Raw genomic sequence first — 72089 nt, forward strand, 5'->3', positions numbered from 1 at the left:
GTGAGGTCTAAAAGAAAAATTTAGATTCCTTACATCAAGGTGTACCTAAATCACCCCCATGTATGTAATACGATTGTGCTTAGTTTAGGAGATAGAGTTAATTTTGTGATATTTTAAAATTTTGTGACCTAGTAGGCTTTAAACATTTTTATCTTTTTTTAGGGGTGACTTTTCTCAGATTTCTTTTTTTCGACAGATTTGGTATTAATTGCAGATGTTTGAAAAAAATAATCACCTTCCTATCTTTGATTCAAGATACAAAAGTTTTGCTAGAAAGATTAAAATTATGCTTTTATCAGAATACTATCAAATTTTCAACTTAAAAGTTTAAGTAAAAAAAAGAACTTCCATAGGTCCAAAACCATTTTAAAAACTGCGCCGTTTCCTGAACATTCATAATAATACAAAAAAATATGTACTTAATGGGCCTTTATTTCCTGTAATCGGTCCACTAAAGTGGTAAGTCGGAGATTCTGTTACATGTTTTTGACTTTCTTAGAGTGAATTAATATTGGGAATCCTCTAAGTTTACATTACGTAGAACAGATTTAGAGCAGTAACTGGACAAAACATGTTTTTATTCTCAACGAGGAAGCTCTTGCCCTTCATCACACCTGGCGGAAACTGATGATTAGGCTGAAGGTGGAAGGGAACTTCAACTACAGAGGAACTATAGCTTCCTACCTCCACATTCCGGAATACAGTAATGCTATTAACATTATTGTTATAGTGACAGACTTAGGAAAATAGAGTTGCTAGCCAGGCAGACTTAGATCAAACCCTACCGCCAACCAAACCGAGCAGAAAATTTCACCTCCACTGGGAATCAAAGCCGGGACCTCTGAAACTTACCTCTTACCACTTGAAGACAGAGTCAGTTGTTACATTTTACTGTTACCCTTGAAATACCTACTACAGTGAGAAGAAGAAGGAGGGATATTTGGTTTATGTTCATTAAAACTTACTTAAAATAACAATGTGTTCCAGAATTTGGAGGTAGGAAGCCATAGTTCCTCTGTAGTTGAAGTTCCCTTCCACCTTCAGATTAATCATCAGTTTCCACCAGGTGTGATGAAGGGCAAGACCTTCCTTGTTGAGAATAAAACATGTTCTATCCAGTTACTGCTCTAAATCTGTTCTACGTAATGTAAACTTAGAGGATTCCCAATATTAATTCACTCTAAGAAAGTCAAAAACATGTAACAGAATCTCCGACTTACCACTTTAGTGGACCGATTACAGGAAATAGTGGCCCATTAAGTACATGTTTTTTTGTATTATTATGAATGTTCAGGAAACGGCGCAGTTTTTAAAATGGTTTTGGACCTATGGAAGTTCTTTTTTTTACTTAAACTTTTAAGTTGAAAATTTGATAGTGTTCTGATAAAAGCATAATTTTAATCTTTCTAGCAAAACTTTTGTATCTTGAATCAAAGATAGGAAGGTGATTATTTTTTTCAAACATCTGCAATTAATAACAAATCTGTCGAAAAAAAGAAATCTGAGAAAAGTCACCCCTAAAAAAAGATAAAAATGTTTAAAGCCTACTAGGTCACAAAATTTTAAAATATCACAAAATTAACTCTATCTCCTAAACTAAGCACAATCGCATTACATACATGGGGGTGATTTAGGTACACCTTGATGTAAGGAATCTAAATTTTTCTTTTAGACCTCACTGTTTTGGCCACCCTGTATAATCATATTTGAAAATATACGCCCCCAGCTCGATGGACCGACGAAATTACAGGTAAGTATTCTGATTGTACCAAATAGTATGAAGCGAAACTCAATACGAATATTTTTGGCATGTTCGAGAGTTTTGTGAATGCAAACCATTTTTTCGAACAGTCAAATAAGCCGTTGTGCAAAAAAAAAATAGATTCCACTTTTTGCGAGAGAAAAACACTCGTTAAAATATTTTCATGGATGAAGTTACAGTTTTAAACAACTTTACCACTAACTAATAGCAAATGAGTAATTTAAAAAGTAGTGCCATTGGCTCACCGCATCGTTTTTCAGATACTTTACCAAAATGTAAAAAGGTTTTTAAATTTTAATTTGCTCTCTATCCAATGCGACATCAAACGGTCAAGTGCGAGCTACATACACTCGCATGGTTATGATGATTTGTGTCACAAATATATTCCTATTTACACAAGTTATTTTTCACCAAATCCAAGCCTTTTATGCCCGTTTTCCTGTTATGTGTTACCATAGGGGTCACTTAACAATTATGGATTGATGGTGAAAATGGGCATTAATCAAGTACCTACCTAGGTACCTGGTGACTGAGAATATGCCTTAAGGCTAGGATTTACCGCCTCGATGCCGTGCATTCGTTTACCTCAGCCCCCGCACACCTCGCACTGACACTCGCGCTGACATTCGCGCGACGCGATGACGCCACAGTGTAAAAACAAGCCGTAAGTTGGATTAAACCGTAATCTTCAAATAGTGAATAAACAAATAATAAAATTAAATATCCTTCGACATAATATTTTAACACTGCGCCTCTAGTCTCAAACTAAGCAAAGCTTGTACTATGGGATATGAACATACTTAAATAGCATAACATAAATAAATACATAAGGTTAGAAAACACCCAGCCCGAAACAAACATTATTATAATGTTCATGCACACAAATGTTTGTCAATCAATAATGTCAAATGAAAGATGATATTAAGTCAAACAAATACTTTTACTTTTTACCGACAAAAATAGTAAATGATCACAAAAATGTAAACTCCATTTTAATATGAAATATGTACTAATGTTCTTTTACATTTGGCTATTATATTTAAGCAAATGACTCTAAATTAATCATTGTAAACCCAGAAATAGTAAAAAATCCTCAAAACAACTTGCCTAGAGGTCCTCTTCTGCCCTTTTAGAATTTGTAACTCAGATTCAAGCAGTAAAATAATTATTTATGGTATCAATTAAATAACTGTATCGCCATCTAGTTTTATAATTCAGCATGTTTAAATATTTGTGAAACATCAGAATTGATGACTCGCCTTATATTCTTTCATCATAAAAAAGTACCTAAAATTATCATCTAATTGTAAATTATGGCAACTATTTCCTCATAATTATTTGAAAATATAAGGCAAAAATGTTTAAGTTTTACAAAACTATGAAGAGCAGATATCTCGAAAACCATACAAGATAATTATTATCGAAAAACTTGACTGATAAAAGTAGTAAATTAAATGAGTTTTCATTTTGTTGCAATAGTCATATCCCTAGGACGCATAGTTATTTATTTAGACAGTTTCTGAGATATAAGCGAAAAACCCAAAAATGGGACCTTCAAAGGCTGCGATCGAGAACTTTTGTCATTCACTTAAGTTACACGTGTTTTATAAGTTCGGCGAATTTTGTTTGTTAGGAAAAATGAATAAAAAAATCAAAATCAAAAATATTTATTCAGTTTAGACCACAAGTGGCACTTATGAACGTCAACATATATTATAGTAAATTATAAAAAAAGAAAAGGTAGCCCTTATGGGGCATTTTACATGTCTCCTTACCTTTTTGGCCCTACCAGCGCTTCGAGACAAACATATGGCAAGTGCTGAGAAGAAACGCCGGAACAAACTTCTTACGATCAAAGAATTTGAATCAAGTTTTGCTTATAAAATGAAATGAAAAGTGTTTGAAATGTTAAAAATGGTCTTTGGTGAGTCTGCTGTGAGTGAATCAAGGGTTTACGAGTGGTAAAATCGTATCTCAGAAGACCATGAATGCATAGAAGATGACGAGCGTTCTGGACGCACCAGCATATCAACAACCGATGAAAATGTGAAAAAACAGAAAGAAGTGGTTATAAAACACCGTCGAATCACAATTTTATTAGGGAAGATGCTGATGATGTTAGCATAATCGTTTGACTCATGCTATGAATATTTTTTGGATTTTTGTCGGTATGAAACACATGGCATCAAAAATTGTTCGAAAATTGCTGAATTTTGAGCGAAAGTGGCGGCGAATTTTTGCTAAAACAATACTGTAACAATGTTCCAGTCTCCAAATTTACCGGAAATGGCTGTGTATGACTAGTTTCTATTTCCGTGAATAAAAATAACTTTAAAGGGTCATCATTTTACAGACATAAGTGACATTAAACACGCTTCGCCGATCGTTGTAAAGGCTATCTCAAAGATCGACTTTGAGAAGTATTTTGTGAATTGGAAGAAGTGCTAACACACGTGTATAATGTATAATAGAGACTATTTTAAAAGTTTAAATACTCATGTAGATTAATAAATAAATACTTTTCGGAAAAAACGAAAATTCCCGTTATTTTTTGAACAGACTAGGTATGTACAGTCACGGAATGAAAAGGTTCGTCAGTTTTCAAATTGATTCCTTCAACGAATCGCGAGCACATATTACCTTTTGAAACTATGTTACAGAATAATCTCGAGTTAGAGAAAATAATCTTTAACTGTTCGTCAGTAAAGTTCAAAATTATTCAGATCAAAGTTGTTTGAAGATTATCTTGTCAAGAAGATTATTATGATTGATAAACTAAAACCTTCTTGTTGGTTCAACCTGCCATTATTATTTCTTTTAAATAAAAAAAAACTATTGTCAATTGGTCAATGTCATCATTGCATTGCACTGATGGGATAGAAAAATAAACAAGCAAAACCTTATTCGTTAGCAAACGTCATATTTATTTAAATGTTAGCAGCACTGTTTCTTGCACTGTTATGTTGGCAGGTTTGACTCTTACAGTACCTAGTGCAAGCGAAAACCGACACTAAGGTGACGAACCTTTTCATTCCGCGACTGTACTATGTATCATGATTGAAAATTCTTCGCTTTCTCCAGTAATACTGATATTATTATACTGTGACTCGCCACCCGCCAGACAGAGGCGATTTTGTCAAAAATATTGACAAATCGCGAACTGTCACAGGATTAAAACTGACACGCGTCCGTCCTCCGTAAGCGCCACCGCGCGACTGATTGAGATTGTCCAAGCCGTCATGGCCGATTTTTTCACATTTTTTCAACATAGTAACTAAATAAGACGCAATAACAAAAGTTTGAAAAGTTGTCGACCTAGAAAATACAAAGTCCTATCTATTAGTATATATTTTAAGTGTAAAATGTTAAAAATGAATATATGAGAGTAAAACAAAAAAGCCGTCGACGTACTTCTTTGGGATTTTTTTTTATCGGACAAACTATGCAATATCGTGTTTTGGAAAAGTTGTCGCCCTAGTTAAAGACATTAACTTACTCGTACAATTTTTTGTTTGCTAAAATACCTTTTCATTTAGAAGCTATCTGCAAACAAAATCGGTCAAATATCGACAATTTGGGAAATCATGGCCTTAAGAGAGAAAACAATCGCGAATCGTTCTATTTGCAAAATTTCTTCATAACCTAAAAAAAGTGAATTTTTTCTTTTCAACTAAATATAGAGTTTGAATTTCGAACTTGCAATGGCCACTAAAGTCTGCTCCTTGATTCCCAAATGTACCTTTTCTTGTGCCAGACAAACAGAAAAAAAAACATCGCGAATCGTTCTAATTTCAAAATTAAATCGTATTATTTTTAATAATACGTCAATTATTTCAAAATTCGAACTAGAGCGCCGCATAACAAAGCTGCACATTGCACTGGCCACTAAAGTCTGCTCCATGATTCCCGAAATCAGTCCACGTCTCCACAAATACGTGTACGTGCCAAAATCGCTCTGGAATTACCGCTCTTAATTTATCAGCGGCCATATTTGGAATATTGGCCACGGTTGTTTCCACCATTTCCCTACAAATCCTTTGTTGGTCTACGGCACGAAATTTTAGTTTATCGACTTCGGAAGCGGGAAGATTAGCGTTGGCACGAATTTCTCATAGCCGGTGCAAGGGCGCTCAAACTTTATTAAGCATTTTTTTATTGTTGTTAACCGTAATGCTTGTATAAAACTGAAGTTAGTAAACGTGGATTATAAATAATATGTATTAGACTATTGTAGTGGTTGTGCAGATCGGATCGATAGAGACAGGAAAGACATTACGTTGAGTATATGAGATGATGGTTATTTGTAAAATTACTTGTAAAAATATTGAGAATTATTATATTGTCAGTATTTAATAATGGGCGATAAGAAAGTGTCAAGGTAAAGCCGCAGGTGGCGCTACATTATTTAAGTTTATGAAAGCTCTCAATAATATTTTGTATTCGTTAAAAGCAAATCCATTCGAACACTTTAAATAACATAATTTTCAGCCTTTAGTGGTTGGAGTTGTGCGGGAAAATCGGGACAGTGTAATTCGCACTTTAGTTAGTTAGCCATTATATTAGAAAAAAAAAACAACAGGCCATTGACCTTCATTATTGGACAACCCTTTGAGAACCAATGGCATGGCATGTCGATAACTTAGGGGCGGTGGATTCGCTACAGAGGTTTTAACAAATAAGTGTGGGGTACGGTTTGTTTTGCATTAACGTTGTTTTGTGGAAGTCTTAGAAGTTTTGTGGTGTTTTGTAGGAAATGGACAAGTATTCTAGGTTTCTGAGTAGCCGTAATTTTTCTGTAGAGCATGACGCGTAGCGGTTTTTCTGATGAACTACTTATATTATCGAAATCAGGTACCTATAGGTAATTTATGAATAAGAAAAAGCTACTTGAGTGAAATTGAGGGCAAGAATAACTGTAATAGATAAATTAATGTCAATTACTGAAGAGTTGAATTGTTTTTGTAATAGTCATATTTGAAAGTTGTAACAGAAGTGAAAATAGCTATTTCTATTTCCAAACACTATATACTCAACTTAGTTAGGTACTAAGCAACTGTAATAGAATTAATTTCACGAAAAATCTCTCAGCAACTACTTAGCTAGGACATACTCGTATACCTACTCTTCAAAACTCCGGGGCAACTCAAAAATCCCAAGTTAAAAAGACTGAGCTTCGTTTAGTCTATTTTGTCATTTTCCAACTCACTTTATTAAAGGTCGCCTTCGAGCGTGAAAATTAAATGCTCTTTCATTTTAAATTAGTCCAGGATCTCCAAAAAACCTTGTCTGGGCTTGATCGATGGCGGGAAATCTGGTAATTTTAGATTTTCATTTTGTTTTCTTATGCAAATTAAAATAAGAAATCAAATTATTTTCAATATTGTGAGAAAGGTGTTGGTTTAATCATGCTTATTACCTACGCTTCGGATAAGTGATGAATACATTTTTGAACTTTTCTTATAAAATTGTTCGCCATTTTGTTTAAGTTCTTGTTAGTCATATTATATACTGATTTTAATTGCTAATACTAACTGTAGTCTGTTATCAACTTTCCAGGTCTTTCCTTAATCAAATTTCTTCCAAATTGAAATTTTAAGTATCAAGTTAATGTAAAACCTTAGAGATTATTTTTTTCTTTGTACCTACATAATAATATTTAAATTGATGAATAATCATGAAGCTATTAGAAGCGAAATTTGCATACTTGCTGGTGATCATCACCAGCAAGTATGCAAATTTCGTCTAAATCAATAATACACACAAATATAGGTCAATTTTAATAGGTTCCGAACTAATTAATCTCCGATCCCAGTTTGGAGCGGCCTTTTCATTTCTTTATTCCGTTTATTGCGAATTTATCGATGGGCAGAAATTATTCCCAAAAGTTTGTTTCGAATCGTAAGTTTTTGTTCAAAAGGAATCTAATTAATTTTATTTTACGTCGCTGAAGTTTGCGTTGTGATGTATTGATTTACTGAAACGATGTCATTAACATTATATTATTAAGGCTGAGGTTGCACCACCTAATTTTGAGCGTAACTATAACGATAACCGGTGTTTTTTGTATAGAGTTTGACAGATTTTTGATGTTTGTTAAAGTTAAAGTAAGATGGTGCAACCCAGCCTACATGACAGGTTTGTGTAAAGTTGACGTTTTTAGCCGCCATATTTGTTTTCGCGGTGAGTTCGTGCCATCAGGTGAAATGCCTAAAGTATAGTTCCAAAATACTGGACTGTCCTGTCGATGACATTGACAGTGGGGCGCCACCGTCAATACCGGATCGCTGGTTCAGATTTTTGCCATGTTGGAAACCATATAGTTGAACGATGGTAGCGCCCCCCTGTCATTGAGTTTGGCGGGACAGTTCAGCGTGGGTCATCTATACTCTTTGATGAAGGTCGTTCACACTACGGTGGATACAATCGCCTCCTACTTTGAAAAATATTAATTAAAAATAGTTTTTTCCATATGTATAATATAATCGAACACAAAAACTTTAAAAACCAAATTCCAAAGGTATAAGGCATTTAGGTAGTCGATATTAATAACATTAATTTTAATTATCATTACTTGATACTACGTAACTTTTGCTAGAATGTGAAACAACATTTTCGTCTGACAGTAAAATAATTAACTGGAAAAACTGACGTAGAAATCATGACAATGAAATTAATTAGCACCGACGGAAAACAAATTTCAGTTAATCATATAAGTAGGGCTGCCATTCACACATATGATAATTTTTAAATATTCATTATCTATCTATACTTATAATAAATCTATAGAGAGGTCAATTCTGTACATGAAATATATTTTCAAAATAACTATCAAGGGGTGATTAGTGATCGATACTGATGCCAAAAATTTAATCAGTAAAATTTTTGTCTGTCTGTCCGTCTGTATATTCCTTATAGAAACAAAAACTACTCGACGGATTTTAACGAAACTTGGTACAATTATTCTTCATACTCCTGGGCAGGTTATAGTATACTTAGGAATTAGCGGTTAGCGGTAAAAAACATTTGTATGAAAAAATCTAAAGCGCGTAAGATATGTAGATGAAGGGGGTAAAACGGGATCCACGCGTACGAACTCGCGGGCGGCCGCTAGTTATATGTATAATATTTTAAATTATTATTTAACATTTTATTACCCTGAACGAAACGTGAATAAATAGATCTAGGTAGGTAATAAATGGTGAATAAGCGTAGTTTTTATTCTGAAACTAAAAGGGTATTTAGTTTTCTTCAGGTTATTTAGTTAGGTCTAGACCTTAATTTGAGTGATAAGAGTTTATAAATTGGATCCTTTGTCATAGTCATTCTCGGAATAAACGTCACCAAAGTAATCGCATTTTCGAAAACTTATTTAAGAATTAAAAGTAGAAAAAAAGAATAAAAGAGTAGGTAATTTCAGATAATTCGAATAAAAATAAAAATTATGTGACATAGTTTTCACATACAAAGCTTCCCTCTCCCTCCAATAACTTCTTATCTTATCTATTTCATGACACTCCAGCAGATCATATTTACCGATTTGTAGGTTTGAACTTTGTTTTTAACCTAAATAAAATAAAAAATCAAGTAGAGATACTTTTTTCTGGATTTAGAAAGTTTGTACAATGAGGTATAGGTTAGGCGGTAAAAATCTACCAATTTTGACGGATCATAAACGTCAGTCAATATAAATAGCAATGAGCTCAATAATATCGTTGACGCAACGGAAATAATTTCACGTCAGTTGTCGTTGACTTTCAATATTGGCGTCCCTATTCGCGACAAAGAGAGAAATTACGATTTATTTCTACAAAGCGTTTTGACAAGCTTAACGAGAAAGTTCGGTTCGGTCAACGCGCTAATTTGCTCCCAGTAATTAATAAGTACTACGAGGCAGTCGAAACGTTGGCTTGCAAACAGGAGCAGGTGGTTTTTACTTGTGATGCGGTGAGCTGTAATTTGCTGGTGTAATATTTCGTGTTTCTGTGATGATTTAATTACGACCTACCACATACTCGTATTCTACGTATATTTCGGCAGAAAATCGATGATTTAGTTACATTACCTTCATTTATTTGAAGAGACTAATAAATAACTCTTTCAGTGTTTAATATGTTACTTATCTAAACATAATTAAATCATAAGCTCGATTATTTTGCTTATTTAGGTATTTTAGGTTGATAACTTTTTGTAAAAACATTTTGGAAAGTTTCTAGTTACTAATCTAAGGGTGGGTTTGCACCATCATACTTTAGCTTTGACAAACGTCAAAAATCTGTCAACTCCATACAAAAAGCACCGGTTATCGTTAAATTTACTGTCAAAGTTAAGTGGTGCAACTCAACCTAAATAAGTCTATTTTCTCTCTAGGATTTCGTCTTCTATAGCGTGATGAAAACTCATTTTACATTTTCCGTGGTAACCTATACAATACTTCTTGAAACTGAAATAAAAAGTCGAAGGAGTCATATCCATTTCATTCCTACGCTCGCGCTCGTAAAGCTTACCTGACGGAGAGAGAAGGCTGCCGAAGCGATACAAACCACCCCTAAGCGAAGGTAAGGGCGCCGCCACGCCAGTATTCCGCGCGCCGCGCGATGGCACGCTCGCTTGTCAAACATAATTGTTTTAACGCGATCACCTTCGGTCCACGTGATAATATTACCGATAAAACTTTCAAATTAACTGTAATAATGTACAGTAATCGCGTGCTTGTGTATGAACTGTAGTGATGGACTGTTGTAATGCGGCGAAAACGTAGTAATTTTGCTGTTTTGGTCGACAAAATAGTTTAATGGCACTCAACTGTACTATAAAGGTTTGTTTATGGATTTTAAATAATAGTATTGACTTATAATTTGTTTAATAAAGCATTGTTAGTAGTAGATAATTTGGAATTATTAAAATTTGCCACTTTTTAAATTAGTTTAAGCATTTAATACGTTAATTTTCTTAAAGAAAGAAATTAGTTAAATCAAAATTGTCATAATTTTCAAATCCGCCGCGTTCTTCGTTAAATTAAAACACAATTTATGATTCTAACATTACATGAAGATCCTCATCATAATTACGCTAATCAAGTCTTAATTTGAATTGTATTAGGATTGCATTTCATATAAAAATCACGAGGAAAAATGACTTGATCCTTAACTTTTCGTGCTTCATTAGCAAAGTAGAATCACGGTTAAAACGTTTTCGTGACAGAATTATAATTATAAGAGTTGTCAAACATTATTTTAATACTTGTACAGAGATTAATATTAGGGATGTTATGGATATGTAGTTACGGTTATGGATACAGTTACGGATGTAGGAATAATATTATACCGGTTTCGGTTACGGTTACGGATATTTTTTTATTTCGGATATCCGAAAGTTTCGGTTACGGTTACGGATATCTGTGCTTTAGAATGCAATTTGCAATAGCTGTCCAACACGGTTCATTCATGGCCGCACACTTTACATCGAATAAAAAAATAAAAATTGTAGTTTGTAGATGGCATTATAAAGGTAAATCAGGCTGATATGCCTTAACATCATAATGCTATACAATTTAATCTGCCTACATCCGAAACTATCCGAAACTTTTGAATCGGTTACGGTTACTATTTCGGATATTATTAGGTACATTATTTAGCCATTACATCTTTGATTTAAATAGTGCCTTAAATCCTCTTGAGGTTTATATATTTTTTATTTCGGATATCCGAAAGTTTCGGTTACGGTTACGAATATCCATAACATCCCTGATTAATATGGCATCTTAAGGAGTTTTAATAAGTGTGATTTTGCAATGACTCTACCATAAGTAAGTAGGTTGATATTCCGGAAACTGTATCTACAAGGTAGAAAAGTCAGGCAAAACAATATTGTTATCAGTAAGAAGAATTTTCCAAGACAGCAAAAAGGGATATCCCGTTGTCAAGGGTCAGCAGTTTAGTTGTAATAATCTATTTTGTTGTTTCTACGTAAAAACCTTGTTGTTTTTGGATGATGAATTTTATCTTTTCGTTTACTTTAAAAAAATATCTGCCATACAGTAGCAAGTCCACCCATATGTTGGACAGACGACCTTTTAAATATACTCAACATCAAATAAACCGCACCTTCCGCGACGCGAACTTTAACGATTTTCTTCTGACACAATCATGGTGCCCCAACAATATTGGTGTTATTTGAAAGCCCAATAAATATCCTTAAAGAAAAACACATTTAATTTCTTAATACATGATTAACATATACCATAAATGTGACTTGAAAAAATACCTCACTTTGGGCCCACCTACTATGGGATCAATTAGACCAATTTTTATGGTTATAAAACCAAATAATGATCTCACGCGTCCTCTTTACCAGATGGATAGCGATTAATCCCAATTTAACAGTTTTATAGCCATAAAAGTTTGGCTTTAGCGTAACTACCAATTTTTTGAAGAAGTGACTGTGGATCCTTCTAAAGACACATTTTTGGGGTAAAATCCTTTCCTTTAATGAAATGAAGGTTAGAACTAGGCTTTTAAATGGTGCCAATATTGGTGGGAAGTGGGGATGCATACGTTTGAAAATGCTTGTCGCGGGAGGTGCGATTTATTTGATGTTGAGTGTATAACAGGAAGGTCCTGGATGCAGGTCGCTATCAACCGGCCTATCTGAAAATCATTAAAGAGGCCTATGATCAGCAGTGGACGTGCTGTGGCTGAAATGATGATGATGATGATGACATCGAAAGTTATTAAGATTACGGCATTTAGAGTTTGCATTAAGTTTTACGTACTTGAGATGTTAGGGTCCTAACGAATATTAGTATAATGAATGAAATAGCGGACTGTATTAAAATAGGTGCTGTATTCTCGCCAGCCTAATTTACAATTGATTAACTAGGATACGCGGTAATCGTGCGTCGACGGTGGTGTCCAAAGGCGAGTGTGTGAGCCAAGCGCAGCCGATGATGACGCTGTCGGCCCGAGGTGACGTTAGTCATCGTACGCCGCCCGCACGTCTCCTCCCGCGCGTTGTTGGGTTCCCAACATGAGACGTTATGTAAAATTATAATAAAAAAATAACTTTTTTAAAAACAAGCTTTATTTCGAAAGCTTGTATCGTGCATGAAATTTATTCCTCTTTTTTTCTGTTTGCGCTACAAGCTTTCGAAATAAAGCTTCTTTTTAAAAAAGTTATTTTTTTATTATAATTTTATTTTACACTTTTTAGTTGTATCTCAATATCCAGATATTGAGATACAACTAAAAAGTACCAGGGCCCAGGCCCTGGTCATCATTTAGCACCAAAGTGCTCGGGAAGTCGAATCCAAAGAACCTAAACTCAATAAGTTTCCGCTGTTGCGTTTAGGAGTTCCTATGGCCACCTCCTGACTCCATCATCAGACCAGCTCAATGGTACCATAACATTGCATTGTCATCGTAATTACATAAGTATACCAAATTTCAGCTCAATCGGTTGAGGAGAAGTGGTCTTAAATTCAGTTGCAAGATTTGTCCCACACATACTAACAAGTGAAGTCAATATAAAGCTTGTAAAAATAGGTACTATGTCTAATCGCAATATAAAATACGGAGATGTATTTCTTTTACGTTTACTTATGTTTTTTGAATAATAATTTTGCCTGATATCACTGACTCCTATAACCTACTGGATGTTTGCTTAATATATCTAGTAGGGAATTAAATCCAGGTCTAGTTAGACTTTAATCAATGGACTATAAATAAGAAAAAGCTAATAAAAAACATGATGAATAATGTAGTATTGGATATCGTGAAAACTTGTAAAATTACATTAGATATTTTAATTTGACATGGGTTTTCACTTTACATGAAAAATATTTATCAGGCAATCCTTGGGGGAGGCCTTTGTCCAGCAGTGGACGTCATTCGGCTGAAACGAACGAATAAACGATTTATGAGGATTTGTGAACAAGTATGTTTAACGGTTTAGAACGTGTTTCTTATAAAATATCGGACTCATGTTTAATGATTTAATTTAGGTTGCAATTTTGAGTAAAATATTTAATTTAACCTCACAATTATTAAATTATTTTTTGTCAATTTTGGGAATTAATAATTTCGCATTGTAATAATCATGAAGGGCTCGTTCTTAGAGCTTTGTTTAATCTGTGCAATTAATTTGCAAAAGTAAAGATGCTTCAAGGTCAGAGTGGATTCGTTTATTCAATTTGGACCCTTACAAGCTTTTAGAGCAGATGACGCTTCAACCAAAGCTGATTTAGAACAGCCAGGACACAGTAAGGTGCAAGTCAATGAGAATACCAAAGCGCAGCTAAGATAGCATGAAAAGCAGTTTGCAGGTCGCTGCTGACACTCTACTATTGTGAGAGCTATTTTAACGGGACTGTTAGTAATTTGTGAAACGAATTGCTAATATTATAATTCTATATAAAAAAAAATACATGTCTAAATTATAATATCAAGAAAAGATTAAATCTCTTACTCCCAAATAATATTGCAATTATATTTAACTCGGAGATAATGCTTTAAGTTAGATAAGCAAGACGCCAAAAACATGTAATCGTAATAAAACTACCAACGCTACATTATTATCTTTAAACACATTAACATGTCGATACCAGTGTGCTCCAAATATGCAAAGGCCTTTACATTCAACAAAAAATATTAGAGTTTTAACTTTATACCTAATTGACGCCCTGTAGTCTTCACGAAATCATGACAGATAAACACCATGACAGTATGTATTTTAATATACATTTCTGCGTTCCATTGGTAAATTAAAAACCGGCCAAGTGCGAGTCGGACTCGCGCACCGAGGGTTCCGTACAAACCTGCAAGGTTTACATAGTTTGTTCATTACGACAATCGAGTCATAACTATGGTATTTTTTTTGCAAAATGAAATTCATAACATTACAATGGGGAAAGTAACTACTTAAAAGGAGAATGCCCAAAAGTGGTATCGCTCGAAATCTAATTGTACATTGAGGGCACCACACCGTAAATTCCTTTCTTCATTTGTAATGATTTGCGAAAGTAGTAAGAAATTGTAAAACCTCCGGAATAAAATCCGATTTTAATAAAAAGTATTGTAACAATGAGCTGCAATCAGCAACACCTATCACCGAGCAACGACACTACGTAGTTCGCACGGTTGTCAATAGATGGCGCTGTTCGTAGTTAGCTCGCGGTATCATTTGATTTTTTCCTGTCCTTAAGTAGTCAGGGCTAACTACAAATCCCTTTCCCCTTGCAAAATGGTATAAATAACATTGGTATGCACGCAAGATTATTTTGTGTTTATATCTGATCCTTATCAAATAACGCTAGCTTTGGCGTAGCTAGGGTTTTTTTTAAACAAGTATTCTAAGGTAAAACCTGTAGCTATGCCAATGGACACCATTCATTTCACTTAAACCAAAATTACGTCAAAGTCCGGAGTTTTATAAAAAAAAAATATGCGGTATGATTATTTTTTATTTATTTATTTTTCCTATATTTGCATTATAGGTAGGTACCTACCTCAGCGTTTTGAATTTTTGCGTTGATTTAGAATTTCTCACAGTTTAGAGGCAATTAGATTTAAGAAGTGTTTGATATGAATTTCAACTTTAATATCTCTACGCGTTCATGTGAAAAAGGGTAGGTAGTAAGTTTATAATTATTAAAAAAATATTTTATGTCATGTAAGCAAAAATAATATTTTAAATTTTATATAACTTCAAATTTATCATTTTCGCAATTTTTCCTTTATCTGTACTATATAACGTTGCTTCGTGCCGAATTTCAAGATTCTGAGTTCACAGGAAGTACCTTGTAGGTTTTGATTCCCTAGCGTGTGACGGAAATTCGTCTAAGGTGTCGGTATAAACTGCTGTATCTTTTGATCGAGTTAACTTAGAAGTTTGATTTTTTTACTTCTTAAAGGGACAATAGATCTAGGTATTTGGTATAAATTTCAATTTGATACCTTTATTCGTTCGTGAGAAATAAGGAAGTAAGTTTCATTTTATTAAAATATTTTTATTATATTATATAACTAAAAAAATGTAATTTTCGCAATTTTTCCTATATTTGCATTATATGACAATGCTTTAAGCCAAATTTCAAGATTCTGAATTTACGGGAAGTATCCTGTAGGTTTTGATTCCTTTGCGAGTGTCGAAAATTTGTTGAAAATATCGACATAATCGGCTGTATCTTTTGATTGGCTTGGCTTAGAAGTTTGATATTTTCACAGCTTAAAGGGACAATAGACCTGAGTATTTCATGTGAATTTCAGCTTGATACGTTCACGCGTTCTTGAGATAAAGGGTCTTGACAGAAGGACGGACGGACAACAAAGTGATCCTATAAGGGTTCCGTTTTTTCCTTTTGAGGTACGGAACCCTAAAAATTGGAATAGTGTCAACTAAACTGGCCTTACCATTCTATTTGTGATGTGCCCCAACTAGGTTTGGGGAAGCCTTGAACTCCTTTCACGCCATTTAGCGGTGGCAAGGGTGTTTTTCTCTACTAGTTTCCTTAAAAGAAAACTTGTGTTTTCTTCATCGTTACTAATGTTTGTCGAGCCCTTTGTACCTCGTCTGTACTCACAGTCAATTTATTCCGTGTAATTTGAATTTGTGTGTGTTTTAGCAAGGAATATAAAGAGAAATATATAAGATCTTTAAGGCATATTTACTTAGCAAAATAACTATGTATTTCTTTTAGTCTGGTGCGTAAGGTTTGGTACTATACTTAGGGCTGATTTTTCAATCGTCAGATATCTTTTAACAGAAGAATAAACTTGTTATTTTGACACATTTCCCATGCTGAAATTGTCAATGTGCTAAATTTATTCTTCGGACTTCTGACGGTTGAAAAATCAGCCCTTAGAAAATTAAATTCTATACGCTACTACAATAACTACAGAAATATCATACGTTTCAAAACTTGCATGTAATAATAATAAATAAATAAATAATTACTAAGGTCACCACATATTTAAACCTTCAAGTGCCGCGTCCGTACATAATTTGTCTTATTTATTGACGTGTTCGCATTATTTATGTATGTTGTATATAATTTCGTTCTTAAAAATACTTTATTTTACAAAGAAAGCCTAACCCACTGTCGTTTATATCATGAATACGATTAAATCAAAAACTTCATCAAGCAAGATTGTTATACTTTATGACGTAATAAAGAAAATTGTCGGCGAACTAACAGAGCCGCTAATTTATACCGAGCGTACAATACAGCATTAAAATTAGACATTAGACTCTTATGTACTTGCAATAAGTACTATTTTGCGACAAAACATAACTTTGCTGTACTGTACAGAATAGCCTGTCGCGCCTAAGTACACCGTTTATTAGAAAAGGCCTTTAAGTTTTTAATGAACTTAAATTTTAACAAGAACAGCGGACACATAAAATCTCTTCTGCCCCATATTATATGGTCGAGAGGATTTCCTTGATATTTTATGGGAGGCCGAATTTTATGGTGGTCCATAGTGAAGTATGTATTAAAATAGTTTATGGCTCCATCTACCTCTATCGAAATATGTTTGGGAATGATAACCTGAGAATAATTACTGTGTCATCTAAATCCTACTTATCTATACTAATACTTATTATAAATGCGAAAGTAACTCTGTCTGTCTGTCTTGCTTTCACGCCTAAACTAAATTTGGCATAGAGATCGTTTGAGTCCCGGGAAAGGACATAGGTTAGTCTTATCCCGGTTTTTGAAACAGGGACGCGCGCTATAAAGTTTTTCTGTGACACACTAAATTCCACGCGGGCGAAGCCGCGGGCAGAAAGCTAGTAGTTATTATAAATGGGAAAGTTTGTAAGGATCACCATCATCATCATCATTTCAGCCATATGATGTCCACTGCTGAACATAGGCCCTAAGGATATTGATGAAACTTTACAGTATTGTTGTTAAAAGCTAGTAATATAAAATTGCGTTATAATAGTGATATTTAAGAAAAAGTTGTATTTCGACCTAGTTGTAAAGAGTAGGTAGTAAATGTGTAGGAAGAATACTCTAATAAAAATGTACCGTGAATATTCCATTATCTATTGAAATATCGTCCATGTTCTTTATGGATGTTGAAAATGTCCCTTATCATAACAATATGCCGTTATACTTCTAATGACAATAACGTTAACCTATTGTCATATTCCAATCCAGTAAGTTGACTCTCTCATAACATTTTCGTAAAATAGAACTGAGATATACAGGGTGTCCCTGTAAATATGGATCAAACAAAAATAATACATTCTACAGTTCTAATGAAACAACTTTCCCCCAGAGAAGGAAGTTCAAATCTTCATAAAAAATATTTTCATACAAAGACTCTTCAGTAATTAGTCAATTTTATTAGTATGGAGACGTCATTTTTGAGAATGGATATTGTTTCTGTGGGATAGTTGTTCCATTGTAAAAATCAATCTTTTTTGTATGATTTAGGTATACTTACAGGGACATCCTGTATGTGTATACAGAGCCAATTTATTCAATAACAAGTACTATTGATAAAAAATTATAAATGCCCCCGTCTCTTTTGGTATTTTATGTCGAATTTTTTAAATAATATCATCAACGACCTTTATACTTGATCTCATGGTAACATGGTAGGTATTAACTCGATTGTACAGCCACTTCTTATACGGCAAAATACGTTACAAACAAGGCTTTTAGGCAATTTCCTCAGATCAAACAATTTCCTTTCAGAGCTGTACGAAATCAAAGCTCCAAAATGGAAAATAAGAGTGAAATAAAAATATACTGTATGGCCATAGTGTAAGTGCATACAGTGGGTACGTTAAGTTTTGATCGATTGATTTGTATCACACGCCTTTGGGTGGCTATTATAGCACGTATCATCATCATCATCATTACAGCCACAGGACGTCCACTGCTGAACATAGGCCTCCCCCAATGATTTCCATATCACCCGGTTGGCAGCGGCATGCATCCAGCGCCTCTATAGCACCAATGTGGAAGGTTATAGATTTTTTTTTACCAACGTTGGGAACCCAGTTCCGTTGTCCCTTACAAAAGAAAGAGTGCCCTTAATTTCATTTGGAGTAATACCTTCATGGAGTCGTGGAAGCTTTTTTTATGAATAGAATTTAAAAAGTTCCTTTGAAATTATACGTCTTTTTATTTGCTGCGCTTTAAAGTCTAGTAAACTTACTGCATTTGCTCCACTTGTGTCATTGCTTTCGGAAGAATCAATAAAATATTGTTATGCCGCGTACCTGGGCATTTTATCAAATAACCTCGTGTGATCGTCGGCTTGAAATGTTAAATAAGAAAACTGGTTATTCGACATGAAAATCTTTTTGTTACCTTTAAAATAGGTTTTCCGTTTCTTATAATATTTTTACTTCTTCCTTCTTTTCACCATGTGGATTGAAATAACGTAGCCTGGCCTACGTTATACTTTGTAACCTAAATAGGAGACTGACATCCTAAATGAGATCAAAGTAAAAACATATATCCCGCATTTTTTTCTATAATTATTTGGCATAAACTTACAGTTATTATAAACTACCTTTTGCCCGCATCGTCATAAATTATAGCCTATTATGTTATTCTGGGTTATAAAAAAAATACTGTAAAGTTTCATCAAAATCCGTTCAATAGTTTTTCGTGAAAGAGTAACAAACATCCAGACATCCACACAAACTTTCGCATTTATAATACTAGTAGGATACGCACTGAAACAAAAACAGTAGCTGAAAAAGACAAAGAGTGCCCAAAAGTAAAATGAATGAATGAAATGAATTCTATTACAAAGTATTTTTTCTATAAATTGCTATAAACCCACGCAATAGATCCTACATCGATCCTTGGTTAAAGCTATTTAGAAAATGATCATTCCTAAATCGACTAATGGTAATGGGTACGCTGGGAATAGTCCTGATAAAATCCATTGTAATATATTTTTGTTAAAATACAAAGACTAAGGCCCGTATTCACAAACGATGCTTGCTTAAGAAGCAGCAAGTCGAACGCACAGCGTTGAATAGAGCTCTGTTATTGGTTCGTGTGTCACCCTGTGCGCCACGCGCACTGTGCGACCTCATAGTAATATTTGCTAATACGGGCGTTAGTTTCAATCAGGAACACCGTAAAAACACCATTTTTTGAGGGTTTTCGCATATGAAAAATCCGCCAGATGGCAATACGTAGACGCGAGGTCCAAATGCTGCATGATTGGTTATTTTTGACATGACATTGACAGATATATCAAAATCCACCAATCACGCAGCAGTTTGACCCCACATCCACGTCCCGCCATCTAGCGGATCTTTCATATGCGAAAACCCTCAAAAAATGGTGTGTTTACGGTGTTCCAGATTTATTTATTTATTCATTGTTTCGAATGTGAAACAAGAAACCTATATCAATTTTATACGGCATGTAGTTGTTTACGAACTACAGTTTTACGACCGCCTGCTTTGAGATATGCGTCTCGGGGGGAGTGTATGTGTGCTGCTAATAATAATGTTACTAATTTATGTTCATGGCGAAGCTGTAAACCTATTTTAATTTTGATTAGAAAAACAAAACTACTCGTATGTCGATTAAATGTCACATTCTAAGTCTATGTGTTGAAAATAAACTAATAAAAAGCCTACAAGTTTGACTAATTAGCATTTCGTAGATAAATAAAATTTGTGCAAAAAATGTAGTGCTTTTATTGTAAGCATTTTTACTGTGAAACTGATATTAATTGGAAATTTAAATGTATATTGTTGTTTTAATAATTAAATGCGGGTAAGCGAAATAATAAGTTTGAATGTGAGTTATGTCAGTTGGAATGCGCTCGGTTGCTAACGGTTGTTTTCGGTCTCGCGCGATCCATTCTGTTACGAGCGCTCGAGTCGAGAGGACCTCTCTGTGTGATACCGTCTGTAGAAGAAAATAAAACTGGTATTGTATAATTGAGTATTATTTCTGGCCTTACTTCTGAACTAATATTATTTTAGTTCAGAAGTGGGATTGAACGGGAATATTACTTAATATTCTAATCACGCCCACGGACTGGACAAGTAAGTTAAAAAGTTTGGTGAAAATATAAGGTGAGTGACACATTTTTTTTCTTATTAAATCCGTAAGAATCTTGTCCATCTTGAGTGTTTATTGTATAATGACAATATAAAAATGAATTGGATATGTGGTTTAGCATAATAATTAAAAATACAGTTTGTAAAATACCTTTGATATTTTTATTTTTGTGATAGTACAAATTATAGTTAGGAAATCTTTAAAAATCTACCCCATCATGGTGGTTTCATGAGTGATCATTATAAAATCATAATTAATAAATATAATTATTTATTAATAAGTACATATTTTGAGGAATACCCTCAATAACTATCTTTTTCTTGAGAATTTTACGTTAGTGTAAATTGAAATTAAATATTTTGTTGACTTAAACGAATATACACTAGACATAAAATAAAACGCAGATTATAGTAGAACTTCATAGCACAGTTAGTGATTTTCCCACCCAAACTGATTTCAGACCAAAAATGTCGACGTATCATGGGGGGATGGAAAAGCAAGACGGACCCCGTCGGGATGACGCGGGAATTACGGAGATTCAAGACGGAAGAGCAACGCCGCCCAGCCGCAGTCGCAGTCGCACGCGGCGGCCTCGCAAACGTCCAAGGAGAAGTCGCTCCGGTGCACGGCGCTCCCGTCCCTCGCGGCGGCCCTCGAGTAGCTCGGGCCGTACGGGGTCCAGAGGCCGTTCGTCTCGGAGACGTGACGGCTCCGACGTGAGCCGACGCAGACGCCGCCGAGCCGATTCGCGACGAACTGCTGCAACAAGGACGCGGCCCTCACGATCGCGCTCACGTTCGAAGTCTTCTGGCGAACGCAGAGCGAGACGAAGACATCGACATCGCAGGAGTGGCGTTCGACGGAGTTCCAGCCATCGCGTAAAAAGTCAAGCACCACATCACAAGCGGAGGCGTCGTGAAACCGTGAGTGAATCATCATGTACTGATAGTTTAGATAGTTATCGAGGTAGTAGTAAAAAGAATGCTTCAAAAACTGTAGATAAATACAACTTTAGTATTCAGGATGTAATGGAATTGATAAAATCGCTGCCCTCATCGGCTTCTCAATCACAAAACCATTTTAGTATGTCAACTAATGCTTTACCCGAGTTTGACCCTGCTAATAAAGAGCAAACTGTTGATATATGGATCAATAAGGTGGAAGAATGTGCGTCTTTGTATAATTGGTCTGAAACACAATTACTTCATTATGCGTTACCTAAATTTACTGGTTTAGCTAAAGTGTGGTACAATGGTTTGCGTACTTTAAAGTATAACTGGGCTGAGTGGAAGGCGCAATTAATTGCACAGTTTCCTACTGTTGAGAATTATGCTCAAATTTTACATGACATGCTTAATAGGAAAGTGAAACCTAACGAACCATTAGAGACATATTATTATCATAAAATTAATTTGCTAAATCGTTGTGACATCAATGGTAAGAGGGCAGTAGACTGTCTGTTAGATGGTTTAGAAGACAAGGGATTGAGGTTAGGAGCACAGGCTGCAAACTACTCGCATCCCGAGGAATTGCTTTCATTTTTCAAATCAGTTAAAACTGAAGACGCAAAGGAAAAGTCATATCGTCAACCGTTTACAAAAAGGCGATTTGATGGTGCTAATGATAGTTCCAAACCTATTTTAAGATGTTTTAACTGTAACGAAGTTGGTCACCCATCGTTCAAGTGCACTAAACCATTAGTTTCGTGTAATATATGTAAACGACTTGGCCATCAAAGCGCTAATTGTAAACGATTATATAAAAATAGTCAAGGTGTTGATAAATCTGTTGAAAAGGATAAGGCAGTATCGGAGATTAAATTAGCTGGAGGTTTGGACGAAAAGTATATTCTACCGATATTTGTCAATGATAAACCAATGACTTGCTATGTTGACCTTGGTAGTCAGAGTACCTTGATTCGTCTAAGTAACTTTAGTGATTTGAATGTTATATACAGTACAAATGATCTACCTTCGCTTAAGGGATTTGGTCAAGCGATTATTGAACCTATAGGTAGAGCAGTTGTACAAATACAAGTACAATCGGTTAAGATATCTGTAGAGGTATTAGTAGTACCAGATGAGTTATTAAAACACCCTGTTTTGTTAGGGCATACGTTTACAGAACAAGCGGGAGTAGTCATAATTAAAACTGATGAACATTTAGTTTTTCAAAAGAAACCTGATATTGACATTGCGAATCAAAAATGTAAGAATAAACTGGTAATTAGTTGTGATGTTGTCGTAAATTCCATTAATATGGTACCAATCAGGACAGATACCAACAGTACTATTAATGTTTATGTTAGAGAGTCAGTAAGGAACGTAGGTATTAATAGTTATTTTGTTATGCCTGGGTTATACACAATTACACAAGGTGAAGGTCACATTATGGTAGTTAATTTAAATTCACACGAGATTAATTTTAAAAATGGACAGTTGTTGACTAGAGCACATTTAATTGATGAAACCAATTGCTTAAATATTAGAATGTTAGAATGTGAAAAGGGGGACCATATTGAAGATTGCTTAAAAACTGGTAGTGAGTTACACGTTGAAGATAGAATTAAACTAAAGGCATTGTTGGAGGAATACAGGAGTTGTTTTTCATTTGGATTGACTGATTTAGGACTTACAAACTTAACGGAAATGACTATTACTTTGAAAGACACTACTCCGGTTGTATATAGACCATATAGACTTGCTTATTCTGAGAGGAATAAAGTAAAGGAAATGATTCAGGAGATGTTGGATTCGGGTATTATCACGGAGTCTGAGTCAGCGTATGCTAGTCCAATACTTTTAGTACAAAAGAAAACTGGTGATCAACGACTCTGTGTAGATTATCGCGCGTTAAACGCTAAAACGATAAAAGAACATTATCCGCTACCCAGAATCGAAGATCAAATTGATCAGTTAGGTGGTTATCAGTATTTCATAACGCTGGACTTAGCATCCGGGTATTACCAAATTCCTTTGGATCCATCGTCACAGGATAAAACTGCCTTCGTTACGCCTGATGGCCAATATCAATTTACACGCATGCCTTTTGGGTTAGCCAACGCACCCTCAGTTTTCCAAAAAACAATAAATAAAATGCTAAAAGACGTCAAAAATGAAGCGTTTGCATTTATGGACGATATTATAATTCCAGCTAATAGTATATCACAGGGCATGGAACGATTAAAAACAGTTCTTGAACTCATTAAAAAAGCAGGCTTAACATTAAAATTGTCTAAATGTTTATTTTTCTGTCAAGAAATAGATTACTTGGGTTTTGAGGTTAGCAAAAACGGGGTTAGACCTGGTTCAAGGAAAACTGAGGCTGTTGAAAATTTTAAGTGTCCGACAAATCAACATGAAGTACGCCAATTCCTAGGTTTGGCTAGCTTTTTCCGCCGATTCGTTAAAAATTTTGCAATAATTGCTAATCCATTGACAAGATTGTTAAAAAAGGACAGTAGATGGGAATGGGGTACTGAACAGGCAAAAGCATTTTCTACACTAAAGTCCGAATTAGTAAAAAGGCCTATATTAGCTTTGTATGACGTAACAGCTAATACTCAGATACATACAGACGCCTGTAAGACGGGCATAGCGGGTATGCTACTTCAGGAGGATAATACAGGTAGGTGGAGAGCGGTAGCCTACTATAGTAGACAAACGACTCAAGAAGAACAAAAATATCACTCCTTCGAATTAGAGACGTTAGCTGTTATCGCATCGTTACAAAGATTTAGAGTCTATGTTTTAGGCATAAAGTTTGTAATTGTAACCGATTGTAACGCATTGCGCACTACTTTGTCCAAAAGAGATATAATACCACGTATAAGTAGATGGTGGCTTCAGCTACAAGAGTATGATTGTGGTATTGAGTATAGGCCGGGTAATCGCATGTGTCATGTTGATGCACTCAGCCGAAACGCAATTCCACAATCATGCGAGCCTGAGCCTGTTTTCGATATTTTAGCGGTAGAAACAGAAGATTGGTTAACAACCATTCAAGGAGCTGACGAAGAAGTTCAGCGAGTAAAGCAAATTTTAGAGGACCCTGAGACGCCTAAAATTAATGAGGTTTATCAAAATTATCGCATAAAGGGAGGTAAAGTTTATAGAGTTGTTGACAGTCAATTAAAGTGGTTAGTTCCGAGGGGGTTTAGATGGCAACTACTAAAAAAATGCCATGATGAACTTGGTCATTTTGGGGTAGACAAAACGTTAGACAAATTAAAATCTCTTTACTGGTTCCCAAAAATGACTAAATTCGTAAAGAAGTATGTTCAATCATGCTTAGAGTGTAGTTACCATAAAATACCTGCTGGGAAAAGGCAAGGAATGCTTCACCCAATTCCGAAAATAGATAAGCCTTTCCACACGGTACATATGGACCATTTGGGTCCATTTGTTCGCAGTAAATCAAGAAATAGTTATTTATTGGTACTTGTAGAAGCTTACACTAAATATGTCAATTTATATGCAGTTAAAAATACAAAGTCTAAGTCGACCATAAAAGTGTTGAACCAATATTTTAGTTTATTTGGAATACCAAGTAGATTGATTAGTGATAGAGGTACATCGTTTACTAGTAAGAGTTTTAAAGATTTTGTGAATAGTCTGGGAATCAAACATGTCTTAAACGCGGTAGCGACACCGCGAGCGAATGGCCAAGTGGAACGATACAATCGTACCATCTTGGCCTCCCTCGCGGTGAAAAATCACAATTGTAAGGAAAATGAATGGGATGTCCATTTAGAAGAGATTCAACTAGGTCTCAATACAACGATAAATAAGGGTACTGGAAAAAGTCCAGCTGAGGTCTTATTTGGAACTAAATTGCGAGCCAAAAGTGATGGTATTGTTACATCTTTGCTTGAACAGGGTGAAGTAGGTAATTCACAAGAAAATTTACAAACAATAAGAGAGAATGTAAACGCTAGAATTGACGAGGAACAAGCAAAACAAAAGGAGAGGTTTGATAAAACTAGGAGAGTAGGTAGGAAATATAAAACAGGTGATTTAGTTAGGATTGAGAGAGAGGTTGGAAGTAATGATGGAAAATCTAGGAAACTAATGGCTAAATTGCAGGGGCCTTACAGAATTGTTAAGGTTTTAAACAATGATAGGTTTGCGGTCGAAGATACGCCTTTGACACGTAAACAAAACCGTAAATATGAGGCAGTTGTAGCTTTAGACAAAATCCACCCTTGGTTGAGTTTCACTCGAGAAGGGTTGGCAGACACAGATGAGGAGAGTTTAACTGATAGCGGAGATAGTCGGACTGATTTGGGATGTGCAGGCAATGATGAGGGTGAAACAAATGTAGTGTCACAGAATATAGATGACAATATTGAGAGCGCTGATGAGTGTAGCGATAATGAGGTCAATGATTAAAATGTGTACGTTTATGATAAATTATTGAATTATGAAATAGTTTCAGTGAGTCATTTGATAAATTAAGATAGTATTTTATTTTGTGAAATAAAAGTCTACGCACAATGGAGTCTGTTGACAATTATGAGTGTGTTAGATAGATTTTGTATGATNTAGTACTTTGTAAGTATCTAGCAAGAATCTTAGTGGTGACTGAGTTTGTTCCGGCGTTTCTTCTCAGCACTTGCCATAATGTTTGTCTCGAAGCGCTGGTTGGGCCCAAAAGATAAGGAGACATGTAAAGTGCCTCATAGGGGCTACCTTTTTACTGTATTTGCCACTTGTGGTCAAAATTGAATAAAATATTTTTATTTTGATTTTTGATTTCTTACATATTTTTTTTACCGTATTCTACGAATAGTCTCCTACTTTCTAGCTGTAAAATTAATCTTTCTTTGACTGTATTTTGCCTCTATAACATTGCAGTCTCATCAAAATATGTTACTATCAGCCATGCATCCATCCATACATAATCCCGGCCTTTTCAAGGCGAGAGTGAATAGGCACTTACAGGGCAGATATGTACCATCCTAGACTGCATCTCACTTAACACCAGGTGCGATTGCGGTCAAAACCTACCTTGTCTTGCATAAAAAAAAACTTAAGTCTTCCTAATATAAGTAAAGAAAATCTAAAATCTTTGGGTTACATAGAAATGAAACACGAGTAACATTTTTGTATTGATCCACTGAGCTTGAGTCTTACGGCCACAAGGAAAACCGATCTTGGATATTTCGCCATGACTGTTTCTGACAGAGGTTAACAGCTCGCGTGGTTTGCTTACTTTATTGCAAATTGCTTGTAATGTTATTAAAATAATATTTAAAAATGGCGAGGATATTAACCAAATTCATAAATAATTTTTATTTTTTTTCCTCTCTGGGTGGTATGAAATCATCATACGTGTTAAAATAAATTCGTTGTTAGCATGTAAGTTCTTTTCAGAGCTATAAAAATACACATTCAAAACATAGATTTTTATTATTATACCTATCAATTTGAGACAATATAGCCTAGTGCTAAACCTTGGCGGTAAATATAAATCTAATATATACTTTCTTTTTGTTTTTAGCAGAGTCCTTTGGAAAATGTCTACTACACTCATGTCTACAACTCTACACACCAAGCCCACCGACAGCCTGGTGGCTTGATATAGGTTGCTTTATTTCAAAAGAATCATGTCGACAACTTGTTTATACTCGTATATCCTACACTAAACCGTAACCGTCCCAGCTATGACTTTGTCAGGAAGGCGCTACAATAAAAAATACTGAATTATTCGTTCAGATTATGCCATGTTGGACTACCTTAATTATGAAATTTACAGGAGGGCGCTACTATCAATACTAGGTTGTTATTGTAAGTCTTTTATTTTTGCCACTTGACGTTTCAAAGTCGTTGGACTACTTTCTATAACTTTTGACATTATGTCAAAAATCGACCACTCATGTCGGCGGGTCGGCAGGTTTACTATGTAGACTCATAAGAAAGTTTTTGACTACAATTTTTAAACATTTTGCCAAAATATCCCAAAAATCCCTTTCGAGTTCTTAGCAAGCCCATGCAAAACGTGGCGCCGTCTCATGACGGTTTGTTGACAGTTCACAAGTTGTACAACTCCGTTTGACAGCTACACTGACGTTTGGCATTAGCAGTAATCTGCATTGCACGGTCGACGGGTCACGGCTCGGAGCTGAGTAATTTGGCCAGGTTTACTTTTGCCTTTTTTATTTCGTTTGCATTGTGTCTGGGTGAGATAGGACGCGTTTACAATTGAGTAGGTTGTAATTAACTGGATGGCACATCAAGCTAAAATTACTGTAGCATCCACTAATGTAAGTGCTTTAAGTGTGATTTTCTAGATCATTAATTCCCGCAGGCCTCCTACTAGGTGGACCGACGATCTCGTAAAGGTCGCGGGAAGAGCCTGGATGCGGGCAGCGCAGGACCGTGCATTGTGGAAAGCCTTGGAGGAGGCCTTTGTCCAGCAGTGGACGTCATTTGGCTGAAACGAACGAACGAACGAATGCCCGTTTTCACCATCAATCCCTAATTTTAGTGACGCTTATGAAAACAAAATTCCTATTATGTGTAACTAACCATAGGGGTCACTTAAAATGAGGGATTGATGGTGAAAACGAGCATAAGTCTCTGCTGGAGGAGGACGACCATCTCTTTTTTACCATAGTTAATGGAGAGTTTGGTCTACGCTCCCCCCGCTGGCTAGTTAGGTTTAGAATGCCTGGTGTTCGCATACTGCACCCTTAGTCATCTCTCACGACATTTTATGGGTATAGTAAGGGTGAATGCGTTAATTCTGTACCCCCAGTGAAAACGGAGTTAAGTCGAAAATGGTGATTTTTGGGAAATCGCATTTGAAGTTAAAAAAAATCCTGCTTCGTCGCTATTATAGATAACTTGGTGAAATATTTTTGAGGTGAAAGGTAATGTTAGATATAATTAGGCAGTGTGCCAGTTTGGGAAATATAGCATGTAGTTTTTTCGTAATTAAATAAAAACCCAGTTATATCGCCATGCACGGCAACTTTACATTCGTGTAAAGTGATGTAATGGGACACAAATCATTTTACACCACACTGAATTGACCACCCGCTAACAAGTNTTATTTTATTATTATTTCTGTTTTATTTTTCTCTTTTTTAAGCTACGTTTTGTAGCTACGCTAAATACCCAAACCTAAAATAAAATAAAAACAAACAATGATGGAATGAAGTTGTACTATTTTACACGAAATTCATTTTTGACCAAAGCAAGCCTAAAAAAAGAAAAAAAGAGCATTCCCTTTTATCAAAAGCCAGAATATTGAACGAGTGAGCCAACATTTTTGACGTGATTTACGTTATAACCTTACAAAATAACAAATGCAACTATAACAAGGAAAAAGTCAAAGTTCCGTCCAACTATTCCACAAACTACGGGCGGCCCAAGTCAGGCCAACAATCTAGTGTGAAGCGAAGATGGTCCTATCTATTCGGCGAATATTTCTTTCGCAAAATTCATTAATCACCACGTCCTACAGAAGTTACGAGCTAGTTAAAAATAAACAATAAATGCATCCTATTTTACAGAAAATTAATTTCCTTTTTAATCAAAGCAACCTATTTATTAGTGTTACGGGCCGGAAAATCGTTGTGGAAATCTTTGAGGGAGGCCTTTGTCCAGCAGTGGACGTCATTTGGCTGAAACGAAAGAACCTAACAGACACAAAGTGAGTTATAAAGTAAGTATCCTTTTAAATAAAAGCCTAGAATATTTGACGAGTATGCCCAAAAATTAAATCTGACTGAATACTCACATCGCTAGCAAAATAACAAGTGCAGCTATAACAAGGAAAAAAGTTCCGTCCCACTATTCCAAAAACTGCGGCTGAAGTCGGGCCAACAATCTAGTGTGAAGTGAAGATGGTTCTTATCTATTCGGCGAATATTTCTTTCACAAAATTCATTAATCACCGCCCTACAGAAGTTACGGGGCTTTGGTTAATCCATCTCTCTTAACAGCATTATCTCGGGGTGTCACGATGGATAGATCAGGGAAGACATGCAGCTATGGGAATTTATTTATTTGATTAAAACTATTGTGGGAACTTTTTACAGAATGCTTGAACGTCCATGTAGCGTTAAGTTGAATGTATTAAATCAAATAATCTTACTTGATATTGGCTACAATGCATACATACTTTTTAAAAGTTAACAGATAACCAAAAGATACAAAAATTTAATGGAATCAGCGGAGTATGATGTCTCATGAAATGCGGTCATATTATCATACCACAGTAAATAAAATACTATGGTCATAAGTACTGTAGTAGTTTCAAAGTGTTAAAAGCAACGTCGATATTTTTAGGAAATTTTAAAGCACATTGCATTGTTTTATAAAAAACTTTTTTCAATATGTAATTGGTATTCTGCTTCTATTGAGCGAGATTTCCCAGAAAGTTTATAACACGCTATAGAAATTCAAGAACATACAACGCCAGTTAGGTCCCTTCTTGCTGTGTATAAATAAATCACAATCTTTATTTTACATTTCCCGACCTAGTTTGTAACAAAACGGACTACAAAACTGCGGCGCGTATATTCTGCAAAACGATTTCGATACATCAACTCTATCCCACTCTCTCACTCATGTTAAACTCCGGAGAGTCCGAGAGAGATGGATAGAGGTATATATCTTAATTATTGTACCTAGTAAGGTGCCCTGGCCAGCACGCAACCTATCTCACTGGTCAGTCGATTCAATTTGCTGGCTGTCACTCACGCACGTTGTAAGTCAGCAAGTACTATTTAACTAGAACAAATTGCAAGTGGGTTACCGTGTGGATTTACATTTTTCTGTTTATACACAGTAAATCTAACAATGAAGCTACATGAAAACTTTCGAAATGACACAAGCACACAGGCGCATGCTTTAACAAGGGCAAATGCGAATTCGCCGCGAATATCTTCGCGAAAATAAATATGAAAACCGTACTAAGTCAAAAATAGACGTGGTGATCGAAAATACCTAATCGGCCAATTCAATTTTCGTCAATTCCGTCCATTATTGTACAGACATAAGGGTCGCGTTTCTTCCAGATTCCTCTCATACATTTGATGGAATGCTCCTGCCACTTTTTGCGTTTCTATCAGCGTCAGTAGCTGTCAGCAAAAACGTAACGTACGTAACAAAATTCCATAACCGTTATCTTTTATGACAGTACGCAGCTAACTTCAGTATGGGAGGGCTATACATGGGACGATTATTTCAAATTCTTTGTAAGAAACTAGCTCATCTGCTGGGTACTTAAACATATTATTAACCTTTTCTGCTGATTTATTAAAAAAAAAATGTTTTAAAATTTTTGAAGCAATATAATTCCAATTAGCTTGCAAAATCTTTAGAATTGCAAAGGAATCTTGACTGAGTTTGGTTTGGCACCAAATTCCACATTTCACGCGTTTATGCAATGTACTTTCATCTATTTTTGATTTGTATTTAATTAACATGGCACTTTAGAGGCCAATTAGATTCAAGGCGATAGTTATAAGATTAAAATGTTATCAAGACCGACACGATAGCAATGTTAACGATACATTGTTCGTTCGTTTCAGCCAAATGACGTCCACTGCTGGACATAGGCCTCCTCCAAGGTTTTCTACAATGCACGGTCCTACGCTGCCCGTATCCAGGCTCTTCCCGCGACCTTTACCATATCGTCAGTCCACCTTGTAGGAGGCCTGCCCACGCTACGTCTTCCAGCCCGTGGTCGCCACTCGAGAACTTTTCTGCCCCAACGGCCATCGTCTCTACGAGCTATGTGTCCCGCCCACTGCCCACATACACTGTACCTCTGTTCCTATCGCACCATGTAAAGGCCCCAAGAGCGCGGAATAGAGGCACGTTGTCTCCTAAACTATATTAGCGCGTCGACACTCTCCACGGGTCGTTGGGCCGCTTTTGATGAAGGATTTGCTCCTTGAAAGCTTTTGTTATATTTTTCTTCAAGAAATTCCCCTTTTAAAATATACGTTGAAGTGCCATCTCGCAAATATAGTGGATTGCAGCAGCGATTGGGACTAAATTGTTAGTGTTGTGCACCTTTATAAAAGCCTCGGCAAAGACGGCGTTCTGGAAAGTTCTTATATTGGATTGACTGGTGACTTTAGGGGACAATTTCTCTAGTAATAACAAAACAAAATGGTTTTGTGTAAAGTAGTGCACCGTATACATACACATATTGTTATTTCTACAGTCGTCAGGAAGACATACAGTCACATGTAGGTAACTACAGTCTCACCTGGCTACAAAACTGCGCATTTTAAGAACTGCATGGTAAAAATTGTCATCCATAATACTCATAAAAGACTTTAACCAGTAACTTCTTCCAGTTCAAAGATACATACAACAGCTTTTATTTTTTGTTTCTGCCCATACGTTTCGAGGTAGCGAGTTTTATTACAGTACAATGTTCGACGTATACTTTCAGGCGTTCTAAAAATCCTGCATGAAATTTAATGGGAGTCTCCCTACACAGCGGCATCTATCTTTCATAGGGTGAAATCAAGCGTGCAGTGATAGGGCGCAGTCTGCATTTTGTTCTTTGCTCCAGCGCACTAGTACAGTCAGATGCACAGATTTATTGCAAAAGTTCAACCTTATCACTAGTTGTTAAGGGTCAAAATTTAGAAGGATGATGCACAAGAATGTCTTTGCTTTTTGACAAAGTTGAACTTTATTACCAGAGGATAAGGGTCAATATTTGAGAGAGTACTGATTGTATTGATACTGTAATTATAGCGTAGTCAAGGACCTAAAAGAATCCAAAATGCAACGGCTTAGAGAATAGGTAAAATGACTGAGAGCGTAAAAAGTTTAATAGAAAAATGGAAATAAATAAAATTTATTCAATTTCTAAAGGCATCAAGTTTATGTACTTTTTATGAACTGTAATAAATAAAACTTTTATGTTTTCGCCAACGCAATTAAAAACACGCCTTTTATGCCTCGTAATTTTAAGACCTTTAGAAACCTTTACCATTAAAGGCACACTCGACTTTTACATATAACTTTTATCCTGCATCACATAATATGATTGGTCCGTGTACGTAATACATTGTGCCTACTGCAAAGCATAAATCATGTTCCCTCGAACACCCTTAACCACTACCTTCGCGATTAAGTCCCCCCTAAACACTACCTTAGCGAATAAGCCTATGCAAAATCGGGCCTCTAATAACGCATAAAGTAGATTGTATAATCATCCTCTTGACACTACGGTGAGCAATGTAGACTTATTATGTATTCGCCAATTTGCACAAGACTTGCCTAAATATAGGCTGTGTTTGGACATAAATGAGGGACTATGTACTTTGTTTCAGGTGGTCGTAACACGGCGGTATGGCTAAAAGAGTCCTGAATAATTCAACAGAATATTTAGCCGGTCCCAAAACTGGGCCTTGTGTGACACCACATGACTGCAGACACAATGCCAAAAAGATTATGCCCCCGTAATGGACTAGTGCGGAACATTGATGTGAAATCGATTCGAACAATGAATCCGATGCCGGTTTAATCGAATGAATGGACGGAAAAAATCCATTTGGATTTAACATTGTCAAACGCGGAAACGAATGAAGAAATTCATTAGTCAGGTAATTATTTCGGGTCGTGTATTGTGAAATGGAACGGGTATTTCTATTTAGTTCGTGTTAGGGACAGTGGACTGAATGGAATAGAAAATGATGCCAAATTAGAAAGTAATGAAGACGTTCGGGGTAGTGCGAGCATTGGAGACCATGTGCATTGGTGGTGTGGTGATGAAGGGAGTGCTGGTGCGACTGGTGGTGGCGATGATGTCGGCGGCCCTTGTGATGGGCACTGGCGAGTGGAGTGAAGACGCTGAGGATTTAGGTAAGTGTTTGAATAATTACTATGTTTTGCTCTCTTTTAAATAGGTTTTTAGTGTTCAAAGAAGTTCAAAATTACACCGTCAGGTTTTGTAGGTGTCAGGATGTTAGTTAAATTGTGTTTCGTCGCATTGAATTCAATAGTAATATTTTAACGATTCACATTTTTATTTAGAACTCTTATTAATGAATTAATCAAATTAATGCATCTGAGGCTTCATAATGACAATTTTTACTTATGTACGAGGCAGTTTTAAATGGTTTTGTGTAGTAAGGTAAGGTTTAGGAAGTACTAAACTGCTAACTAATATTCAATTAATAAACCTTACAATATTTAAGTGTCTCTCTCTAGTATTACTCAATGTTTGAAATAAGAATTCTCTTCTAAACAATCTAGGAAGAAGTATTTTCGAATAAGGCTTTTTTATTGTACAAATAAAGGCAAAAAGTATCCCATATCCGTACAATTACGAGTATTAGATTGCACGTTCTTTTCCGGGAGAATGACTTGTGTGTTCAAGTTTCATTGACATCTCCCCGGAGTTGGGGATAATGCACAGGGAACGGGACTATCTTGAGTAGCGGCATGTGTTTACTTTGGATATACATACTGGTATTATGTATTACATGTGTAACATACTTTGTTGTTTTACTAAGGAGGAGCTCTAAGAATCTATGCTATTGTTAAAGCGCTAAAGAACTTTTCTCTGTTTATGTTTCAAAACCGCTGAAACAATTTGTTATTAATTTTGTTAAAAATATTGCTTCATATAAAATCTTTCGCACTTTATACGGCTTTGTCAGAAAGACTTCTACATAGTTTGAAAAAACTGGTGCTATACTCGTCGTTATAATTAAGTAGGTACCTATCTAAAAGAATCAATAAATTCCTAAAATTACAAAACGCTCCTTTAAATTCAATTTCCAGTAATACGAAAAAAAATCACTTTAAAATATAAGACTTTAATTATTATACGTTTTGAAGTGATAATTAAAACAATCCTACGATTTAAAGTAGGAGTATTATTGTTTTCACTAGCCCTTAATTACCCACACAAAAAGGCCAATGTTAGTGGCTAGACATTTTGAAACTCCTACCAACGAAAGGTTAACCAAAAACAGATAAAATTTAGATTGGGATACTGACAAGCAACATGACTTGTAACAAAAAGCGCGGGAACATTTGCGCGGCGCCTAACTAATCTAATTATAACTTGTAACAATATGGAGTTATGACATCTAGCAATATCTGGACTAATTCAATTACTCCCGTATTTCCTCGAGTGTTCGTTTACGGGCACATGTCTATTCTATGCAGCTATATTGAAAGCATCAAAGTAATGAATTAGAAGGAAATCGAGAAGCTATTTGTCTAGAAAATCGTTAGGTCATCAATTATGTTACTGTAAGATCCTGACCATTTGCTTATTACTATCTTTTACCACTAGGTTTAATGTAGATGTTTTGCCAAGATTTTCAATTAATATGAATCTTATTTATAATAGTACTATTATAGTCATATAAGTTTTTAGAAGGTCACGGATTCATCGTCAGCAAGACCTAATTAAACAATGTGATTAAGGCCCGATTCGACCAAACTTTTATTCGAGAATAACTCCTGGTATAACTGGCACATTGACAGTTTCGGTATGGGAAATATGTGAAAACTGACCATTTATTCTGGGATTAATATTTAATTTTACTCTTGTTTGGTCGAATCCACCCTTAACGAAATAGTGATAACTACATATTGTTAAAACAGGACAAATAAACAACGTTCTAGCTTAGCAAAAGACGAAAGCCAATTTGCATTATTCCGTCGCCCGACTGCTTTTCAAGCTGCTTCTGACGTTTCTATTAGTACAGCACAACCTTTTAAACAGCACGCGTGCGGCAAACTGCATGCACCCTGCAGAAGTCTGATTGCTCACATACCTGGTTGGAATTCGTAAAGCAGACTCAGAGAAGCTAAACAATTTACATTTTTATTCCAGAAGCTGCAATCGAAACAACAAAACTTTGTATTGTCCCCGTTCTAAAAGATCTTTGATCGGCCCTCCTATTTTCCTACCTGCCCGGGTCTGGATGTTCAGGAGCTGGCGTAACGCCAGACTATTTCTTTTGTCTTTTCGATGCTCCTTCAAGTATCATCGACGTAGCATTTGCATCATGGGCGGGACTTGAAGGTTTATTTGTAAAAACTTATTCTTAATTATGAAGAACGAGGTTTTGTAACTGTCTAATAAATAATTCATTTATCACAGTCATAACATTTAATATTGATGACCTGATAAAGGTCAGTGAGCTGACAACGACAGTAAGCCACTTCCAACTGACAACAAATTAACATTTTATCAAGCCTGCCCTGATTGGCCGAAACATAAATGTATGAAGTCGTCAGTCTAAATGACCTATGCCAAACGGATGGTGGCATATAAAAACTGACAAAAAGTTGTGAATGTAGTCAGACATCACACAGAAGCAGAAAAAGTGTTTGTAAACTGTAGTTAAAATTGGGCTCATCTCATAAAGTTAAGGCTGGGTTGCACCATCTTACTTTAACTTTGACAAACGTCAAAATTCTGTCAAACTCCATACAAAAAGCACCGGTTATCGTCATAGTTACCGTTAAAGATACTGGTGGTGCAACTTAGCCTATACCAAGTAAATAATTTTATGATTTAAAGGACAGTAAAACTAATCACATGCTTATACTTCCACATCTCCTTCTGAATTCTGATTAGGACCCAGGCCATTGTTGACGCAATCAGTGGCATTTAGCTAAACTGCCTGGCAGGCATTACGTGTCAGCTTTGCCTAGCAAACAACATTTTAGTCATTTAGCTTTCCAAGAAATTTTGTAGCCAGCGAAAATAACAGAGTAAATATTTTGAGTTATAATTTTAGGAGGAAAAATATTATAAAACATGAACAATAATTAAAACGTGTGGTGTATGCAAGCAACACTAATAGGTGAAGTCATTTTTTAAGTGAAAAATTATAACTTACCTACTGAAAACTACGAAAATTTTGTTTTGAACGTCACTGTTGCGGACAGCCGCTCGGGCGTGCGGAAATAAGAAAATCCTTCGGTTAAAATGAAGATATATTCCTGCAAAATATGCCCACAACGGCTATCAAAAAAACATCAACTTCAAACTAAACAAAAGGTATCAAAAGTAATAAAAAAAGTATAAAAAACATAGACAATATAAAAAAGAGGTTGGTCCACCAATCGGTTCCCAACATCCTCCCCTCCTGTGGCGAAGCCACACTACTCTAGGGGTGCACCGACAGGTGGATCAGCCTGGATGAAATGGGAATGAAGCACCCTAGATGGCATGAATCGGGGTCGGCTGGTATCTCTGCAGTGGGCTGTGGGCGGCTATTAATAAGAGCTTCTGCTTTTCTCAGAGCATGGCATACAAGGCAGTCTCTACGTGGCGTCATGTGCGGAGCCACTGACGGTTGAAAGGACCAAGAAATGCCAGGGTTGGCTCCAGTATCTGCCATGGACTTCAATATGTTGGAAGCGCCGACGAAAGCCGTCCCACTGTCGGGAAAAATCTTCAATGGAGCACCGCGTCGTGCAATAAAACGCCTCCAACGCCATGAGCGCGCTGTCTGTCGATAAACTGGCCACCAGCTCCAAATGGATCGCTCTCGCAGTCAAGCAGGTGAAGAGTGTGATCCAACGTTTCTCATGCCTTCGCCCCGCTGTGATGAGAACTGGACCCATGCAATCTAACCCCACGCAAGTAATGGACGTAGGTGATGCGCTAGTCTCTCCGGAGGTAGGTCTTCAATGGGCGGAGACATGGCTTTCGCTTTATTAAGAATGCACCAGGCACACTGTAGGACGGGATCGAATGGAGGCCCGCAGATGGAGCACCCAAAAACCTCGACGGACTGCATTCATCACAAGTCTTGGTTGGGCGTGCGCAGCTTTCTGGTGGTAATATCTTAACATAAGCTGTACTGTTCTATTTCGGCCATCCAGGAGCATGGGACGCTTTGTCGAAACTGGAGCTTCCACTGTATCGATGCGACCGCGGAGTCGAACAATGCCTTCGTCGTCCGTATACGGCGCGAACATCCAAATTCGGCTCTGTTTTTCAACTGGGGCAGACCTCTGCAGCGCCTCATATTCCTCCGAGAAAGATTCCTTCTGGTAACTCCTGAATATATGTTGCTCAGCCTTCAGCAAGTCCTCAGCTTCAAGAGGCTTCAAAAGCTTCATGAAATGACAAAATGAGGATGGACGTCGTGAATGATGATTTAAAAGATTATCCAAACGAGTCGAAATTAATTTTGAATTTATTCGATTTCTAAGAATTTTGATAAATTGGTGCGCGCGAGCAGTCGCGCGCACAAATCTCAGCCAAACAGAAAAACGCGTCGAATCTGCTACGACCGGGCTAGACGTATCTACCGTTACATGAATGCTATCAATTTTCTTAAATTTTCGAAAGCATTCTATACTTAGAGCTGACGAAGGTTCAGTATTTGGCCAAAGCTTCAACTGGTCGCTGGGTAAGGCCTCATCCCAGCCAACCTTGTCTGTCCAGGCAGCCTGGAGGAGGATTCGTCCGTGAATAGTAAATGGCAATAAAATGCCCATCGAATCAATCAAACGCATAAAATAGGAAAGTGTATCGCGTTTGATCAACCTGGACGGAACCTCCCCAGGGAACTCAGGACGAAAGCTTAAAACATCACCAAATTGACCGCTCGAGAGACGGTCGTCTAGAAGGTGAATAGTTCGTTGTTGTTGAGACCCAAATGATCGCGGGAGTTTAGACACACCGAGTGTCTCCGATTTAAAAATCTCCCTAACTAAAAAATCTAAAGTCTCTAATGAAGATTCCTCAATAACGTCTAAATGATTGACGAACTCAACTGACTTGGTCTTACTATTGCTAGCACTAGCGCCATGTACCACCCAGCCCAAATGCGTTAAAGTCGCGACTGGTTGGTCACGCGAACCTGACCTGACTTCACGAGCAACAGAAAGATGCCAGTCCCCTGCTCCTATTAAAATAGTAGGGGTACCTTCAGTAAATGAAATCTCTTTTGCAATCTCTGACAGATGTGCACATGCTGAAATATCAGAATAATTAACAGATTGTTTAGACAAATTCAAATTCTTTATAGTTCTTGCATTGTTAATTGTGTATGAAGTAGAAGTATATTTTCCCTTAATATTGAAACTGACAAAACGAGTTTTATCCTCCCTAGACATTCCTCCTACTCCTTGAACCCGTACACGACCTTCTGGTCCACTCAAACCCAAACGATCAGCAATGTCTGAGTCAATTAACGTAGCTGTGGAACCGTCATCCAAAAGAGCTAAAGTCTCTACCTCACCTAAAGGACCGCTAACTATGACCGGTAACACTTTCAGTAAAACTTTCTGAGACTGGAACGGTTCATGGGAACTCGCGTAGGTAGAGTTGTTATCGACTGTACTCGATGGTCGAGTCGTTGTGGATTTTTCCAAAGGAGTATTAGTTTCAGTTGAGAAAACTTTTTGTTGGCGTAGGCGTTACTTTTTGNTAATGATCGATGGGATGAATTTGACTGGCGATCTGACGCCTCCCCAATGGCATGATGGGCAGAATGAGGGTCAGTGGAAGTCGCCTCAATTGAATGGACAGTGGACTTACCTTGAATCCGTTTCATATTTACCAAAATGTGGATCCGGCTAAATGGATCCGGCTCGAAACTATGTTGCGGACAGCCGCTCGGGCGTGCGGAAATAAGAAAAACCTTCGGTTAAAATGAAGATATATTCCTGCAAAATATGCCCACAACGGCTATCAAAAAAACATCAACTTCAAACTAAACAAAAGGTATCAAAAGTAATAAAAAAAGTATAAAAAACATAGACAATATAAAAAAGAGGTTGGTCCACCAATCGGTTCCCAACAGTCACTTCTCTAACTTATTTAGATTTTATAAACATATTGGCGTAAAACACAAAATATTTTATGGGCCACTAAATTGAAAACTCTTTTTCAATAAAATTGGCGTGGACTATAAACACTATGGAACAAGTTATTTATTAAAAGAGTAAGTAAATATTCAAAATAATAACTTTGAGTGCACGTGAAAATTCATGGAAAGTATTTAGCAGGGAAACGCTAAATGTATGCACGCTTTAATTTAAAATGGCGCCGAGCTAGAAATAAAGGGTGTGTAGTAAAGCGCCAGGAATTTGACACCTCCATTAAAAACGCATTAAAGGGGAGAAAAAAGTTAAAATGAAATGACATACACCTTTTAATTTGTTTAGATTAGGATTGGATTTTATGAAATATTTCGATGGAAAACTTTGCAAGAAGAAACCTTCTTCTTCAGCATTTTTCTGTTTTTCAACATTTACAATAGGCTAGATGACAAAACTTTTAATTGACGTCACGATTGTGTATAATTTTTACATAGTGGTGTCGTCACGTGACATTTCAACTCGACGTGCCATTGTGATTTTATGAAAAAAAATAAAAATAAAAAAAATATATCTGTCTAATAGAGACAAATTTTATGACCTGACTTATGGACCTGTGATTTCACAATAAACACAATTTGAATTTAAATTTGAATTTGATAGACTAAATATTTAATTTTTATTTCATTACCGAGAATCATTGCTATTTTATAATATTTTGCACTTTTCACTATAGATATTTTGCCCTGAAACACTGACATTAATTTTCAAAATAACTTTAGTACGTCAGTCTACATCAACTTTACACCATCTTAATGACAGATCACAGTGCTATTAGTACAGTAGACAGCCTAGGCTATACATTTTATTACACAAACCATAACATACCGCAGCATTTAGCTTGATGTACATCGTTCAACATATTCTTAAGTGGAAAATTGCGCTCGGCAGAAGACACTCCGTCCATCAAGAGCTAAGTAATTGTTTGGCGCGACTCCAGACCCTCCCTGGATGCAGTGGGGTTCTTCAAGTACTTTTAGGTAGGGCTATTTAGTTTATTATAGTTTTTTGAGCTATAGTGCAAATATACAGGGTGAAATTGAAATCGTTGGCATCCTTTTAAAATAGACTCTACCTACTCATACATAGTATATTCCCCAATGTTTTTTATGCAGAACAAGGCAGGTATTTGACCGCAATCGCACCTGATGTTAAGTGAGATGCTGTCTAGGATGGCCATATCTGCCCCGTAAGTTCTTATTCACTCTCGCCTTTGAAAGGGCCCGGATTATAGTCTTCGGGAAAGACAGCAGCAGGCAACGAATTCCAGACCCTAGCATTATAAAAGGGATATCGAAACGAATATGAAACAAGTCAAATAAGTTTAGCCTTATTTTAAAAGCATGCCAAGGATTTTAATTTCACTCTTATACTTGGACTTTTAAGAAAAAAGATGATCATTAAACTGGTCTAATATTATTCTGAATCAAAAGTATAATCCCCATCTTCTTATTGGTTACGTTACATTCAAACCAATTCAAACCAATCATAGGCTTGAATCTATTCTCAAGTATGGATTCATAGTCAAGTTGCTTTTTAAATATGGGCCTAAGCGAGTAACAAGTAATCGTAGTACTAGATCTAACACTTAAACGTCTAAACAATTTTATTATCGTTATTTAGGATCAGGTGCGGTCACGAGATTGAGGTCAAGCGTGAGCTCTTAAAGAAAATTCGAGACAAAAACTGACTGTCAAGTCGATTATAGCTCAAGAAGGATGAAAGGTCAATTGGTTTTAATCCACCATCAATATCAAGTAATCTCAATCCACCTAAATGGGGATGGGGATAATGACACCGTCTACGGTAATTTTAGGGTAAAAATGGGCTCAAATTAGTACTTAAAAGAATGACGTCAATTATCTTGATAATTATAATAAAAAATAAAAAATTTCATGATGAACGATAAATCAAGTGTTTAATTTTTTTTTCTCCTAAATCGTAGGTAAAGTGATATAAAAAAAAATAACACCATTGTATCTACATGACAGCAATTGTTTTTAATGGCTGTCAAAAACAAAGTAACCAGCGTAACTGGCTGAAAAATTTTCATTTGGGTTTTGAAAAAAGGATTATATAAATATTAAAAGCAATTAGCGATACATAAACCTCATAAATGTCGATTTTGCCGACCTTAAGACTATGTGCCCGTAATAGAGAGACTTCTATAGAGAACACGTTTGAACATTTCCTATGTTAGTTTCCGTTCGTGTATTCTGCGGTGAAGACCCTTGTACAATTAGTACAAATCAAAACCCAATCGGTCTCAGACCATAACACATGATCTAGTTCAAAACTGACTTCCAACATCACGTCTTTTGGTTCGTCCCAAAACTATACTGAATCGACATTTGTAGGAAACCAAATTCCGTAATGTACAGTCGACATCGGACTATACATTTAAAATAGCATCTATTACAACAATACAGGGTGTTTAAATCATTGGCATCCTTTTAAAATAAGACTTTACTCATGATACATAGGTACTCGTAGTACATTCCCCAAATATTATGAGAAAAATCCATTGCGTTTTTTGTCTTTATTTTTACTATTTACTTGTATTAGTCTGCTCTTCAAAGAGTTTTAAAAGATTGTACAATCAATAGCCATTTGCTGTTGACTGTGATTTAAGCTTTTACGTGCTGTCGTTTGTACCAGGTTTTAATTATTGCCATTTTAACTCATTGGATTTCTCTCTTAATTTGAGGAATGTATTATGTAGAGGTATGAGTAGTGTTGGGAACCGATAGCAGGATCAACTTTTTATATTTATCTATGTCTTTTATACTTTTTATATCTTTAGACACCTTTTGTTTTTAGTGTTATTATTACTGGTTTTTTTATTACCGTTGATGGTATTTTACTGTCAGCGCATTTTATTAAATAAACTTTCTTCATTTTGTGAGCAAGATATTAATTTCCGCCTGACACGCCGCCCCATCAGAGCGGTCCATAACAAGTAGAGTATTTTTGTAAAAGGATGCCAAACGATTTAAACATCCTGTATAAGCTAGTGTTTATCTTGATATGCTGCCTCTACCTGAAACTCCCAATAGATTCAAATCCCAACATTTATTAGGGTACCCTAATTAATATCGATACCGGCGTAGGTCAGTACCCGATATTATTTTCGCTGAATGTACGGGACTTTCAACGGTTGTTCGAAAGTTCGCCGACGAGTTTACTGCTCATTTTACTGAGCAATTATGGCTGTATTGAACTTTGTGTTCGTTTTACATTACAGAAGCTATACAATTGGACGAAATAAACGATTATTTTACAATATTTGTACATAAGGTATTTACATTTCTAAGATTTCTAAGAGTCAACACTATTGGTAGATGTTAAGTAAATGTTCTAACAAAATTAATTTCATTTTTATAAAGCAGGTAAAAGTATCTTACCTACGTACGAGTATCGCGCCATGTGTAATATTTATAATGGGTTTGGGAGCTTGTTTTTCAGCAATTTCTTTTGTTAATCAAAGTTCGTTCGTTTCAGCCGAAAGACGTCCACTGCTGGACAAAGGCCTCCCCCAAGGATTTCCACAAAGACCGGTCCTGCGCCGCTTGCATCCAGGAATCCAGTTAATCAAAGTACAAAGTAAAAAATATTTTAGTTTGGAAAACATTTTATTTTGGAATACAAATATTAAATCATAACGAGTCCAATTTGGGTCTGGTACAAAAACATATTTCTTTTTTTATTTCTCTCAATAAAAAATCCTAAGTACCTTTCAAACTAGTGTTCTAACCCATCATTCTGAAGTTTCTAATTAAAGAGAAGTTTTTAAAGTTGTGTAGGTACAACCTATGATAGCGAGGCGTCCATGGGAAAAGCTATATTACAGGCAATAGCATCATTTATTAAGATTTCCAAGAGGCATGCATTTCCAAGAGGTATATTAATTATTATTATAATAATTATTATTGTTAAGCTGTGTTAAAGTTGTATTTTTTTGTTATGGTGACAATAAAGGTTTATTTATTTATTTATTTATTTATTTATTTATTTATTTATTTATTTATTTATTTATTTATTTATTTATATAAAGGCAGGAATAAACAAACGTTAGCGCGTGTTAAAAGAGCACAGCGCCATCTATTATGCCAATTAAGAAATAAGTTTTATTTACATTTTTGTTTGATGAGCTTGCTGTTACACTCAAACTTATACAGTAGACAGAAATGGTTTATACAGATGAAAATTAAATACTCAGCTAACATTACTGTTCCATGTTGACAATATCACCTTAAAACCATAAGCCTGCGCTTAGCGCCAAAAATCACAAAGCCACAAAATTTAAATATTTGCACCTTATTTTCAACCCGTAGCTGACACTTTTTAATCCTCTTGATATCAACGTTTGCCACAGCATTGCGATTTAAGTGTTTTGTTTATTGAGACATTTTGTTTATTATTTTAGACGATTATCACACTGCACCGCGCTCAGACGCGTTTTCAGTGTGTTGTGCCGCGCGTGTTTTCTATACAAACTGAGGTACTTGCATACAATGATTAAATCTGTCGTCCCGCGTACCGCGGCGGAGCGCGGTGCAGTGTGATAATCGCCTTAAGGACAGACTTGAATAATATTAATCTAAAATGTATTGGATAACTGAGGTACCTACTGCGCTCCACTTAGTCTTACATTTTAGTTGTACGAGTATGCAATTTCAATGTGCCTTCGTCCATACATACTAAATTACTGTGTTCATATTCTTAGACTACTTTAAATTTTGTATATGACGATCAGATACATACCTATTAAAGAGCATCTGAGCGTATATTAGTTATATTAAAATACAATTGATAAAATGTTATTTTAGCCTTCAGCCGAGCCAAGACAAAAACACTTCAATGAAACCCTTACAGTTATACTGTCACGCTTCTAAAGTTGGCATGCAGGTAAATGAAGCTTCCTGATCGAACTGAAAGTTGCAAATAGCTATTTAATTTTAGCCAGTCGAACAGCAAAACGACATTGATCTAGTCTCTCCGTCCTTTTACCTCACTTGGGGTGAGATGAGTAAGGCCCGGTTTTTTGATTCGTAGTTTCAATCATCAAATTTCAATTTCAATGGTCAAATTTGACAGATGTCATATGACAAATGGTTAAATATCAGAAAAAAATGTTTTTCGAACAATGGTTAGCTTGACTTTTAGTACATTTTTAACTATTTGTTTACATTTTGTTAATATTTAACCATTACCAACCATTTTTATTTTAATCTTGTTTCTCTTTTTTATATCACTGCACCTACCTACTACCTATGTACGCTGTATTACTGTGCAGGAGACTGGCACCGGCTGCAAACCAGCGCTGCATGGACCTAGTGCCGTACAGCTTACGCTGAGCCGGATGCCCTTATCACCTTATTTTTAATTGTTAAGCTGTGTTAAAGTTGTATTTTTTTTTGTTATGGTGACAATAAAGGTTTATTTATTTATTTATTTAGTAGCAAAATTTAAAAATTATTTATTTTAACTAAGAATCAAAAAACTGGGCCTAAGTCTGTAGACTATAAAATTTATCTGAACTAAAAAAAAACAAACCACGTTACGTAATTATTTAAAAAATGCAAGCTAATAACTATTGCTTTAATAATACGCATAAAAATCTTGATAAAGCAATCATCACCATCATCATCATTTCAGCTACAGGATGTCCTCCCACTGCTGAACATAGGCCTCCCCCAATGACTTCCACATCGCACGATTGGTAGCGGCCTGCATCCAGCGCCTTCCTGTTACCTTTATCAGGTCGTCGTTTATCAGGATAAAGTAATAATTTTGTTTAATAGACCATTGTATTTACACACATCGTTGTGGTAGGAACAAATGGTCATGTCCCGGTAAAATCGCAGTTCGCGTCTCTATGGCAGCCCATTCGAGCTACCAGCTGCCTATTTGTTCAGCGTAGCAGCGGTTTAGCCGTGTGAATTAATTACATATTTGCCCCACTGTAATTATGTTCGCGGTACGCTCGACTCGATATGACCCAATTTTTGCCCGCTTTTGTAATTAACAAAAATAACCGTACGTTTTTCAGTTAAAACTATTGATTGCGAAACAGATTATAGAATTAAATTGTTTATGGGCGGGGCTCCATTCGTGGTATTTAATTTCAACTTTTTTTTTAATCCACAACGAGGAAGCTGTTGGTTTGTATCTCACCTGATGGTAAGTGATGATCAGGCCGAAGGTGGAAGCGAGCTTCACCCGGAATCTTCAACCACGGGGGAACTGGCTATCTTACCTCTAACTGACGGAATGCAACAATGCTGTAAACATTGTTGTTATGGCGACAGACTTAGGTAAGATGGTGGTAGCTAGCCAGGCGGACTAAGAACAAGCCCTACCACCAACCAAACCGAACAGAAAAATCTGCTCCCACTGAGAATCGAACCCGAGACCTCTGCGTCTGAAGTAGGTGGTCTTACCACTAGACCACAGAGGCGGTTAAATAAAACTATCCATTATACGGTAGCGATAGCGTTAAATGAATATCTTTCACCACCGTTCCAGCGGTATGCAAATGGTGACGCAGTCTAGCCATAAACACGAAATGAGAGTTTATTCCCAACAATTCCATTCCATTGCAAAATTGCCATTTTTATGTTTCATTGTTTTCCGATTCCTATTCACGAATCGCTATTCCCAAACACTGGGTTATTGAAAGCATTATTTACTAAGCATTTTATACGTCTTTTGGTCTTTGTTTTCCATTTTTGCGTTTCACATTCGACGTTGTTCTTTGTAACTATAACAAAACATTTTCATAGGTCAAGGATTATTTTTCATTCCAGGTAATACCTGGTTGATTGATCCTTGAATAATCCTAAGGGTTGAAATTTAGGAAATCTGCCAAAGTTAATTAATATTAAATTTCAACCCTTTAACTGGCATAGAGAAAATATTTTTCATTGATTTTGAAATGGTGTTACAGGATTGAAAGTTAAATGATTCAAAGTCTAAATCTTTAATAATTTGTCTACCTATAGGTATTTTTAAGACACTACAAGAAACAACTATAAAATCCACATCGTGATATAGACATCCGTCATTAACTGCTGCTAAGCTGAACTAAAGCTTAACCAGTGAAAATAGGTACAAATATAAACGTCAATCAAAATTAATGTGATTGATTAGTCTGAAGATAAAATAGACGTCACGAAAATAAAATAAGGAAATAGTTGAATTCGGCCTGTTTTATATTTATACTTGAAGTGAATTGGAAGGGAAGTCAGTGAAGAGATCCAATTAGCTAAATCTAATTTAGTTTTCAATTATCATTAGTAAAATTCTGTGAAAAAGATCTTAGCTGCGAATAATTTACTAACATAAGTGTGTTTATTGGTGTAAAAGGCACTTTGAAATCGTTGCGAGTCGTTAACAAAAACGCTAACAAACAAAAAATATTTTTTCGTACGTTCGACACAAACATGTGGGCTTAGTGTGAATTTACATCAAACGTATTCGATATAGACTGCGTAAAAAAATGACATTAAGGCTGAGTTGCACCACCTAACTTTGACCGTAAACGATAATCGGTGCTTTTTGCATGGAGTTTGACAGGTTTTTGACGTTTGTCAAAGTTAAAGTAAGATGGTCAACCCAGCCTTAATGTATGACGGATTAAAAACGCCCCTAGCGGATACTTTCAACAATTAAAGTTTTCATAGAGTTTTTTGACGCACTCGGTATCGAATACCTACGTTTGATGTAAACTCACACTACGCCCCTTGGTGTCAAACTTTACGAGCTGCCAAGACCGTTGTTCGGATTGAGGAATGTCATACGTTTTGGCGGCTCGTAAAACCTCAGTCCCACCTTAGTTTTTACCATACGATACCATCTGTTACCTTAAGGAATCTACACACTTAGCCCGGCCGCTTGGTGTCGGCAGCTTTATTTTAAAAAAATCATGATGACCTGTACCTACTTTATTTGATTTTTACCAAAAGTCGATGAATATATCGGCGGGTCAGCGAGTTCGGTGTGTAGACTGAATTTACCTACAATATAGAACATAATATGTACTGGCTAAAAAATTATTTTATTTTTGCAGGTAGGCTTTTAAAAAAGCACTTTTACACGCCCCATTATTAACCCTACCACTGCTTCGGGACAATAAATGGGCCAGTGCTGAGAAAGAGCAGCGCAAGAAACTCAGTCACTATTGTTAGCCTCTTTCTCAAGGGTTCAAAGTTCAAATAAGTATTTACATAGTTTAAAAAAAATGCCAGCTTAGGATACATTCCCAATGGAACTAAGTACACGTCATGATAGAATAAGTTCGTTATAAGTGTCTTATTTGCCACATCAGTTAGGTCATAACGAGTTTTTCAAGCCTTGCAATTGGAACTAGAAGGTTGGAGGTGACGTCTGAAAAACGTTGCGGCGGCAGAGTGCGCGCGGGTCGGCTCGCTTTGTTACAGTCACCTGTTAAGCCCCACTCGGATATTTCATCCCGTTCGAAAAACGAATTCTCAATAGAATGGGTTGAAACACTCGAACGTAGAGTTCCAAATTCAAACGTGAATTGGAATTGTCATCGGTGTTCATTTGTTTGATGATCTTTTGTTTTTGGTGGGTGAAAGGGAAGAATATAATTCGTCACCCATCACGGGCAGTGTCCTCCATTTAGATGTTTTTACTGTCTTTTTACCATTTGAAAAGATATGGCGATAGCCTTTTACATTTAATTACCATAGACAATTAAAATTTCTTACATTTATGTCTTATCTTACGTTTATCAACTGAACGAGAATTTTTGTTGGGTACATTTTTGGTATGTTAATGTAGTATTCCTACTAATTTATGATTTTGTTTAAACACAGTTACGTCAACGTGTAGGTACGGTCAGTTCAGTATCAGTGCTTTATTTTGCGTCAGTGATTCAATTCACACGTTAGTATCAGTACTGACATTGAACTCAGGTTCACGGAGCTTCAGTGTTATGTCTGTGATTGCTGATCCGTGACTGAACTGCGCCGAAACGTTGACAGATTGTGTGAATCAACCATAATAAGTTAAAATTAGAATGTTCGTATTTCAAAATCTATTCTTTATTTAATTAAAAAAAATCAGGTTGTCTGAAAGAGATTGCTTTATTATAAAGAGCGCCAAATTTTTTTATGCATAACAAGGCAGATATTTGACTGCAATCGCACCTGGTGTAAAGTGAAATGCAGTCGAGGATGGTACGAGTATTTACTCACTCGCCTTTAAAAGGCCCGGATTATAATGTTCGGGAAACACAGAAATATGCCGTATCATTTCTATAGGTATTTATTTATTTATTCAGAAACTCAACAGCTGTTTTACAATATTCATGTTAGTTTGATGAGCATTAAATCTAAGCCAATTTAAGAGTTTCCTAGCTGCTCAAATAAGTTCGTACATTATCACATTTATCAGGTAGGTAATGAGTACCAAGCGTTGCAGTTTCAACCGTGCCTACAGAATAATCGTTTCTTGTCTTGTGTGGTGTTCTATCTATCTCTCTATCTATCTCTCGTATCTATTTGAAGACGCAACCGCTCGACTTTCTACGGACTTTGCTATTCCAAAGCTATCAGAAATGTTATTACTGCCTCTGTTTTTCGTTTGCAACGAGCGTGGAAATCGAAGTGCTTAACATAACACCGATTCGGGTCGCCGGGGCAGGTCAGCGCAGCGCCAAACAGGTGCCACAATGCGAATTTATACCGAAGGTTCAATGCTGTAGAGTTGGTTTTTGAATGGCATAGGTAATATTTTATTCTTGCTTGGATACTGCTGTGGATTATGACAATGCTCCTTCTTCTTGTGAGTCGGTTTGTGCCGAATTTAGGACCTCAAGAATGGATATAGCATAATTAGACTACCAAAGTATATTTGTACGCGCTTTTGATTTTGTTTTGGTCCCTATACAATAAGCCTAGGGTGGATATTAAAATATTTTTCAGAAAATCTGGCATTGTTAATAATGGTGTGATGAATTAATTTAAACAGGTTTTAACGCGATACGCGGATAGGTAATATTTCCTGTATTTGCCTGACATTTCAATATTTCAATATTACTATCCGCGAAAGTTTAAAATTAATTAATAGTGTGATGATGACGTGTATGTGTATGATTAAGCCTTCAAATAATATTATCTTTAATCTATGAAAATTTAGGCATTATTTTTGTTTTTAAGGTTTTGTCACTAAGGCTTGTGCAGGCGTTGAAATAGTGATCCTACTGAATTTGATTTAGTTACGCAACTACGTAATATCGTTTTAACTTACGTAACTCCTTTATTGGTGGACTAAAAATAGTCAATTATCAGGTCAAATTTTAACATTCAGTTGAATGAATGGATTAAAATCAAATGGAATTCATCGTAATGCTGATTACATCATCATGAAGGCCATAGGTTACTTTTATAATTAATTATTGTGCATTTTTACATGGTTTTCAGCTGAAAGTACTTAAAAACGTAACGTTTAAAGATTTCTTGATTTTGATTTAAGCAAAGAAGAGAATGTAATGCTTTATTTATAGTCCGTCTTTCCTAAGAGTAGGCGCACACCGTTGATTTTTCGTCGGCCGATAGTTTAGTCGGGCAGTTGATCAGTATGGGTATGTATGAGAGTGCGCACACTACGCCGATTCGATTTGGCCGATTCTTCATACAATTTAAAATCGGGCACAACTATCGGCCAATTAAAAATCAACGGTGTGCGCCTACTCTCATGCTTGCTTGTGGCCTTGACTTACTTGACTTAAGGTCCTATGTCCCCTAGATGGAGCAGAGGGCGTCCACAACAGTCCTCCATAGCTTGTGGTCTTTATGTTATAAAAAACTATCTGCCTATGTATAGTTTTCTGTTTTTGGAAACTAGATGCCGCTATCATAAATTAGATCGCGGTGACAAAGTATTTTTCCAAATCAATAGTTCACTATAATCAAGAGGTGAACTATTATTAACTGACTGGGCATGCTTTTGGATAACTAACCTTGCCAGAAGGTGACTTTAGCAAGATCAAGTAGGTACTTATACGTATGATTAATGCGTCTTTTACATTCTTTTATTATAGTAGTAAGCTGAAATTATTATAGCAACGTCTAAACTTAATGCTTTCGATAAAATGTTGACGTTAATGTAAAATTAATGATTTTATCGACATTAATATTAGGTTGAAATTATGTTTTGTTTTTTGGTAAAAAGAGGTAAAATATTTAAAGAAGTTAAGCCAATAATTATGTATTTGACAAGTAGTTACTCAGATAATGAAACTATTTTTAATCTGACCTAGTAGGATATATTATATATATAGGAAATGACTGAAACTTCAGTATGAAGTTCCACAGCTTATAAAAGCCAATCAGTGAATGCTAATTAGTCTAGCTAGAACGAAAGTTTTACTGTCATTGGCCAGCAACGATAATAATCAAAGAAAATAAGAGGAGTTTACAACCACTTTTTCCACTGCTAAGCTGTGAATTACAATTGAATATTTTTGTCTTGCGTTGATTGTGAACAGTGATACTGTCAATAACTCCATCATTAGTACAAATGAAATAAATAAGCAAACATAAATTAATAGACACTGTCCAGTTGTGTAATAATACTGCTATCAATGCTCACAAAACTGGACAGTGGTTAAAACCGTCAGACAAAAAGAACGATAAGAATTTCCCGACAAAAATATAGAGTAATAATTGCACGCATTTTTCATAAATACACTTCCTATCACAATAAAATGGCTATCATCGAACGCCATGATCGTGAGTCCCGAACCATCACACAAAGTGCCACCTGGCTCATTGAGAAATGAACCGTCCGCCATAATTGTCCGTTCGCGAGCATTTCCCGGACACAGCGAGAATTCACGGACACAGCGAGAATTCACGGACACAGCGAGTGGATCGCGTCAATTCCGCTACTATAAATTTTATCAGATTCCCCGTCCGGACATCGGGTATAAATTTTTATCGTCCAATGTATATTTTTAACGCTTCCCAACCATACACAGCCGATGGATTAATGTATATTATTTTTCCGATTTTTAGCTTTCTGCCCGGAACGGAGAGTGATTTTGGATTATGTGGAACCGTTTCCGATAATTTGAATATTTATATTTAATGGGTGTGCTTCGTTTTAACGTTCTACTGTATAACAGCGGATTAGATGAAATCGTTTTCGAATACACCAGTAATATACAGGCGATATTTTTAAAACTGTATGGACCTTTTTCGTGTTTTCAAAGTGACTGAATTTCAGCTTTTATGCCACTTTACTAGTAGAATAGAATAGAATAGGTTTATTGACACAATAAAAAAGACACAATACAGAAAAAAAGACAACAGAAACACATAATTATATGTAGGCTATTAAAACAAAGAGGTAAAGGTGAGTAAAAACTGTACCAATAGGCCCCGATCAGCATTTATCGTGACATGCTTAAAAGGGCGAGTCACGAAGCTGGTCTTCCGCGGACGCCCTTGCTTATTGCGCATCCCTTGGAGAAGACACCGACTAAAAATAATGTAATCGTAATTATAATAACAGTGAAAGTTCGACGTCTCTCCAAGGGTTGTGTGTATAATACGGTTACGCATGTTTTTGAAACAATGACACATGTAATCTAATTTTTGAATCGGGTCACGAGAGTTCACGTTGAAATGTTATATTTTAATGTGGCCTTGCGTGCAAATTAACTGAACAATACGTTCTTTAATAACTTTGAAAGCTTTTCCCATAATCTGGATTATTTTCAAGGTTAGATCAGCTTTTTTACCTGAGGGACATACAAATAGGTTGGAGTTATAGGAGGCTGTATATAGGTCACCATGGGCTGTTTTGTGGGAAATCAATATTAAATTCAACTCTGAACGGTTGAATTCATAATTTAATGTAAAAGATTTACGAAAAGCTTTTGAAATCATTTACCAAAATGGCTTCTTTTTATAATTTGTTCTTGCTCTATACAGTTTAGGATTTTTTTTAAAGTAAAAAAAAAACATTCAGCTATAATCCTTTAGTGCACTAGTCCAATGTGTAGAATATGGTATAAATCAAAACTCCTCTAATTTGGGACTGTACCGCGTAGAATGTATAAAAATAAAAACATCCTTCGTAATACACTCAACATCAAATAAACCGCACCTTCCGCGACGCGAACTTTAAAGATTTTCTTCTGACACAATCATGGTGCCCCAACAATATTGGTGTTATTTGAAAGCCCAATAAATATCCTTAAAGAAAAACACACAAATTTAACTTCTTAATAAATGATTAACATATACCATAAATGTGACTTGAAAAAAGACCTCACTTTGGGCTCACCTCTGGGATCAATTAGACCAAATTTTATGATTATAAAACCAAATAATGATCACACGTATCTTCTTTAACAGATGCATAGCGATTAATCCCAACTTAACAGTTTTATAGCCATAAAAATTAGCTCAAGCGTAACTACCTACTTTTTGAAGAAGTGACTCTGGATCCTTCTAAAAACACATTTTTGGGATAAAAACCTTTCCTTTAATGAAATTAAGTTTAGAACTAGGCTTTCAAATGCTACCAATGTTGGTGGGAAGTGGGGATGCATACGTTTGAGAAGTGCTTGTTGCGGGAGGTGCGATTTATTTGATGCCGAGTGTAGTTGATTTGAAAGCTAGATAACCTTTCGATAACCAGTGAAGCGTCGGTTAACCACAAGTGCCTGAACCTAATCAGGTCATTATACTCCACATCAGTTACATTTGCAAATCACATTGCCAATCGTGTTAACCTACTCATATCGTAATAACCTCGGATTAACTCAAATTAACGTCAGCCTTGATTAATGGGAATTAACGATGGTTCGTGCCACCGACAACTTAGCGATGACGAAATTAAATTACAAACGGGTGATTATAACAGCGCGTCACGGGCGAGTTTTTGGGCCACGGTTTTTATAGTTGGTGCAATAAAATTATTTAGGTGCCTGTAATTAGGACGCGGAGTGTGAACCGCCCCTCGCTTGACGTAGGGTGTAAACGCAATTATAAGAAAAATTGAGTCGTTTCCATGTTAACTTAATGTTGAGTATCCCAACTAATATTATAAATGCGAAAGTAACTCTGTCTGTCTGTCTGTCTGTCTGTCTGTCTGTCTGTTACGCTTTCCCGCTTAAACCTCGCAACCGATTTTGATGAAATTTGGCATAGATATAGTTTGAGTCTCGGGAAAGAACATAGGATAGTTTTTATCCCGGTTTTTGAAACAGGGACGCGCGCGATAAAGTTTTTCTGTGACAGACAAAATTCCACGCGGGCGAAGCCGCGGGCGGAATTATTTCTATAAATTATTTTTTGTTTTTTTTTCTAACCCATGAAAGTAAATTGGTAAATTAAAAAAAAAAGTAGGAATTCAAAGCTAAAGTTTTTTGCAATGAAGTAAAGATAAAATCTGTGACCAATGGCCTTGACCTGGTGGGTACTATTTTATTTCATGGTACGTGACATGGGATATTTATTGATAATAATAGTAAATAAAAAATCCTTTACCTTTGCTTTCACTTTTAACAATTTCACCTATCATAAAGGAACTTTCAAATTGTTACCATGATGTTTCTATACATATTATGGTATATGTATAAGGACAGGTTCGTAAAAAATTAAACGGTCAGCTCAGAGCATGCTTCTGAGTTGAAAACCCGTGGAATTTTTCCCGGAAATTTAAAGGATTCCCTGCATTTTCAAAATTTATTTTTCATTTTCTAGCGAATCATCAAATAACGTTGTATCAACTCGATGGAAACAAACCAGACATGGTTAAAACCGCATCGAAATTTTGACAGAATGAAATAAATGTTTTACTTTGTAGTTTGAAGTGATTAGTCTAAGTCGTTCGTATGTTGGTACACAAAAGGTGCACAATTTGGCATTTTATGTATAAAAAGCAGCACATTTTTATTGCAAATTCACCCCTATTTCAGCTACATTAGATCCCACATTAACAAGCTTGAAGTGCTATCGCCTGTACTTGTAAAAAAAATATTTTGTTGTCGACTATTACAATGGAAAATAGTGTTGTGCCATTTTTACGGGTACCTAATAAAGAAGTGTGTTATTTCCGGGAAAAACTTATTTAACAGTTAACTGCTTCTTACATCCCATAGCCGAAATGGACAAAAACATGTTTCCAAATACATTAACCCTTTGTTTCCACCGTAAGTTAATCAAAGACATCTCTGATAGTGCGGCTAACCACTCCTTAGATCTCGAATCAGCTGCGGTCGCCGACTAATCTGCTATCGATGTCCCGAATCGCTTCGTTTGTTTACCTTCGACTTTGAAGGGTTAAGTTGGACAAAAACATTTGCTGTTGCCAAGGTGGGGCACAAAAAAGGGCCTTTTGAAGTGAGTAGTTGGGATGGAGATTTGGTAGTGGGATAGGTATAGTTTCTCAGTCGATCTACGCGTTCGTTTCGATCAGTAGCAACTTTTATCGACGTCAAAATGTATGGGCAAAATCGATAAAATGCCGTGATAACCGCTTATCGCGGCGCGCATCTTAGGCCTACTGGGCACAATTGATAAGTTTATCATTAAATTAATTAGGGACGTTCTAATTTTAATTGTATTTATGTACCTATTTTTATAATTATGATTCTCAGTAATAAAATATCACATAATGATTTATCCGAAGGGTTAAGATAAAAATATCTTCCAGATTCCAGATCTTTTTATGAATCTGGAAGATAAAATATTTTTTAACTAAGAACGGTGAAATGAAAAGTTATAGTTTGTCTTAAGTTTAATACGCTTTCGGGGACTTCGTCAGCAAGAAAGATGTCCTTATACATTAAAAAATCACTTCATAGTGGCAGTAGTAAATACAATAATTAAAGTATTATTACATTAGCAAATAAGTTAGAATCGAGCGCTGTAACTATTTTGTTATATTTATAAATTGGCATTAAACTTTCTCGGCCGGATCCAATTACTGAATTTCCGGGAAACTTCTGACAGCTGTACCGTGGTGGAAAAATAAAAGCTCAACTCGTTTCGTGGAGTTCTGGATCTATGTTCTTTGAATGAAAATGGTCTAAAAAGTATAGGGTTTATTTATTTAACAGAACACATGACTTTTTAATTTAAGCGAAAAGCTTTTAAGCTTAAGCATTAAATGAAATATTTTTCTACTATGAATCTCAATTACAACAAAGGTAATTCTGATATTGATACGTGATACATTTATTTTTGTTTTGTCGTCTTTTTTTGCTAAACAATCATAAATGAACATTCAGTTACTTAAAGTTGTTGCAATTCACGAAGGCGAGTGAGCTTTGCATGTGTGGTGGCTCGCTACTGTGTTCTGTGTTTCAAAAGTTTTGATAGACACTATCGTCAGAGGCGGCGTTAAGCGTGGGCGATGTGGGCCACCGCCTACGGCCTCGCGGTACAAGGGGCCTCGCGACTCAAAAATGTTTAAAGCGAGAATAAAACAAAAATAAGCCGTAATGGGTGCGACTCTGGATGGGTGTGACTCTGCAAAGTATATTATTTGTTATGGATGTGATTCTGGTTTGGTGGCATCTTGCCTAATGGCAAATCGCAAAAACTTCCCGATTAATCGGGACTATACGATGTTTACAGTTGATTTTCCAGAATATCGCTAAGGATAGTGCCAGGGTCTGGAACAAGTGTTGCCCAGAATCAACCCATAGTGCATTTTGTTCCTCAGGCCTATACTAATGTGTAAACCGAAGCGCACTGAAATCTATCCCTGGAGTTAAGAGAAAAAAAGAGTTTTGTTTTGAATTATTTACATACAAAATATCATCGATGTATACGTACTACGCATTAGATTTCGCGATTGTGGCATTAAATAACACTCGCTATGTCCAACTGAAACCATATTGCACCCGTACACGTTGCTTTAGTGCGATTTAGACATTCTTTATAAACGATCTAGCGCTGTTTTAATTGTTTGGTAAGCTGAAAAAATTCATTATTTCCAAAATTAAGCAAGAAGTTTTCTATACTTGTAAAAAATCAATTTATTGGTGTATTACAATCGATTATTGAAGTTATTGTAAGCTAAAACTTCTTGCTCCATTTTGGGAATAATTATTTTTTGTCAAGTAACCAAACTACTGCAACAGCGCTTGATCGCTTATAAAGAATGTTGAAGTCGTACTAAAGTAGGTAATGTGTACGGATGCAGTATGGTTAAGTTCAACATAGCGAGTGTTATTTAATGCCACAATCGTGAAATCTTATGCGTAGTACGTATACATCGATGATATTTTGTATGTAAATAATTCAAAACAAAACTATTTTTTTCTCTTAACTCCAGGGATAGATTTCAGTGCGCTTCGGTTTACAAATTAGTATTGGCCTGAGGAACAAAATGCACTATCGTTTCATTCTGGGCAGCACTTGGTCCAACTTCCATACATGGATTGGCACTGTCCGATGTCCTTTTTTGATACATAACGTTTGTACTGCCGGAATTCATTCTCCTCTGGAATGTCCCCAAAATTCCATTATTTTTGCCGTATCACTTACCGTTTTCGACATAATATCTGCGTGTGCAAATGACCTGCGCGTATCGATACGATTAATATTATAGGGAGTCCTTCGTACTTACATATATTATGAACCTCAAGATGTATAACTCAAAAACATTTTACGAAACTATTGAATAAATAATTGATTTTTTGCAATATTGCAAATATCATAGGACTCATTTTTAGTACTGCTAAAGCTCATCACCNTGTATATTATGAACTCAAAAACATTTTACGAAACTTGAATAAATAATTGATTTTTTGCAATATTGCTAAAGTTCATCACCCCTTCAGGAAACCCCCAAAATTTCATTATTTTTGCCGTATCTCTTACAGTTTTCGAGATATTTGCATTTGCAACCAATAATTGTGCTGTATATATACATTGAAAATGTTTGATTTTCTCGTAATTCGTCAGTAACTCGTAAACTATCATAAATACGAAAAAAACGTTAATAATTAATTTTGTAGACATTCCAATTTTTCACAAAAAAGTTTCAATACATTTTTCATTTCAGACAATAGTTTTTTAGTTATAACAAAAACAATGCTTTTTTCAATTGTTTAAACAATTTGCGAATGGCCGATAGTCTACACAAACCACAGATATGACACAAACTAATGGCCACGATTCCACCACGAGACAAACCTACTGTCAAAATTTTAAATCGATTGCTTCATTTCCCTATTAGTAATCGTTCGCCAAAATTTGAATCCGAACATCCATCCATCCATACACACACACACACACATACATACACTTTTCTAAAAATAGCATATAATCATTTTAGTGACCCTAAAACGCGAAGATAAAATATCACAAAATTTTCACTTCCGACTTTTGGGGTGAAAACAATAACTTCCCCTTATCGGGAAGTTAAAAATATAAATCAATTTTGTTGTGAAACATGTTTTCTTAGTCTGGCAACATTTGCCGCCGACCAGAGTGCGGGGAATCCCCGGTTTATTTGTTTACTTTCTTTACTAGGAAGTCAACCAATCAAATCAAAGTACGCAACGCAGTCGCTAGGCGCATAACAATAGAAACGTAATTGTGTTATTCAATATTGTTTATTTTTATGACTGTACGTACCTATTTTGATAAGAATAGTGTGTTCAATGTTTTAATTTAGTGAATAAATAGATAGTGTTTAGGTATACTGATTGCTCCTATAAACTGACCCAAAATTTTAAAACAGTGACTTTTTTAATTGTTTTGTTTGTTTTTATTATTTTATAAAATCCGTCTTCAGGTCGCCATAGAACAGGGCCTCGCGAAATTTGTCTTGCCCACATCAAATTTATTGTTGCCCCGCCACTGCGCACACAGATTTAAATATTGTAAGAGGGGAACCTAACCTACNACTATCGTTATGTGCATGTACACGTACACACACAAGTAAAGCTCATTCGCCTTCGTGAGTTGCAAGAACTATACCTACCTCATATTCAGTAACTTAAATATTAGTTAGTTAAGGATTAAATATATTTCGCACATCCTTTACAAGAGTAAATTGCCAAACTAAGGTACATTAAACTTAAATGTTACAGATTTCCATTCAAAGGTTTTACAAATAAATCGAGGTCATTGTAAGTAGGTAACAATGCATTCAATTGAATGGTAAAACATTATTTTCACTCAGTTATTACTCCATACCCCTATCTTTCCACACCAGCACAGGAACTAGTTCAACGTTCAAAGCAAATATCTATTCTAACTTTGTCCCGGGGAATTCAAAGCTTTGAATTATCGCTATATGAAATTCGGGAACTGGCTGCGATATGGTCAGTAGGGTAGTTTGTAGGCAGATAACAAGTCAGCCGCACTTGCCTTTTGTCCTTTGAGGCAGGATACGGGCGTCTTCTTAATAATTATGTAGGAAACGATTAGGGAAACTATGAAGTAATTTATAGTTGACGGTTTGTCGCAGAAAGTCTTTGTTTCCCAGTACATTATTAATATTATACAGGGTGTCCCAAAAAACAGTGTCAAGCCAAAGCCCAGAGGTAGAGCATAACTAGGGCTACCCAAATCACCCCCACAACCATGTACCTATGTTCCGCGATTTTTTATAGTTTTGGAGTTATGATCGTTTTACTGTGCTTAGACACTTTTATGGTCACTGTGGCTCGAATAGTTGGGTACATGCTTGATTTTTTTTATTATTCGATGAATACTAGGTCTAGCTGATTCAGAATGATTTACTTCCATAACAAAGCTAGATAGCGCTGTGTGAAATTGTCCAATGACATTTAAAAAAAATATTTAAAATAGTTAAAAATGTTGTATGTCGTAAAAAGATTTTAACTAAAAAAACTATAAAAGTCGCGGTGATTCAGGTAGCCTTAGTGATGCTCTTGTAAATTTAGCCTGTTTAGAGACAAATAAATCGACGGGTCCCAAGAACAAAGTCGTATCTTCAAAGTTGTCTAGTTGCAGTAGGAAGCATTAAAGTTACGCATGTGAATTACGTATCAGAACATCATAATTTGAAGTAAATTATAGTAAAAAGTATTTGTTTCTTTTGTTTACTTGTTTTTGCTGTGTAGTGTTTTGTTTTAAATATGTATTTTATTTAAAATTGATTCTTATGTAACAGTAAGACTTTGTTTTCTGGAATATTATATTATAAACTCAGACTTAACTACATATGCGACTTTGTTTTATGGAATCTTTATAGTCACAAAAAGTAGTATGTGTACAAGAGACTATGTACATCGATATTGGCTCAATACCAAAGTCGTATGTGTTAAATCTAGGTACCGTTATCGTATCTAAATGTAGATGGTAAAAGGAAAACTATTTTAGACAATCATTTTTAGGGTTCCGTAGCCAAATGGCAAAAAACGGAACCCTTATAGATTCGTCATGTCTGTCTGTCTGTCCGTCTGTCCGTCCGTATGTCACAGCCTTTTTTTTCCGAAACTATAAGAGCTTTACTGTTGAAACTTGGTAGGTAGATGTATTCTGTGAACCGCATTAAGATTTTGATGNACTTGCCGCAGTAGTGTTCATACTATTTTTTAACAAAACGACGAGTCAAAGTGGAGTGTAAGTAAAAATCGTTCAAAATTTTAAGGAAATATCATATTTTGATTAACTTTTGTGTAAAAACTGCAAGGATTCTGAGGGTTTTAAGAATTGGGGTGGACAGCAGCACTACTTAAGTTGCCAATACAAACAAAAAAACTGAAGTATTTGAAAAATTGTAGTCATGGTAATGTAAAATATCATAAGGGGTGTCAATTTTCGACGAATTTCATAATTTATTGTGTAACTTAAAAAATAATTGAGATAGATTTTTTTTCTTATTTTTCCTAAAGCAGTCATGACTATGTCCACCCTGCGGCGCCGGCTTATCCTTGAATTTTGGGACACGTTGTATATAGCTACTGTGATACTTATTACATTTGATCAAAAAACTATAATTCGTCTTATAGTAACATACGTGTTCGTTCTACGGATCCGTCGAAATACTTTCTATCTATGTATCTATCTACCTCTGGGCTTCAGCTTGAAACTATTATTTGGAACAGTATATCGTATGGTAGCGCATTTTCTTACATAACTTTTCAATTCATATCATTGGAGGTCCGAAAATATTTCTCATACAATTTGATATCATAATGATCATTCTTCATAAAAAATTTAAAACCTACATATTTAAAAACATAATCATTGATATTCATAATATCACTAATCATACACTTAGTTTTTACTAATATTTGTTTTCATATATTTTTCTATACTAATGATCGAAACTCATAATCATTCGAATAAATAACTATAATATTCATAAATGTGATGTATCCTAATATTTGTTTTCATAAATTTATTACTCGTAAGTGTATTTATTCATATTATTGAAAATCATGATGTCAATAGTACTAACGTGACAGAAACGAATCGCTGCAAAACCGACTCCACGTAGTCTTGTCTGCCCTACCCCTAGAGTGTAATTTAAAAGCCGGAGGCGCGGAGGGAGGGCAGCCCTCGCCCGCTGTAACGAGGTTCAGGCGTCCGGGCGTGCTGGAGCGGCTGAGGCTGGTCGCCGTGGCGCCGAAGGCGCCGATGGCGATCCAAAAAGCCGAAGCTGCGGAAGCAAGCGTGGGTGCCTGAGCCTCGTTACGCAAGGGCGGAAGGGCTGCACATCCCGCAGCGCCGGAGACGAGGAGATACCAATGCATGCTGCATGCTTGCTTTCATGCTGCATGCTCTGCATGCTTATCTACTCTATTAAATTATATATGATTTTTTTAAAGATACGAGTATGTCTGTTATAAAGTAAATTATTCTGAACAACAACATTATGAGTTGAAGCATGTTCTAAGTAACAACATTATTAATTAAAATAATATGATCAATGAATGTTATGAAGAAAAAATATCTGAAAATAAAAATTATGTATTTTAAATGGTTCTTGGTAGTAACAGTATTGATAAAAAAAATATGATTAATAACTGTTATGAGCTCCGATGGTAGTAATACAAATGTATGAACAAAAAAAGTATGAAAAATAAAATTATGAAGAGAGATTATTATGAACACAAATCGGTAGTAAGACAAAGAATAGGATTTAGAATTTTATGTGAGCCAATATAGAACCATTTTGTATACACAAATACGGTACATAAATTTATAATCTGTAACGCAAAATAATAATACATTATTTATTTAAGAAGAGTATTAATTTCACTTAGCGAATTATTAGCGCAGATCCTTTTCACAGGTCCAAGGTCTATGTCTGTACCAAATTCATCTCAATTAGTTTAGCGGCTTAGGCAGTGGTTTTATACATTAACGTAGACGTTTGCAAAAGCAAAATAGAAAATTGTTTCTAATCGCCAACAAATCAGTGATCACCGAGTCATGAAAAACTAGAAATGAAATCAAAATATTTATTCAATTTTGACCAGTATTTTGGCACTTAAATCGGGAAGTTATAAGATCACCAAAAATAAATAAATATTTATGCAATTCGTATGTGAAAAATAACATACCTAATAACTTACAGTCAGCGTCAAAATTAAATACTTCGTGACATCAAAAATAACCAAAGTTCGAATAAGGTTGTGGTCAACTTTTGGGCGCCTTTGGGTGTCACTATTTAACAGTTTTGACGCTGACTGTACAGTAAAATACTAGCATGTAGACGTAGGCACATTCATCCTAATTACACATCTGCTGATTGCTTAATAGGTACATATGACGTCTTCCAGGTTAGGGACAATGTACGGCAAATGCTTCACAAAGGGAGGGGAGAATAGTTAATTACCCCTATTCTGTTCAGCATGCCTTCAGACGAAACCATCTAAGTTCGATTTTAGACAAAAGTGGAAATAATGACCTGTTTAGTTGTTACAAAAAAGGGCTTTTAGAATAATTTAACCCGATTAAAATTATTAAACTTATTGTCATTTCAGCTTATGGTTTTCCTCTTGAAAAGCACCACCAATTACAATCCGCTTCATTATCCAACTTCGGCGAACTTCGTACCAATAATAAGGTATCTAAATTATTTTCGGCCCTCCAGGATGCAAATTGCCTTCAAGTTAAAGTTGACCATAACACCATCCTACTCTCTATCTACAGGCCCCCTGGATATAAGGACTTAACTAACTTTCTAAACTCTTTGGACGTAGTATTGTCCAAAATTTCACGCTACCAAAATATTATTATTTCTGGTGACATAAATATAAATATTGGGGAGCAATCCCAAGACACAAATAAGAATAATTATCTGAATTTATTGGCGTCCCATGGCCTTCTACCGGCCCACACACTCCCCACAAGAATGAACGCCTGCCTCGATCATATGTTTCTTAAAACTAACTTACCAGCTAGGACTTTTGTGGCACCCTCTTCCTTGACAGATCACGACACTGTTCTGCTTTATCTTGCTAAGAGGATACCTAAACGTGTCTCAAATGGTACTGCTAGGAAAATCAATTACGACCAGTTATCCATAGACATAGCCAAAATCAATTTTGACCCTATCTTTCATACTTTGGACCCTCACGTAGCAGCAGATATTCTCATTTCTCTAATTTCTAATGCAATTAAGACCAATACAAAAATTGTCAAGGTTCCCAATCGCAAAAAATCCATTAAACCCTGGATCACTCCAGGCCTCCTACGCTGTATTCGCCACAAAGATAATTTGCATAAAAAAGTTAAACAGACACCAGAAAATGAGATACTAAAAATTAGCTATCTACGATATCGCAACTACTGCAACAAACTAATAAAAAAAACAAAAAGAGACTTTGAAAAAAACAAAATAAACGAAGCTGGTAAATCAAAAAACAATAGACAACTTTGGGAAGCAATTAACGATGTGACAAATAGGAATAGGAAAGGGAAGGAGACTGATATGTCGCAACTCTTGACCTTGTGCGATAATCCAAAACTCTCATTAGACTACGTAAATAATTATTTTTGTGATGTTGGAAAAAACCTAGCTGAAAAGTTTGATAACGTAACAACCAACAAGACAAAGATTTCACCGGCTAAAATACATAAAAACTCGTTCGTCTTACTATCTACAGATGAACAGGAAGTGTGCGAATTGATAATGTCTCTGCGTAATGATTGTGCTACTGGCTGGGATAATATTTCAAATAAGATCCTAAAAACCCACCTAAATGTTATAGTGCCGCCCTTGACCCACATTTGTAACTTAGCTCTTACTATGGGTTGCTTCCCTAGAGCTTTTAAAAAAGCAATCATTAAACCTATTTATAAGAGTGGGGACAGAGATCGTGTTGGCAATTATAGACCTATAGCCATTTTATCCTCTTGTTCAAAAATCCTAGAACGTATTATTAATCGTAGACTTGTTAGCTATCTAGAAAAAAACGATTTATTTTTCCCTTCTCAATATGGTTTCCGTGCCGAAAAGTCCACTTCTGACGCTGTGCATGACCTGACTGACTACATTGTTAGAAACCTAGATAGTGGACATAAAGTTTTGGGAATATTTTTGGACTTGGCAAAAGCATTTGACACGGTCTCTGTCCCGATTCTGCTAAGTAAATTGGAAGGCATGGGAATACGGGATGTGCAGTTGAGACTCTTCCAGAGCTATCTAAGTGAGAGAACCCAGCGAGTTAAAGTAGATGATGTCATCAGCGATGAGCGCACTGTCAATTATGGAGTTCCCCAAGGCAGTGTGCTAGGGCCCACACTTTTTCTAATCTACATTAACGAACTGGGAGGGCTTAACACTAGAGTACACGCGCGGACTACTATAGTAGACCAGGGTAACACTTTACGCTATAACTTTTTGAAAACTTGCGCCAGAGAGCTGGCATTCCAGGAAAGCCTCGTTTACTAAATTTATCATTAAGCCAGTAAAGGTTGGGTCACTAGCGTCTGCGCACTTTTCTAAAATTGGCCGTCAAAACTGCGGGTCTACTCAAAAACCCGAAATCACTTGACAAAAAAATTATGAAAGACTTGCAACAAATGGATTTACCCCGTGTACCAGGCAGTAGAAAGTCTTGAATACTATGACAGATAAAAAACAAATCGTATTTTTTCAGTCAATTGTTTTTTGTTAACATTGGTCACAGAGTGCAATTTTGGTCCAAAAAATTTACAACTTTTAAATATGTTTATAATGTTTGATCCCAAATAGTTATATTAATAAACTTTGATTATAAAATAACTATAATAAACACTTTTATCATTTACATAGTAATTCTATACATAAATTGCTTACAAACTGATTTACAGTGATTTTAAATTGGCTTACCAGAGTAGGCCGCGCGTGTATTCGTGTAAAAAAGGGGGCGCGTGTACTGCAGTGTTAAGCTACCTAACGGAAAATCCATAATTTTAGCAGATGATACAGTCCTATTATTCAAAGCCAAAACATGGGAAGAGGTATACGGAAATGCTCAGCATGGAATGAATCTAGTAACGCAATGGCTAAAAAATAATGTGCTGACCCTAAATGCCGACAAAACCAAATTTATTTCTTTTACTATAAAAAAACAAGTTGACTCATCACCTAATCTTGCTCTGACTGCTCATTCCTGTCTTATGCCAGGACATGGTACCTACTCCTGTCCTTATCTAAACCGTTGTGAGAGTATCAAGTACTTGGGAGTCTATATCGACGAACATCTCAGATTCCAGGAACACATAAACTCTCTCAACAGTAGGCTCAGAAAAATGATTTATGTTTTTAGAACTCTGAGACACGTTGCTGATGAGTTCATGCGCAAATCGGTCTACTTTGCACTAGTGCAGTCACTGATTACTTACTGCATCACTGCCTGGGGAGGCTCGCCCAAAACAAACCTCATTGATCTTGAGAGAACGCAACGAGCTATTCTCAAGGTCTCCTACTTTCACACATATAGACATCCCACGTTCCAATTGTATACCCAAGCTAAGGTCCTAACAGTGCGCCAACTGTTTATATTGCATATAGTGCTCAAGCAACATATCCTTGTCCCTTACAAAAACCCCTCTAAAAGTTCACCACGTAGGCGTCAACTGCCAGTGGACCGACGAACTCACAAGTTCTCAACATCTTTTTCGCAGAAGTTCTTTTGCTATCTTGGCGGATTCCTTTATAATAAAATCAATAAAATTCTTACAATATACCCGCTAACGAAAGTGAAATGTAAAGTGTTAACTTCTGAATGGCTAAATACTCTAAATTATAATGAAACAGAAATGCTTTTAAATGTACCACTTTAGACGTATTTAAACAAGCGAGTTGAGTGTAACTGCTTCTGCTTTTGACACTGTAAAACTGATTGTTGCAATAACCTGTATCTATCTTTATACTTTGTTTTCTTTTTTCTATATTTATATAATACTAGCTTTCCGCCCGCGATTTCGCACGGGTGAAATTTCGTTTGTCACAGATCGTCATAAATTATTGCCTATGTGTTATTCTGGATTATGAACAATAATACTGTAGGTTCATCAAAATCCACTCAGTGGTTTTTGAGACTATTCATTACAAACATACAAAAATAGTTACAACTCTTTCCTCTTTATAATATTAGTATAGATGTATTTTTTTTTTTTGGGAAGTTGGTTTGTGGAGGGGGCCTGATGACCTGAAATACAAGCTTCTTTTAGCTTAGTTTAGGCATCAGTCTCCCACAATAATCGAATTCTACTATAAGTCTAAATTGTATTAAAAATACATATTGTAATGATTGTTGTGGTGAGGAAATAAAGCATTTTTTTTTATTTTTTTTTTATTTATCTATAGCCTATGTTCATCAGGGATAATGTAGGATTCTAATAGTGAAAATATTCAAATCCCTCCATTAGTTTAATAGTCTGTCTTTCTGTTACGTTTTCACGCCTAAACCAGAATTGATTTTGATGAAATTCGGTGTAGAGATAGTTTGAATCCCGGGAAAGGACATAGGATAGCTTTCCATCCCGGTTTTTGAAACATGGACGCGCGCGATAAAGTTTTTCTGTTACAGGACTACGGGTGTCTATGGGCGACGCTAATCACTTTACAGGTGATCCGTTTGCTCGTTTTCCTTCTGTCACATAAAAAAGGCAGATTAAAATTCACGCGGACAAAAGTTATATTTAATACATACTAGAACCCAATCACCCATAATAATGAACAAAGAACCAAGCCCCCATGTTTACGGCGTTCAATTCGCCATTTGTATGGACGCGTAACCCGTGCGCTGACGCCATTAAAACGGAATAATGAAACACCTGCGGTTTTCGCCGTCTCCACATTGATGTTAATCCACTGGAAGTTACTAATAAATATTTAATTTTGGGCGTATTCGTTCGTTTTAGCCAAATGACGTCCACTGCTAGACAAAGCCACCCTCAAGGATTTCCATAAAGACAGGTCCTGCGCTCTCCGCATCCAGGCACTTCCCGCGACCTTCAGCAGATCATCGCTGCGTCGGTCTACCTAATAGGTACGCCAGTCCACGCTACGTAGGCCTACGCTGCGCTTTCCGGTACGTGGCCTCCACTCCAGAACATTTCTGCCCCATCGGCGGTCAGTTCTGCCTTTTGCCACTTTAGCTTGCTAGTCCGTCGGTCCTCAGCGTATAAAGTATCCACTATAACAATACTGATGCAGTCTCATCTAGCACTAACCATCTTTGTAACGAGTGAGAGCTCCTCCGCTTTTCTCGCGCGCAAAGCCGCTGCACAAATAATTATGTGCATTATTCCCTAACCGTTTGTTCCTGCGGCGCACTGTAACGCTTGACGCGTACACCGGGAATTGTTCATTTAAAACTCTTTGAAACTGAACTAACGGTGTTTCTAAGCAGTCTCAAATTCTATGATTACGCTCTTGCCGACTTCGATTAAATTACCTGATATTGGTCAAAGACGCCATGCTAATAGGATTCTTTTCATTGATACCAAACTTTTTCCGCGTCAATATGCGAGCCAAAGCATACGTTGCGTACTTACCTACTGGCGGCGGTGCGATGCCTTTTTATCAATTAAACTTGAAGCTATGTATGAATAATGGTGTTTGTAACTAAGCAGATAAATGAGACATGTCAATATATTTGTTACATTTTTAGCCTTTGTTCAGGATCTAATTTTATTTGACAAATTTTAATCCACCCAAAACAGAAACAATTCCCTAAAATTTCTTAACCCGTAAATTACATTACCTATTATGTTAAAACACACATCTCTACAGACTTTCAGAACATTCCCTCAACGTAAACAGTATTAAAAATATAAAGGCCCAAACAAATAATGCGCGCAATATCAAATGGCGCGGAAAGGTTCTAAAGAAAGCATTCTTCAGGTTTCTCACAAAAGAAATCGCTCAAAATCTTTGATGTGAGCTACTCGGGACGCTCAACACTGCGTTCAGTGGCCCAAACCGACTACGTTTTTGACACTGACAGAGGCCACAATTAACTATGCCCTCACACCTCCACTCCTTGGGATTGAATGTCTAACTGCATTCACACCGATGCAAACGTTATTTGAGATAATGAACTAAATGTTATTGGCGATCTAGTCATATTTTCAAGTAATAGCAATCATGATAGCAATAAAGATTTTCGTCAATGTTTTGTAATACAAACAAAATCTAAATCTATCAAAATGGCCTATATAATTATGCAAATATTGGTAAAATCATGACCGAAAATTTATTTATGACTTCAGTGAATAGAAATTATTTTAAACATAACTAATGACACAGTTATGCTCGAAATTGATCGAATCAGATAGTGTGAACACGCAGTTCAAATTGTTTCGCTGGTCGCCTACTTATTTTGTCTTTGGCGCTTTTGACATTGTGGTTTTCAAGTACCTAATAATAGATTCGCAGTTTGTTAAACTTAAGCAAAAACAATTTTGAGCTCAAAGGGCGTTTGACCGGAGCCTGCTAAAGGACACAGTCTGCGCTGAATTTATGTACTTTTAAAGTAAAATACTCGAACACTAATCTTAAGTTGCTTGTACAACTATATCCGGTGATTTTATTTGGAGTTTGACAGACTTTTGACGTTTGCTAGCCATAGGCTGGGTTGCACCATCTTACTTTAACTTTGACAAACGTCAAAAATCTGTCAAACTCCATACAAAAAGCACCTGTTATCGTCATAGTTACCGTTAGAGTTAGGTGGTGCAACTCAGCCTTAGTAAGTACTAATCAAGTAGGTAACAGATTACGCACCGGTGCCGCGGTGTGACTGGCCGCCTCCTTAAGTCGGGCGTAACTCCAGAAGGCTGTCGGCTGAGCATTGTGTGCGCGTATTAACGACGAACTCACAAAAGACCGCCCTCGTATATCAAACTAACGTCACTCCAATGTCTTCCTTCCTCAAAGCTACAGTTCCCGGGCCGCAAGAAATGGTCCTCCCTTTTTTATTGAGCATTTAGTACACTGAAATTATGGCGCGTAAAATTCATAGCGTTGAAAACCGAGTCAATTTTATTTGGGCCGCCATTTTTTTATGTTCACTGCGGAGGTTTTCGAATTTTGGCCGATGTAATTTAGACGCGGGATTTTCTTAAAAGGTTTAGATCACTATCGTGGTTTTTATTAAAATGAAGTTGCAAGAATTAAGCTACAACATCAAAAAACTCAAAAACGAGTACTGATGGTTTTCTTCTTTGTCTTAAATCAAAAATCAAAATCAAAATCAAAAATATTTATTCAGTTTAGACCACAAGTGGCACTTATGAACGTCAAAATGTAAATAATAAAATAAGAAAAATAATCGTCAGCCTAAGCCCCTAAGTTACCCAAAGCCCTATTAGGCATTGCATTTTTTTTATTTTAAGACTAGTAAGTAACTTAACTAATCTCAAGATTCCTATAAATATAGTAGTCACCATTTCATTTAAGCGTCTTTACATTGTTCAACTTTGAAAATTATAAATAACTTGAAAAAATCGAACTGCCTAAGGCGGGAATTGAACCCACGACCTTCCGCTTGCCGGAATTTTTCAAGTTATTTATAATTTTCAAATTAGTTTGAGATGCCACTCTTAACGCTAAAAATTAAATAACTATTGTTCAACTTATCAAACTCATCAATTACTTTTTAACTAGGTAAGTACTTAACGGTTACTCAGAAAAACAATCTTTGACGTAGGGATTATTTCTAAGTCTTAGAATCTAAGAAAACTGAAGCATTAAGTCGTATTTTAGCTATTTGAAGCCCTAAATGGAGATTTATTTCGTCTAAGCGTCGCTTTTGTGCTGTAGCGTGACGCCTCATGCCGAATCGCCTTTTTTTCGTGACGTTCTTTCTAAACACGCGGAAAATAAGTTGAATTCGTCACATTTGTGACCTATTGTCATATTTTGAAGGAGAAAAACATTTTAGGAACATTTTAACAATTTCTAGCGTGACGGCAAAGAAAGGTACTTGAGACTTTCGGAGTCTGGGTGCAATTGAAAGCGGTGCGGTGAAAAATTGCTATAAAAGTAGAGCCCAAACGCAGGATTTTCTAATATGTCTAAGTAAATGCTGTGGCTCTTTATACTTATAGACTAGACTGCATCTGACTTAACATCAGGTGTAATTCCAGTCGAATGAATGAGCTACAAAAATGTATCTGTTCACTGCAAAAAATCGATTAGTTAAACCGCATTAAAAAGGTATAGGGTTCGACAGGCGAGCAAACAAATATAGCGAATCAATAACGCCCCATCAAAGTCACAACTTAAATATTGTCAAAAAGACTAAACAAAGACGCAATTGTTACTTGGTAACTCGGAAAATATTTATTTTCCCAGCGCGGCGCGAACTTCGCAACTCTCTAATGACTTCTTTTTGAAACTTCTCCGTGGGTGTTCCCGAACTTTTTGCTATCTATTTAAACAATAGTAGTCTTTATTATCGTCAAATCTTGCGACTTGAGTGTTCGGGCAATTGTTGGCGATTCGAATCGTTGACAATATAATTGTGACGAATTTTGAGTGAGTGATTCGTGGAATTTTTGAATTGACTGCAAATTCAATAGGAGGTACTTTATGCTTACAAACTGATACTTAAAGTACCTAAAGAATTTCCTTTGATATGAATGTAATATTTATCGTCAAAAGATTGTTTAAAAAGGTAGCAGAAAATGTAAGTAAGTACTTAAGTAGGTATGATGAAAACAAAGCAAAACTTAAGGGAAGAATAACATAACAAAATTAAACTAATACCCATAGTGGTACCTTGGAAGCCACTCGAAAGTTCAAAAAAGAAGTCCCAGGTCAGCACGTAATAGTAACTACCTAGAAACAAATTCTAAACTAACTTCAGTCATTAAATAAAACTTTCTGTTCAACGTTTCAGAGACCAGACATAAAATGCAAGTTCACACATTTGAAGAAAAATAATTCTCTGTTGCACGACTTTGACTTCTTTGGAATTGTAAAATTTAACCTCACTTACCTATTACAAATTAATTATAAAAATTACTAAGTAAGTTAGGAATCGATTTGAAAGTATTTTATCCGTTTATTATGTTAAAAAGATGAAAAAAAAATTTCAAACAGTATAAAAGTCGTTCAAAAATATAATAACATACTTTTTTGGCTTGAAAAAATAATACATTTGGACATTTTATTGGGATATTTATTGAATAGGTAAGGTGAATAAGGTCAGAATGCTCTCAATAACTCATTAACTTCTTGAAACGCAAATTAAGCACTCTCTAAGCTTCCACGACGCGATCTCATCGCGTCCCCAGCCAGCCTGCATTTTAATGAAATACAATTTTAAGATGGATACCATCAAGATATCAATTTTGTGGAGAAAAAAAGTAAATATCGCCTACTATTGATAAATTGGCCTACTTTTTTTCTGGATCATCCATCATCATTTCAGCCACAGGAATGAAGAATAATGAAGGATTTTTCTGGATAATAATCTGAAATTGCAACTGCTGCAAGTCCGCATAATCAAAACTGAAAATACCACTAATAGATTTCTAAATTCGTGTTTGTCACTTTTTCTATGAAAGTCCAGCTTAGAGTGTACCTATCACAATAATTACATTTTTATCGACATTTCTATTAAAAAAGTTCAATAAATTAACACCCTTGCACTTTAACAATGTTTTAGTGCAAAAATAAGTTTCCACGTAGACAGTTGTGTGACGGAAGATTTACTATGTTGTGAGACTCATACTAATCTTCGAAACCCTTCTAGAATCCAAAACCCAAGTCCAGCCTTCTTTTCGGTATTTCTAGTCAGAAAATCTATCAGGACTAGATTTAATAGGGTTGGAAAATTGATTGGGATTCATCTCCATCCCGACAAGGGATCTCCATTTAGGTAATTTAATTTTATATCTATAAATTTCACGACTTTTAGTCTAGTTAATCTAACAAAATAGAATATTAAATAAGATCCTCCAAATTTCATAAAGTTAAATAATCAGTCGCCAATTCACGTTCC

The 72089-nt window shown here is 35.9% G+C and overlaps 1 protein-coding gene and 1 long non-coding RNA gene across 2 annotated transcripts; both read left to right on the forward strand.

Moving 5' to 3' along the window:
* The first annotated feature begins 10356 nt into the window (after positions 1–10356).
* LOC114365244 (uncharacterized) lies at positions 10357–33326 on the forward strand. Its single transcript, XR_003656915.1, has 2 exons — positions 10357–10577; positions 33124–33326. It is a non-coding gene; the product is annotated as an uncharacterized LOC114365244 (long non-coding RNA).
* Positions 21213–26274, forward strand: LOC114365243 (uncharacterized). The gene has a single exon (XM_028321782.1). It carries the CDS (start codon positions 21281–21283, stop codon positions 26201–26203), a length of 4923 nt encoding a protein of 1640 aa, XP_028177583.1. The 5' UTR covers positions 21213–21280; the 3' UTR covers positions 26204–26274.
* Positions 33327–72089: the final 38763 nt, after the last annotated feature.

Source organism: Ostrinia furnacalis, unplaced genomic scaffold, assembly GCF_004193835.3.
Source record: "Ostrinia furnacalis isolate ACB-3 unplaced genomic scaffold, ASM419383v2 OfSCF7578, whole genome shotgun sequence".
Lineage (NCBI taxonomy): Eukaryota > Metazoa > Arthropoda > Insecta > Lepidoptera > Crambidae > Ostrinia > Ostrinia furnacalis.

Bases quoted from the DNA above. Each gene is read 5' to 3' on its own strand.
- LOC114365243 (XM_028321782.1), top strand. From the start codon at position 21,281: ATGTCGACGTATCATGGGGGGATGGAAAAGCAAGACGGACCCCGTCGG.